Source organism: Nicotiana sylvestris, chromosome 8 (genome assembly GCF_000393655.2).
Source record: "Nicotiana sylvestris chromosome 8, ASM39365v2, whole genome shotgun sequence".
NCBI lineage: Eukaryota > Viridiplantae > Streptophyta > Magnoliopsida > Solanales > Solanaceae > Nicotiana > Nicotiana sylvestris.
Genome location: NC_091064.1, coordinates 7,726,551 through 7,797,640, shown reverse-complemented (window position 1 = coordinate 7,797,640; position 71,090 = coordinate 7,726,551). Strand labels below are relative to the sequence as shown.

General features: G+C 35.1%; 6 protein-coding genes across 8 annotated transcripts; 2 read left to right on the top strand and 4 right to left on the bottom strand.

Moving 5' to 3' along the window:
- Positions 1-2,198: 2,198 nt before the first annotated feature.
- Positions 2,199-14,655, bottom strand: LOC104211237 (general transcription and DNA repair factor IIH subunit TFB1-1). Of its 2 annotated transcripts, none has more exons than XM_009760263.2 (20): positions 14,302-14,655; positions 12,892-12,970; positions 11,813-11,874; positions 11,571-11,634; positions 10,541-10,664; positions 10,241-10,316; positions 9,991-10,083; positions 9,576-9,620; positions 7,481-7,537; positions 6,910-7,065; positions 6,678-6,743; positions 6,165-6,288; positions 5,763-5,819; positions 5,551-5,678; positions 5,271-5,462; positions 5,069-5,182; positions 4,869-4,946; positions 3,729-3,776; positions 2,840-2,908; positions 2,199-2,493 (listed from the first exon to the last, which is right to left on the bottom strand). In XM_009760263.2, exons 1-20 carry the CDS (start codon positions 14,380-14,382, stop codon positions 2,407-2,409), a joined length of 1,800 nt encoding a protein of 599 aa, XP_009758565.1. In that variant the 5' UTR covers positions 14,383-14,655; the 3' UTR covers positions 2,199-2,406. The 2 variants fall into 2 exon arrangements, with proteins under 2 accessions (XP_009758565.1, XP_009758566.1); XM_009760264.2 differs by lacking the exon at positions 14,302-14,655 and adding an exon at positions 13,633-13,746.
- A 4,425-nt stretch (positions 14,656-19,080) lies between these two features.
- On the top strand, positions 19,081-26,362 carry LOC104211236 (protein DNA-DAMAGE INDUCIBLE 1). The gene is made up of 16 exons (XM_009760260.2): positions 19,081-19,293; positions 19,438-19,470; positions 20,052-20,185; positions 20,339-20,447; positions 20,965-21,081; positions 21,765-21,830; positions 22,637-22,699; positions 22,786-22,830; positions 22,920-22,981; positions 23,878-23,971; positions 24,614-24,706; positions 24,806-24,875; positions 24,958-25,028; positions 25,578-25,629; positions 25,868-25,893; positions 26,025-26,362. Exons 1-16 carry the CDS (start codon positions 19,228-19,230, stop codon positions 26,151-26,153), a joined length of 1,230 nt encoding a protein of 409 aa, XP_009758562.1. The 5' UTR covers positions 19,081-19,227; the 3' UTR covers positions 26,154-26,362.
- A 2,414-nt stretch (positions 26,363-28,776) lies between these two features.
- On the bottom strand, positions 28,777-37,925 carry LOC104211235 (uridine kinase-like protein 4). The gene is made up of 15 exons (XM_009760257.2): positions 37,730-37,925; positions 35,875-36,035; positions 34,920-35,011; positions 34,266-34,335; positions 33,609-33,727; positions 33,241-33,337; positions 32,492-32,571; positions 32,078-32,272; positions 31,835-31,918; positions 31,694-31,754; positions 30,294-30,354; positions 29,760-29,853; positions 29,580-29,652; positions 29,342-29,424; positions 28,777-29,201 (listed from the first exon to the last, which is right to left on the bottom strand). Exons 2-15 carry the CDS (start codon positions 36,017-36,019, stop codon positions 29,052-29,054), a joined length of 1,404 nt encoding a protein of 467 aa, XP_009758559.1. The 5' UTR covers positions 36,020-36,035; positions 37,730-37,925; the 3' UTR covers positions 28,777-29,051.
- A 4,648-nt stretch (positions 37,926-42,573) lies between these two features.
- Positions 42,574-48,143, bottom strand: LOC104211233 (peptidyl-prolyl cis-trans isomerase FKBP16-1, chloroplastic). The gene is made up of 8 exons (XM_009760255.2): positions 47,989-48,143; positions 46,507-46,695; positions 46,361-46,395; positions 44,853-44,946; positions 44,674-44,734; positions 43,393-43,438; positions 43,172-43,242; positions 42,574-42,844 (listed from the first exon to the last, which is right to left on the bottom strand). Exons 1-8 carry the CDS (start codon positions 48,108-48,110, stop codon positions 42,767-42,769), a joined length of 696 nt encoding a protein of 231 aa, XP_009758557.1. The 5' UTR covers positions 48,111-48,143; the 3' UTR covers positions 42,574-42,766.
- A 6,062-nt stretch (positions 48,144-54,205) lies between these two features.
- On the top strand, positions 54,206-58,229 carry LOC104211232 (heat shock cognate protein 80-like). Its single transcript, XM_009760254.2, has 3 exons — positions 54,206-54,506; positions 56,036-56,177; positions 56,261-58,229. The coding sequence occupies exons 1-3, from the start codon at positions 54,384-54,386 to the stop codon at positions 58,093-58,095; spliced, it is 2,100 nt and encodes a 699-aa protein (XP_009758556.1). The 5' UTR covers positions 54,206-54,383; the 3' UTR covers positions 58,096-58,229.
- A 508-nt stretch (positions 58,230-58,737) lies between these two features.
- Positions 58,738-64,340, bottom strand: LOC104211231 (calcineurin B-like protein 3). 2 transcript variants are annotated; one of them, XM_009760253.2, is made up of 10 exons: positions 64,149-64,340; positions 61,727-61,802; positions 61,474-61,615; positions 60,594-60,676; positions 60,407-60,466; positions 60,188-60,296; positions 60,054-60,106; positions 59,851-59,931; positions 59,120-59,232; positions 58,738-59,028 (listed from the first exon to the last, which is right to left on the bottom strand). In XM_009760253.2, the coding sequence occupies exons 3-10, from the start codon at positions 61,583-61,585 to the stop codon at positions 58,971-58,973; spliced, it is 669 nt and encodes a 222-aa protein (XP_009758555.1). In that variant the 5' UTR covers positions 61,586-61,615; positions 61,727-61,802; positions 64,149-64,340; the 3' UTR covers positions 58,738-58,970. The 2 variants fall into 2 exon arrangements, with proteins under 2 accessions (XP_009758555.1, NP_001303612.1); NM_001316683.1 differs by lacking the exons at positions 61,727-61,802; positions 64,149-64,340 and having other exon boundaries at positions 58,971-59,028; positions 61,474-61,585.
- Between the last annotated feature and the right edge of the window lie 6,750 nt (positions 64,341-71,090).

Sequence of the window (71,090 nt, the reverse complement as noted above, 5' to 3'; positions counted from 1 at the left end):
TATTTAATACTTTAAAATCAGCTAAATATTGGTCATTAAATCTTTCCTTATTCGAACTACATATATAGAAACTCCTAATTTTTAGGAATTTAAAATCAAATAAAAATTTACTTAGAAACCCTTTCCTTACATAAATTGTGTAAAGTAATTATGACTTTTTCTTATGTGTATTAGACAAAATGTATATAAACGTGTTAGAAATCTACTAATAAAATTTTAGATCTAATTTTAAGTCCTCAAAATTAAAGATTGCTAATAATATGTAAACCAAACTTACACCATACTAGGCCGAGTATGAAAATATATATAAACAAGTTTAATACGATATGCTTACGTTTTGAAAATAATAGTAGTATTTTAATTTAAAGTAATAAGTACTATAACGTACTTTGAGTTAATTATTATTTGAATAAGTTTAATACATATTGAAAATTTATACATATTAAATTACAAATTCATTTACAATACTCGTAAAGTAAAACATAGATAAGATAAATTTATATATTGAAATTAATGAAAATAAATTAGATACATTTAGTCATAAGTAATTTAAAGTAGTAATTAAAAGAGCAAAAATAAAACATAGACAACGAAAGGTATAAATTGATATTCCTTATTGAATTAGCTATATATAATCAATATTTTTTTGTTAAAATAAATTTACACATTTATTTTAATTTAAAAATAATATTTATATAATTTTTTAAAAGTTTTATACTCATTTAGATAGGTTACACGCGCAACACGCGTACCATAAAATTAGTATATGTTAAAACAAAATTCTCCTTTGACCACATCCCCCAAAATTTTCACAAGGATTTCAGAATTTCTACTAACCTCTATTAATAGTTAATACTGCAATAAACAAAAGGCAGTATTAATAAAGGAAACAATAATTTAATGTTCATTAAAGAGAATACATTTCATCTTTAATGAAATGTTAATACAACATTTTGGGATCATTCATATATTTTTTCAATGGATTACATTAGTGAGCAAAACCTATGGGCATAGTAGTAACGGCTTAAACAAACCAATTTGGTAAAAATAGTCAAAGAGAAAAACTAGTCCAATCGTACACCTTTTTTTAATAACCAAGAAATTTCCTAGGGCTAGTGGCGCACTGCTTTATTTCTCAACTATATATTTGTGCTTTTTTTTTTTTTTTTCCAATCAACAACGCCTTGGCATAATAGCCAGGCAACATATCTTGATCCATCGAGCAAGATAAAAAACCATTATTTTTGTGTAAACATATATAATGTGTTTGATTTGCCCCGATAAGGTTTGCATGTTGTGCACATGCTTGATTCTATTGGTCATTGTTGTTGGCTTATTATTCGGATTTAGCGTTTACAAGGATGGTTTTCACAAGCTAAAGGGCACGATTCATGTCGACTATGTTGACAGAAGGCCCTTCTTGGGTTTCCCTTCTCCTCCATCCTATTAGCACTATTTTCTTTCTTTGTTTTTGAACAAAGATTAATTGTCCTACCTTTGTTTTCTTCAATGGAAGAAATATCTGTTAATTGCTAATAGGTGTTACTTTTGGATAGTTCTGTGGTTTGCAGTTTTAGATATGGTTGATTAAAATTGGGCTTGCTAGAGTTGTCAATCCAATTCCTCTGGTGAAACATTCAAAAATAGTCATACTCATTACTATTTAGAAAAAGAGGTCCAAATTTGCTCAATTTTGGCATTTGTTAGATTTTTTATCCATTCATACCATGTCGTTAGCAAATCATCTAGTACTTGTCGTTGCCATTAACGTAGCTTTAACATGAAACAAATGGACTCCACATGTCCAAATTCATCGAGAAAAAGTTCAAATTAATCCCTCTACTTTTAACTATGCTTTAAATTACCTCTGGATTGCTATGTTAGGAGTCGAAACAAAAATTAGACTTTTTCCTTATGGCAAGGTAAGATTAGATCCCCCTACTATCTACACCTTCAGACGCGACAAGAGTATTTATTCCCCCCAAAAAAATGCATTCCCCTTCTCTTCCCGACGATCAGTAATTCTCCTAACAACTCCATTTGCCCATCCGAGATGACAAAGTTGCTAAATTTCAAATAGTACAGGGGCAAAATTGACCCATTACCTATGATTAAGTATGACATTAGGTGCTTCAATCATTCAATGTTGTACTTTGGAAACAAGGAAAAAACTAATACCAAAGATCAACCAACACAGATGAAGGAAGAAAAAGGGACATTTTGAATAGAATAACTTAACAAAATTCCACTAGATGTACAATTACCGCAGGCAGTCAATTAGAACTGTCAAGATATAGAATATGCTGTAACACACTCGAACAAAATTTTGTTAAATGTACATTCGTGTATATAACCCCCAGAAAACAAAGGGCTTAAATATCGGATGAAAATGGAGAAAATTTTTGCCTAAGCAAATCCATTTGGTCTCTCCCCACTTTTGGCAGATCTCTTCTGTATATCTGCATCATAATGGGCAAAGGCAGCATCTAAAGCCTGTAAAGACACGAACTTTTCCATGAGATCGAGTGGATAAACCGAAGTGCAGCAAGAAACAAAATATAACTCCTCCATAGTAAGCACTTCATTCAATTAAAAAGAAGATCGCGGCATCTTCCATCAGGGAATGCCAAAATGCTAAAAGTCCAGCCAAAATAACATTATTGTCTCAAATATCTCAAAAGGGAAACTGGAGAAAAACAAGAGACCTTAGAGAACATAAAATGTCGGCATAACATGGTTGAGAATTAAATTAAGCAAGAGTACGATTATTCAAATGATTTTGCTGCAGGGAGAGTACTCCCATACTCTACTATTAGTGGTCCTGAAGCCAGAAGTTAACCTGAAGCATTGGCTGTACAAGAAGGGAAACTTGATGCCTGAAATCCGATTGCACAGATTCCTTGATCTCCTGAAAGTCAATAGAAAACTTGAAAATTCAAACAAACAAGAAACAACTCCTCAAAAACAATATGCTGAAAGATAGCAAGAATTAAACACTATCAAACTGCACCTACAGGATGGCAATGGAGTTGCTGGGCAGGGAAGCGATTGGCTTCTCATGCATCAGCCCTACCACCAAATATTTCCCAGCACCAGCAGCAAGCACCTGGTTTGCTTTGTAATATCATTTTATTAATTTACTTCATTGTTCTTTTTATTAATCTAAAAAGATTTTAGATTTTTTTTTACCATACAAATACCGGTAGTTCGTTTTTCCATTTGCTTGTTCTCAGTCATTTAATTAACCTGTTATTACTACATCAGTCTTTTCAAATGACGATGAGAGATCATTAATATATTGATAAAAATGATTTCTCGAGAATGTAAAAAAAAGTCATATTCAAAAGATTCATGGAGAGTCAGCTAATCTCAAAACCACAACCACCTCTAAACTTAGAGACATTTTCTTATTGTCACAAGTGACATAGTTCCATGGTGAATTGTTTTGTTTCTAAAATCAACCTAAACAATCTATACCAAAGCCAAGCTAATCTAAATAGCACTATTGATTTATCTTCTGCTTTAGATTATTCACTTTGTACTCAAACATGAAATTGAAAAAATTTGCACGACATATTTTCAATACAGGCCATGCTTTATTTGGTGCATTAGAGATTTAAAGACAAATGAAAAAGAAAAAACGAAAGACATGAAGAACCTGCAATGAAACTGCAAAAGGGGGAAAAAACTAGAAAGTGCATATTTATCCATTTGCAAAAGATTATTACCTGCAACTTGGGGTATATCTGAGACATTGCATCCTTTAATCTAGTCACCTGTCAAAAATGACAAGGATCAAAAGAGGCCAACAGATGGAAATCTTTGTTGAAAATGATTCCATATAAGAAGGAAAAAACATGAACAAAATGACAAAAGTATCATGTTTTTTTCCTTCAAATAATCAAGAAATCCCCGAGGGCCAACAACAACAACAAAATACAGTGTAATTCCACAAGTGGAGTCTGGGAGGGTAGTGTGTACGCAGACCTTACCCCTACCTTCAAGAAGGCAGAGAGGTTGTTTCCGGAAGACCCTCAACTTAGGATAGGTAAAATCCTCAAGGGCCAGTGGTGCACAATTAGAAATTCGATGGATAATGGGCCGCCTCTCTACCCTTTCCACTTAAATAGTACCAGATTTTGTGTGCATCATTGGAGGAAAATTACACAATAAAGTTAATAAATAAGACACTCAAAATTTTGGATATATACCCCTGCTTACATGGAGCTACTAGCTCTCAAGACTAGGCTACAATTAGCCTGTGAAAGAAACTTCTTAAATTTAGAAATCGAAACTGATGCTACGGATATCATTTGCCTAATTGATGGAGATACTTGTTCAATGTATTCTAACTTGGTTACTGAGTGCAGGTCACTACTGAAGAAACTAGAGAATCCGCCGATCAAGCATATCTTCAGGGAAGGAAACAAGGTTGCTCACTTTTTGGCCACCCAGGGATCCAAGCAAGCAAACAATAGCCCGTTGTCTCTTTTGGAACAACCGCCGAGTGCTTTTTTGAAAATAGTCCATGACGACAAGATTGGCTCTACTAAATGTCTAAATCTAGGCTTGTATCTAGTACTGTATTTACTAGCTTAGTTGAACTTGGGAACCCTTTTGTAACTTGCAATCCAAATGTAAACAGCACGGTGGCTGTATCTACTGATGAGCCCAATGGGATGCTAGCTTTATGTAATAGAATTAGTTAATGAATGAAAATTTCGTATTTCTACCAAAAAAAAAAAAGAGAAAAAGTTTGTAAACACTAAATCTTTCTTTTGGACCGTAACGCACATAATTACGCCGGCAAGAAAGAGGTGGTCTAAAACATTGTTGATATTTAAAACGTCAAAATTCAAAAATGTTACCTTGGTGTAGAAATATTTTGCGGTTATTGGATAAGATGACCAGAAGTGCTTCAATAATTCCTGAATTGATGTCCAATGCTAGAAGTAAAATGAAAATTATCAATCGTCATGATTAACAGAATTTTATGAGCGGAATAATAAAGTCTGGTCAAATATTTCAGATCCAGAATAACTTAAATCACCCTGTAAAAACAACTCACGAGTAATAGTTCATCTTTCGTTGCACTAGGCAGCCGATCTAAAACACTCTCATGGGGGTTCTTTCCCAGATGATACTTTGTACTCGAGATATTCTGACTAAGCCCGTTGAGAACCTATTAACAATGATTTAAAGTTCAACTTCTCCATGACAATAGGATAGCATTCAATGGCAATTTCCTAATTTAAAAAAAGTGAAAATACCTTGAGAGCTACTTCTGGACTAATTATTGGTTCGGTCAATCCTTGTGAATTTATCTCGGAGATGGAGTTCTTCAGGGAGCAAAAGGCATCTTCTTTGCTCACATTAAATTTCAGCTGTCTTGTCCCTGTACCACCATCCCCCAAAGCCTTTATTGCATTTGCTTGCTGAGAATCAAAGTAATCCCGAGGATCCTGATTTAGGAAACAATCGATGTATTAGATAATCCAATGAATCATGATTAATGGGAATTCAACAAAACAGAACTGATGAACGCCACACCTTGATACTTAGCAATGCAACTGGTGGCTCATGAGGTCCCTGAAGATCCTCAATTTCAGCAACTCGAGAAACTTTAGCTATCCGTTCTCTATATGCACTCTCATCAGACACTTCGGCAGCTAGTTCAGCTATTCCACCAACGAAATGACTTGTATAAGCCTTTTTTGGCTAGGAAGAATGGACAACTGTATGGAGTAGTAAATACATTTTACCCTGATTTGTCCTGGTGAATGCTTCAGCAACAGATCTTGTGTCACCCAGCTCAACATCTTCCCAGATTGGTGAGACAATAAGAAGGGCAAACATCAAGTCAAATATGAAATAATAGCAACTCAGTTTAAACAAAGGCAGCCAGAACCACTAACCCACTATGTAAGGCTCTCCCTCTCCCAACCCTAAGCTGCAGCTATCAAGGACATTCACATAGAAGACACAACAATGATGCATAACAGAGAACCAGTAGTACACACATAAAATCTTAATCATTTGCACCCGACATAGAGAAAACTTCAGTCTGCTTCACAATTTGTCTCAGGGAAAGGAGTCTAAAAGAAACTACTCAAAAAAAGGACGGAGTGGTGTTAACGATAGAGCTTGTTAAAAAAGAAGCTTACCTATAACTCTTCCTCGAAGAACTACTGCTGCATGCTGGTTGAGGTACTGCGAGAACGACCTCTTGAATGGTTCATACTGTGGTTCCAGAATCTCTTTAGTTTCATCCAGAGGTAGCCCATGATCCTATTTTTTACCATGGCATATGAATATGTTAGCTCCATTTCACTTTTAAGGGGTTATAGCAAAGCAGATACAAGAATAGGAGGTCCTATCCACTACAAATATGTTTTCCAAGGTACACAAGCTATGCAAAACTCAGTGTAACCGGAAGAGGGGATGTTTGGGAAAAAAACATATCGTAAGCAGTATTGTCTCATTAAGAATCCACCATTTCACTGATATCTCTCAGATTTTATATCCACAGACACCATGATCACCACTTTATAACTAGTCGAGAACCTTACTTTTTCTATCAAAGAACATTATGCTTCTTAGTTCAACGCATGGGGAAAAACATGGACAGCAAATCCTATCTAACAAGATGATTAAATAATAAAGTTTTGTTGATGTACCGGGAGATGCATGTAATCGTCACCTTCATCTGCTTCCATGTCCAGAGTTGGATCCACCCTTCTGATCTGAAAAGAATACAACTTCTGTAAAGACTTCTGGAAACACTTCTCCATCCACCTCTCTCAAGGGAAAAGAGAAAGGAAAGAGGGAAACAAGAACACTCGATGGAAGTCCTTTTAGGATGGATGTTGTTAGAAAACAATGAAAACAGTAATCATCTAGTGCACACACCTTCTTACGAGCTTCAAATGCTAACATGTCATCTTGCTTCAAGAAAACCGCAAGCTCCTCATCTTCAGCAGCCTCAGCAGCTGCTGCAACAATATTTTTTGTGCTGTGGAGGTATTCAGCTCTTGAATATTTAGTCCAGAATTCTTTTTCTGACATCTGAGAAAGAGAATATAAGCAAAAGACGCACCATGCAACTGACAAGATTCAGAATTCAAAAATCCAACTTGACTGATAAAAGTACAATGTGAATCATTCTCAGATAATCGCTGTCATCATAGGTGGCTTTGGGTGTTTGTTACCAATTAGTAAAGCAGTTTAGATGGACCTGTAGACGAATTATGATAAGGAAGCAAAGGGGTTATCTTGTCCCACTCCTATATTCGATTGTAATTGGAAAGGTTCACTAAAGCTTCAATCGAAGATGCTTGAATGATCTTAAATTAGGTCAACTTTTGTGGACAAGCTAAGCATGCATATCTGTCTCAGCATGCTTTTGCGCAGGAAAAGCTCACAAGATAATCGGATTGAAATCCAATGAATTGTCTATACCGCTTGCTGACAATACTTTTACCTTGCCCGGAACAAATTTCAAATATGCTTGGCGGACAGCTGGTTTCTCAGCAAAAATCTGAAACATATTCAGCATATGATTAGACAGTATAAAACAGTGTTATAAGTAAAAGCTACCGATACTTCTTTATTATAAAGAACCTTGAAAAAGCTCAGTTGTCAGCTTCTGTCATTTAAATTTCATAACCTAGCCTTCTAATATTACATTTTCACGAACTGTGGGAAGAACATCAGAACTAGAAGAATTAGAAATCTATTACAGCAACTTTTTTTTGAGAACTCCATTACAGCAACTTCAGACAAAGAATGAGGCGTAAAGAGACCCAAAGATGGATTCTTTTTCGTGTATATTTTTGTTAAATTTTGATTACTGAACAGAGAATCTGACTACATCCTAGAGCCAATAAGTAGCGGGGAATGGGCTCTGCAGAACAGAAAGCACTGCACATATCGTACTAGCCTGTTGATATGCCATTTTAATTTTTTTTTAAAGATTTAGCTCTAAAGAAACCAAAGATTGTTAATTAAGTTCTGGAGGCACAAGTATAGAATATTTCTGATGTAAATTTCAGAGAAAAAAATTTATAACCCAAAAATCTGCAAGGGCAATTGGACGTAGTGGATAAATCAGAAATACAGAAAGAAAGCAATTGGGCCAGAGAATGCGACTGGCACGCTTTGAAACTCGGTGGATAATGGGCCTGCCTCTCTAACCCTTCTCCACTTAAAACCAGACTTTTGTCTGCGGTAGGATTCGAACCCCACACATCATGTGTTGCACTCTTACCATTAGACCAGAACCCTAGGGACCAAATTTCTTAAAAATTTAAGACAGATTAAATTCTTGGAGCTAGTTCAACTTTCAACGTTCAAACCCTGAAATCTGACTCATGTATTGTTTAACTTTATTTCTCTAACTTTCTGGCTCAAAGCATATACTCAAAAGTTTCAAGGTCATATTGGCCTTCAGAATTTTCCACATTTCTGTGCATTGCAGAAAATTTTGGAATCTCAGATTCTTTCCCTTCTTGTGGTCAAGTTATGGCTTTAGATAATTAGTGTCAAGAAACAGCCCAGAAAGCTAGCTCCTCTGATGATTTTGCAGTCCTGTTTGGATTGGGAACAAGTTGTGTAAACTCTTAACCACAGTGATGCTTTGAAGATTCAATCACCAGACCAATTTAAGTAATTGTGCTTAAGCCTGAATTGTACAATGCAAATCCAGCCTTAAGAGATGATGCCTGGAAGTTCTCCTTTTTCTTTTTGGCTGAGAAAGGGTAAATATGGAAGTTCCCTTTTTTACCTCTTCACTTTTTATTCTATGTAACTGTAACTCTTCAAAACTACAATTCAACCACATCTGAAATGGTTTTTGGTTGCCAAATGTTTTTGGGCAACATTTCCAAATACAGAAACCAAACTTATTTGGTTTGCAAAACCTAATTATTTTGGTTTCAAGAATAGAAAACTCAATGGCGGTGGCATTTGAACTTGGCTGTGGTTTAGGTTTTGAAGGATTGGTTTCAAAAATGAGCTTGGCAGCATTTCTCAATTACTTCTGAAGCTAATTATTTACATTTCCAAGGAGGGTGTGAAACTAATGTATTTTAGTTTCCAGAAAGCAACCTAATTTAACTACTTGTGTTTAAAAAAAAGACATAACCCAAACAAAATCCTACCACGCGATTGTTGCTCGAAAACATTCCTAGACAAACACCTTTTTGCGTCATCACAATTCACAAGCCCAGAAAGTGGGAAGCATCAACCTACCTCCGCTCTCTATTGTCAAGTACGGGTTGGCAGCACCCAGCTCAGTATACAGCATTTTTTCTTGCTATTTTGCTGCTCCAGCCTGAACCCTCTAACCCGATAGTTCCAGTATATTTCTCACTTTGACATCTCCTCCTAATCAGATCTAGAAGCCATTTTTTTATAATGACCTAAAAGGAGGAAGTGTCCCATCCTTGACCTACATCGTCTAGACTATGAACAAGAACAACATGCATTGATAGTGACCTTATTCAAGCTGAGTTTCACTTCTTCATACTGTTTGAATAAGAATCAATTTAACCACTTCATAAAACAAATATGGTTACCTGATGAATAACCTCCGGTGTCAAGTTAAATGTAACTCTGTTCGTCTGAAACAACAATGAAAAAAAACAGGTTGTCAAGCTTCACGATCAATGAGCACAGAGGTCACCAGTTCAAAGGGGAGCGGGAGAGAAGAGACTGCAGAACACATTTTCGACAATACAATGTTTAAAGCCAAGATATTTGCATTTTTATCTGCTTCTAGTCGTTTATTAGCAAAAGGAGTCAGAAGTTCATTGTAACACTAAGCATCCTTCAGAATTAAGATAAAAAGGACCTGATCAGAATTCAAGAAAATCACTTTTGCTTATACATATCTTGGAATAGAAAATACAGCACCCTATCAAAAAAATGTGAGCCATGTGTTCACACAAATATGGTAACACCCAGACCAGGGAGAGAAGATTTCTCTCTTACCTGACCATCAGATAAAGGTTTAACACTCCACATGTCATTTTTTAAAGCCACCCGTTGTTTTGGCTTCTTGATATCGCCCTGTTCCAGTAGCTTCTGCAATCGATTGGCAAGATAGAATATAGTCAAGTCTATAGGAAGCAGCCGCCAGCTGCTTAGGCGTCTAGGTATATCTCAAAAGTTTTAGCAAGAGTAATGATTTATCATGTTTATAAAAAATAATCTATTTAACAAGGTCTTTCTATCTACTAACCTTCCTAGCGGCCCAAAATTCAGCCTCTGATAGAATACCTCCAATGACCAATTGCCTGTGGAGTTTCTGCAATTCACTGCCACTTATACTTTTTAGTGATATCACAAGAGAAAATAAAAAGGTCAAGATGAAATGCCATTATTAGAAAGAAAAGGAGCAACAAAAATTGCAGATTTTAAGCAAAATGGTAGCAGTTACAAGACACATTTACAACGTTAGCTAGCATCACAAAGGGGTTTTAGAAAAAGCCCCAGTCTTCTGCAACATTGAACCAAAAAGAAAAGAATAAATTCCATTCACCTATTATCCTGCAGTAACTTAATCCGACGTCCCATTTCTGCTGCACTGAGTTGTTCATCATGTGGAACAGCAGGTTTTTCAGAAGCAGCTTTCACAACTTCTCCACAAGCCGCAATTGCAGAGGCTGTTCAAGGGCAACATGTTTGTAAGTACACATAATGTTAAAAATACCAACTGGAACATCCAGGGCAGGGTATCATATAGTAACCACATACTCTTTAATGGACTAGCTGGTGTTGAACCACTCAAATAGTAATACAAACAGTGAAAAAGAAATATTTAAGACTTCCAAGAAGCCATACTCTAATTTTGATACTTCTATCTTATAGACACCGAAGCAAGTTAGACAACAAAGAGTCACTAAACAGAAAACCAAGACTTGGCTCGTATATAATAACTAATGCCAATTATATATACATGGATTAAGCAGCAATTTCTTATATCCTGCAGTGCTCTGATGAAAGGCTCAAATTCAGCACCTAGCCAATTCTGCACTTGCATGCAGGAGCAAAGGACGCGTGGAGGAAAGGGTTGTCCAATACCACGAGAAGGCTGGTCTCAGCCCATCTCTGCCGTTTTACAAATTGTTTTGCATCCTCTTTTTAAACCAAGATCAACTCAATGACTAATGACTTCATTGAGTTCTAATCTAACCTTGCTGGGCTCAAAAGGAAAAGCAGTTGATCTTTTAAAGTGTAATTAATATTAGCCCAAAAGGAAAAGCCATCAGGAAGAAAAATAGAGAAAGCAAACAAACAAACTCAAAATCTCAAAAGAAAACGAATGTCTACATGTTAGTTGTTACTGGCTAACTATCCAGAATAATCAAGTACAAACTCCATACAGCTAGTACGTGAAAACAAAGAGCAAGCAGATTTGGTCACACACCGCAAAAAAGAATCAACAACAAGACCCCCAAAAAACAAAGTCCAGTATATTTCAAGTTTTCACATATTTGAAGCAGAGTGGTCCACTAGTAGCTGGATGATGAAACTGAACGATATGAGTCAATGCATGTCAGAAGACTAACCAACGAATTCTCGACACTTGTCGCGGTCCGGGAAGCTATCAAACTCAAAAATATAACTCCTGCCCTGAAAACGATAGAAAATGGACCATATTTAGTTGCAGTACTCAGATCAGTTAGCAGTTTGTAGACTTCACCAGTACTGGGATGAGTCTACTATTTCTAGACTTCACCAGACGCAGAGAAAACAGTCATACAAGAAAGTGCTCACAAATCAAATTCTTTTGGTAATCATAAATCTGAACCTGATCGTGCATGAGATTAAGAAGAGCCTGCTTACTTGAACCCTCTTTAGAAGACCTGTGGCCTGAAAAGAGAGTTCAGACAGTCAGACAGACAGAGAGAGAGAGAGAGAGAGAGAGAGAGAGAGAGAGAGAAGCGAAGAGAGACGTCAAGTGTGGACAGCACATTAGTAATGGATAACACACACAAAATTTATTATTAAAGTAGAGTGGAAAGAGGAATTGCAGCCTAAATATGTATATATAATTAAAAGCCAGAAACAAAATACGATTAAATAACTTCAAGTGACACCACTTGAAACAAATACTGTGTAGCTAAATTGGTCAGACACCTCATTTTTCTAGTGTAGGTCGTTTGTTCGAAGCCTGAAAGGTTCATCTATTATTTCAAAAGTTTTGTGCCTCATTTACACAAAAAAACAAATTGTATTGAGCAAGGGTCGAACTGTTGACCTTCAGTTCTGTAATTTTTTGTGACAATAAATTATTTGTTTCCATGGTTAGTAGTTGTACTATTTTTCCCTTTTTCCTTCCATCTTCTTTATAGCCAATAAAATTGATTAAGAACATTACTTTTAGTGATTATTAGGTACTTTACAACAACAACAACAACAACAACGACCCACTATATTAGGTACTTTATATAGAAAAATAGTATTTAGTATTTTTTTGGTAATTAATTTAGTATTTAGTATTATTTTTAATGAGGCTATTTTGAATACTTTTCAACAAACAAAATTCATCGAAAAGAATTGTAGTAATATATTTGAGTGTGTTTTATTAATATGATTCAAATTGTATTCTTTTTTTTTATATGATGTTGTTTGTAGTGTTTTGTTTACTGTACACTTTTAAAGTGTGACACCCCTTTATGAAAAATTCTGCGTACGCCATTTATTGCAGGCAACAGAAAAATCAGAATCAAGGCAAAATATCAAAGAGATACAAGAACTGACAAAGAACCAAAGTCATACGATCGTCTCCTATAAATCAACTACTTTTAATTGACCGAATATTTTGCATCAACTAAGTACTGGGAAAAGAAGTGCTGTCAAAGGGGGGAAAAGGATGGAGAGGAGCACCTTTAATCAACTTGAACTCCACATTAAGCTTTGTCGTGGATGTTGGGTCATTCGGCATGAAGAAAAACCGTTCCTTGGTCTACGCACAATAGAAAAGACAAACTAGCAAATCAACAGTTTGTTGCATCAACAACTGCAGTAGAATCTACCATACAGATCAGATAAAAAATTGAAATTCATAGTTCAAACCATCTTAAAGAGGAATTTATTATTCTGAATCAATAACCCATCAGGTATTGTGTTTTTTTTTTCTTTTTTCGAATTAAAAGCCCACCCAACAAAACCACAAACCAGGAGCCCAACAATGCCTTTTCCCACTTTTGCACCATTGGTGACTCATACCCCGTCCTTGTGGTTGAAGATGGAGGGTCATTATCAATAGACTACCTTACTTGAACAGGATTTGTTCTATAGCCTCGTACCACTGTATCCTTGAATTCAAAGGAGGGTGCTTACCGCTAGGCTATCCCTCTATTGTCAAAATTGCATTTTTTTTTCATGCAAACAAAAGTAACAAGAATGCATCAACCATGCACTAGTTGGAGTCGATTATTTTAATGTTCAATATCCATTCTACTCGTATTTTAATCAGTAAAAGAGATTATGTTAATTCATACAATGAAAGAGATCAACTGTTCTAAGCAGCAATCTGCTGCTAGGTAAAATAAATAGATACCTTTTCGCAAATTTTAGTCACTTATTCCACATATTACTAGAAAAAGATGTTTACCAGTCAGTTACCTGACCAATCACTATTCTCTCTTTTTCACCTCTTTCTACCAGCTCCGTGTATCAGTTGCATTCCTGTTATGTTTATTTTGTTCAACTTATCAACTAGATCTCAGTCCCAGACCAGTTTATGTAGTGATATGAATCTTCTATCAGGTCGGCTCTAGTTGGGATTTCTCTTTTGTTTTCTTTTTATGATGCTGGTGTTCTTGAGAGGACCTTCACATCGACTGTTCCAACGGGTACCTGCTACCTGCTACCAAGGGCGGAGCTAGTGTAGGAGTTAGAGGTTCGGCCAAATCAAGTAACTTTGGTCTAAATCCTGTATTTGTCTTAAGAAATTTTCAATGTACAAATTATTAATTTAGAACCCAGTAACTTAAACGAACTAGAATGTTAAACCTATAAGCTTCAAATCCTAGCTCCGCCTCTGCCTGCTATCTCCCATCACAAGTATGGAGTAACTCTACCCACCAAGGTTTAATCATATGAGAAAAAATCATCTAGTATTTGTCTACTTGGGATTAGGATCATTTATTGTTAGTGCTGCTTTTTTTTAGGGGGGCGGGAATGAGAAATCATTGTTATTTTTTTCCCCTTGTTCATGGCCATAGGAAACAAGTACACAGCTCAGTCATAACGTCCATATGAATACAAGGGGGTTCGGAAGGAAAAAATTACCAATTTCAAAACGCCAGGAACGCCAGGGTCCTTGACTGAAGATTTGTACTTGGCACGCTTAACGACCTTCCCATCGGCCATAATCGAATTGTTCAAAATTTACAGTATTTTCACAACACACATCAAACAAAACAATACAATTTGGGTATATTACGGACTCTATTAGGATCTAATTCAATCATTTGAATTTACAAATGTTCATTTCTCAAAGCTAGGGCAAATGTGAACTCGATGTTTTGGATTGAGATAACAGTGATTTATGGAAACGGAGATCTAGGGCTCCGATGTATGGGTTTTAGAAGAGAGGGGAAAGGCCTACTTTAGTCTTTCTCGGCGCCAACTGGAGAGATCAGTCGGCCTCTGGATGTATAGATTTTACGTGTATATATACTCTCCACTGTGGTAGACGATTCTGGCTTTGTTTGGTTGGTTTAGGGAGGAGCATGTTTGGTTGTTAGATGAATTAATAAAATAATACTAAAATATTTACAAAAAAAATCTATACCAAAATAACTATATTAATACTAAAATATAGTAATAGTTATTAATATTAATAATACGTAGATCAATTCTAAAATACCAAAATGAACTTTTATAATAGTAAACAAATTTTACTATTATTTATAAATTATTTAAACTACTTTTATATTTAATGTGCATTGGTTGACAATGGTGGTTGATCTCGTATGCACTTGTGTGGCCGATACCATTATTAATTAAATATTTATTGAAGAACAAGTTTGATCACATTAACGTATATATATTTAATGAATGTTGTGCTACTTGCTTCAATTACTATTACAAAAGGAGCAATATGACATCCTAATACAAAAAGAGAAATTGTAATTGTAACTTTTAACTTTAGTAACTTTGAGCCTGTGTGGGCGGCCATATAGGAATTGAATTTGGGTGTAATTGGGTGTAATTATACTGTTTGGCCAGGTAATTACGTGGTTAGCATGAAATTTGGTATAATTGGACTCTTCAATTCTTAAGGGAGGAGGTGAGAATTGGTGGTAATTACAATATTGGGTTTTAGTTTCTTTCCTTTTGTTTTTATTTCAATTTATTTTCTTTATAACTTTTTATTTCTATTTTTTTTAATAATTTTTTTTTTACTTTTTTTAAATTTTAAAATATGTTTTTCTTTGTACATCATGCATATTTTATTTCTCCACCTTTACTTCTTGTGATTCCGTGTAATTTTTTATATTTTCTTTTTATTAATTTTATTGTTCTATTTTTGAAATTACACCTACTAATATTAGAAATAATGAGTCATTAACAAACTAGGCATATAATGAGTAATGCAATTAAAGTGAAATTTCGTTGTTGAATATGGTTATAAACTTATTATGTTTTTATGATCTTAATTTGTAGTAGAACTTACTACTATTATGTTGGAATTTGACAAATGTTAAATTATTTTTTTTTGAATTTTAAAATTGTGTTATATTCATGGTTCCAATTTATTTGTTTTAGTAGTATTGGCTCACATTGTATGTTGTTCATTTTTTAGTTAGAATTGATAGATTAGTTTTGTCAAACATTTGAATAATGTTATGACATTATATTTATAAATATTATTTTATCAAACATGAATTTCATGATGTTCTTACAAAACGTATGTTTTTAGTTTTTGTAAGTATCTAAACTAAATATTATTAATTTGGAAAAAATATATAAATTATTTTTACAATATTAGTTATAAATATACGATTACTAGTTAATGTATATTCACGAAAAATATACATCTTAAAATATCGATTATAATATCATTTAAAAATTTATAAGCTTATATTTATTATATTAACTTTTAAGTTTTAATAATTACTTTATTTAAAATTTAATTTAATTGTGTAATTATATTTGTGCAACCAAACAGTAAACTTGTAATTATACTATGACAAATAAACAGGTCGTCGTAATTACACAACTGTATAATTAATAGGCTTTATAATTACTACCCTAGTAATTACATCAATTCCAATTACCTGGTGGCTTTCCAAACCCTAGCTAAAGCAACATTTTCACAACCTCTCAAACTCTCTATGAATGGGTTAGGTATAACATTTTTAGAAAAATATGTACATATCTATCTTTGTGTAAAGAACTTATTAATTTGTACGTATAATCAAGGAATTTGCGTGTATAGATTACGTGTTATTATTTTCACACATGTATATGCAGGGGCGGACCTAGATAGAGTGTTGAAAGGTCACAGGACCCCGTTAGCCTCGGCAAAAATCATGTATATATATGGCTGTATGTATACGGAGGACCCCTAATATATTTTTCTTGCCCCCCTTGAACATTAAAGTGGAATGGCGAGGCTAGTTTTTGGACGGCGCTAGTTCCTTTCTTTACCTGTATACCTGGGTTCGAAACCCACTCTACAACTTGATTGTTTGTTTTCTAAATTGTTTTTTTGGTAACGTTTTCTTATAAAAAAAAATCATAGATACTTACCACTCCTTATTTACTAGTCAATTGATTTATAATTTTTCTATAATCTCTTTCTGAATTAGTTTATTTTTATTACGTAATTGTCAATTTAGTCTATTCCTTTTTCGGTCCTTCCCTCACCCCCCCCCCCCGCCCCTTTTTAAACTTTCTACTACCCCCTTACTAGTTTTTTCTTCTATCTTTTAAATATTAGTTGATTATTAGTACATAATAGTCAATTTATTTTATTTTATTTTCAAATTTCTCACACTCTCTTTGCTTAGAACTTTCTCTTTTTTGAAAAATTTATCTAAGTTGTAATTTTTTATGAATTAGCAAGATATATATTTTCTCAATTCTAATTAGTGATACCTAAACATTTAACTCATATTTTATTAGCTACAATCACACCATGACATTCTATATAAACATTTACATATTAAAATTTAAACCCTTTCCCTTTGCATATGAAAATGCATAGAGTCAAGTATGAGCCCATGTACTTTTATTATATTAGTACCAAATTAATGATATTCGATAATATTAAATTTGTATTATATTGATATGTTATCGTAATCATTTACGTTTTCAAAGAGTTGCCTTTTGTCGCTAGTAATTTGCATATATAAAGTTATGGTGTTCCAGTTGCGCTCAAATCATGGGTCCGCCTCTGTGTATATGCTACGATGATTATGTGTTGGTAAAAGATAGTAGGTACATGATGAATTAGTTGAAGTGCAAGTTAACTCACACATCACCGATATTAGAAAAAGAAGAATTTCATAAATGGTTGCCTATTCCACCACTTAAACTAAGAATAACTAACGTGTGTATATATATATATATATATATATATGTGTGTGTGTGTGTGTGTGTGTGTGTATGTATGTATGTAGAATATTTATATAATCAATATATAATTTATGCATATCGTCTAGAAAAAATAATCAATAAATATTAAATTCGATCGGTTTGTATAAAGAGTCCGCAAAAAAGAAATAAAAAAAATAACAAAAAAGGAAGGAAAAAAGTAGGAGGGAAGGGGGATTTGGTGTTTGCGTGTGTGGGATGGTGGTGGTGGTGGGGGGGGGGGGTACGGGGAAGGAGTATGGGAAGTTTTCCTGTAATTTTGGTTGAAATTTCATTAGTATGTAATTTTTGTGAGAGATATAGAAATACAAAAAAAAAAAGTAAAATACGCTATTTGAAGTAAATAAAACTAATAAACTGTAGTTAAAAATATTACTTCTGAAGCGTATTGCAGAAATGTTACTTCTGTAGGGTGTTAGTGAATGCGACTTATATGAGCATTAGTGAAGAGTCCAGAACCAAATTGTGATCTTTTTGAACAAGTGTGACATAAATATATGTAAAAAAAAAGAATGATCATTCTATATATAACGCGGTTTTATACCGCGCTATACGTTGTGTTTGTATTTTCACACATAGCGCTATTAAAGACTGCGTTATACATATCTCTTTTCAATCATATATCTATTCTTTCAAAGCGTCACTGTTTTCCAGGACTACTAATTTATGTTTAACATAAATATATTTAGCTATAATAGACTTTTAAGAGAAAACAGTTTATCTCCCATTTTATTGATTTATCGAAGAAAGGAAAATCTGCAAATAATAAAAAATAAATAAATGCAAAAGGACTTCAGTTTAATTTTACCTTTGAATGATACAACAATTTCATTCACCCTAGTAAAGTTCTTAAACTCATTTTTTTTTGCTGGAAGGAGAAATAAGGGAGGGGATGACAAGATGAACAATCGATCCCTCATAAATAAAACGAAAATTAAGGTAGCTAATCAACTCTGCTACAAAAATTCTTTAGGCCATATTTGTCCACAAAAATTTTTTCAAGTAAAATGTATATTTAAATATTATTTTTCGACTTAAGTCCAAATATTATTTTTTAAAATTATAATTTTTATGTCCAAACGCCCGCTTAAACTCAACTTTTAAATGGCATGATGACGTTTGTTTAGAAAAGCAGTAAATTCTTTTAACTAATGCTATGTTAGGTTAAAATAAATTTGTTTAAATAAATTTGCACTATTTAATTCAACTTCCATAGTGGGACCCATCATCGGGTCACATGCAAACTGTGCAACTAAAAGAGATAACAGCGTACCTCGCGGTATAAAAGCGCGTTATATATCGAATGGTTTTATACATATTTATGTCACACATATCAAAAAATACGGACTCCATTAGTGAATGTGACTTATGCATTTATTAACTGCGACTTATAAATCGTATTTCCTGAATGCGATTATAACTTATGAGCTGTTTTGACTATCGTACACGCAGTCCTTCAAATTCATCCCTCCAGCGAAAAGCTGGATATTGGGAATAACAAAACGGAGTTCGAAATTTCTTCGGCAATAAGAAACGACAACAGCGCCGGAGAATTGACATCCAAGTCCTTTCAAGTAACTGTTCATCTGTTCCTAACTGGAATCGTGGAAGATGAAGATCACTGTAATGACAACTGACGAACAAATCGTCACTCTCGATGTCGATCGTGATGAATCTGTATAATTCACTCTCATTAGTCTCCTTTTCCATTTTTTATATATAATTTTAATAGCAGGCCTAAAACCCTAAGTTTTGCTGATACATTTGGATCTTAAAGTTTTTTTTTAATGCTGAAGATGTTTGTTATTGTGTGTACTCCAGGTAGAGAACCTGAAAGCTCTACTGGAAGTTGAGGTTAGTTGGATTTTTTTTTAAAATTTTATACGACACGGTGATTATGTGTGTGTGTGTGTGTTTATACGGTGATAATAGAAGAAAACTTAAATAAACAGTTGAAAGTTAGTTCGATAGAGAAAACACTATGTTAAAGTTCAAATTTTGATTAGTAAATGAATTTGAATTCTGCAAAGTTGTGAAAGTTATATACAATAATGTAGTTGATGGAATTGTGTGAAACGATTTGGAAAATTGGTAGATATGAACTAAGAGAATATAAAAGGATTTAAATTATGTACACCGACTGTGTAAAGTCAGTAATTTTAATCCCAGGTTAGTTACCACTATTACCATATTACAATTAATGTTTGTCTAGCAATGTACCTGTAATTGCATATTGAGTAACCTGATTGTGTAATTTTTTTTTCACCGTCGGTGTATAGTAACTCAAAATAAAAAGGAAGAGTAACATATCGATTGTGGTTGAATTATCACTTTATATATATATATATATATATATATATATATATATATATTGAGAATGAAGAGTTATCACTTATTTTTACAATGAGTGTTGTGTATATGTGTTGGATGAGCAGACACAAGTGCCTCTTCAGCAGCAGCAGCTTTTGTACAATGGGAGGGAAATGAGGAATTCTGACAAACTGAGCGCTCTTGGCGTTGGTGATGGAGATTTGGTGATGATGGTATCTAGTGCAACATCCTTGTCTAGGTGCATTTTCGGCTCATATTGCTTTTGTTCGTGTTTTGTTATTTTATTGCCTGTTTATTGTCCCATGTTGTTACCCTTTACCCATTTGCTCGGCCATATCCTGCAAATACATCTCGTCTTTCATCTTCTGCTAACAATAAGAATGCATTTCAGTGCACCTGCAAATGACTTGAGCTTCAAGCAAGATGGATCTGCTGTAAATCCTTCAGCTTTCCAACAACACTTGAGAAATGATTCCAATTTGATGGCCCAGCTTTTTCAGGTGGAGCAAGTTAGCCATTTCCTTTTTTTTTTTTTTTTTTTGCTTTTGGTAAAACAATTTAAGAAAATCAATCTCCAAAAGCATTGTTGTTTCCATCATATGACCTGCTCAAAGGTTTTTTTAACTATAAGCACCCATTTTCCAATTTGATCTATTATTTCACACCTCCCCCACTAATGACTTTATCACGACCTTATAGGTATGCTGAAGGATTAGTTATACTTTGAAAGGAAGTTTCATAATTTTTTTGTGGGTTCTTCTCATATTTGCGATTTTGTTGGACTGGTCTGATTTTTAAATGATTGGTAATTATGACTTCATCATGATCTTATGTGCGCAATGAGGGATTAGTTAGATTTGGAGAGGAAAGTTTCATATGCATTCTGATGGATTCCTCTAATTATTCTGATGTGGACATGTGATCCATTAATTTTGTTCTAGTCCGCTCCACTTTGTGGCTGGTTTGCAATATAGCACAGAGGTCCCATGAGCCTGTATATGATGTTTGAACTTGCAGAATGATCCTGAGTTAGCACAAGCTGTCCTCGGTAATGACCTAAATAAGCTGCAAGACCTTCTGCGTCTGCGTCATCAGCACAAATCAGAGCTACGGCGTCGTCAAGAAGAGGAGATGGTCAGGAGCTTCTATTGCTAAATTGCTATCTTTTTCTGTATATTTTAATGTAGTTGTTGTTATCCACAATCTTGAGAGTCCCATGTTGATTGTTTCATAACTACTTGCTAAATGATGTCTTGGAACTGAAAGCTAGTGATTGGCTGTAAGAAGAGCAGAATGTAACATCTCCTTATGCCGCATTTTGAGAACAGTTATTTTGTTTGCTCCATTTAGGATCGTGTGCTTTCTTTTATGGCAAGGTCACGGTTATCTCGTAAAATCTACTAAGAATGTGACATTAAGGAATTGGCAGAGGCTTTTGAAGGTGTTCTGCAAAGTTATCTGATCCATTTTGATATGTACTATATAACTTCGCAGAACACCTTCAAAAGCTTGCAAAGTTATGTGATCAGGCTTTACACTTTGTTTTTGCTATCTGAAGTCTGAACCTTTGCCCCTAGCATATATGAAATAGGCAGGATAGCTCAATATTTCTCAATCATTTGATCTAAATGTTTCTAATTCTAACTTTTTTATAGACATCTGAAAATTTTGTTTCCTTTGGTGGGACGTGTCCACTCTGATATGCATTAAGTGGAATGATTAAAGAGGATTCATATAGCTGACCCAGATAATTCGGGATTGAGGAGTAGTAGATTGATTGATATTCATTGATTAATCTACATTATGTTGAATTATAGGCACTGCTTTATGCTGATCCATTCGATGTCGAGGCACAAAGGAAAATAGAAGAAGCAATTCGCCAGGTTAGTTGGCATAATAAATCTTGTCATCTTTATTGTTTTCAATTATAATTATCTTTTATTTTTCTTTTCTATTGTATTCTTTTGTCGACATTTACATTGGCAGAAGTGTACCGGATGATGTTCCGGAGACTGTTTCAAGTTATTAGCACAAGCGTTCCGTTTGTTACATTCTTTAATTTCAATATGGTTCTTTACGCGTGAATGGACCATAAACAGTCATTCTTGCTCTTTTTCCAGTATTTTTCTGAAAGCGCATTAATTTAAGCAAGACTTACCATTGGAATAGATAAATATATTGGCAAATGTCTGAAATAACTTCTTCAGTAGGACATTTATTATTTGATCTAATATCGATTTGGCAAAGTTAAGTGGCTTTTATATTGAGACACTCGAATACGAACAAATGACGTTCATTTAAATGAGGATTGTATCCTTTCCTACTAGCGTCTCTTGCAATCATCTGTAGCTTTTGCTTGTTCATTTTTGACGACAAAGACTGTGGAACTTATAGTTGATTTGATTGATCTATATACATAGAGGACTCACATAGCCAAGATTCACATAGCCGATCCCAACTAATTTGGATTTGGACCTAATTGATTGATTGGCTGCTAGAGTTTGTGGAACTTGTCCTTGATCGTCCTTACTCTCTTCGCAAATTCTGTTGCCAATATTTTTCCTTCTACCTTATAGTAGTTTTCTCTTTCATTGCGATGTCTTTTCCAAAAAATGGCAAAATATCCAATATGCAATGGAAGTTCGGTCTAATTGTGTTAGAGCTTTTCCATGTTTTGCATATTTTCCAGAAAGGAATTGAAGAAAACTGGGCAGCAGCATTGGAATACAATCCTGAAGCTTTTGCAAGGGTGGTACGTAAAACTACCTCATGCCTTTCAAATATTGATTTTCTCTGTGGTTTTAACGAAGCCGAGTTAACTTTTATGGCTTATTTCAGGTTATGTTATATGTTGACATGGAAGTAAATGGTCATCCTCTAAAGGTAGGGATTTTTATTTGGATGTGCTCCATCTTCTTGGTACATCTTGTTACTTTTGGTTGAGTGGGATATTACCTTTCTCTTTGGTTTAGGCTTTTGTGGATAGTGGAGCTCAGTCAACAATTATATCTAAAAGCTGTGCAGAACGTTGTGGGTATGATTTACGAGGCTGTGCTGTGTTGTTTATAGTAACTTGTTTGATCCTTTTATTATTTTATTAGCACAACTGATTATTAAAGCACGCATAATACCGTTCTTTATCAAAAAAAATTATTATTGCAAACGTAGAAATTGATGAGTAGTTTTAGTCAGAGATATATTTTTACCATATCAAAGAATGAAAGAAATAAAGTCAGAGATATAAGAAGAGTTTCTCTCATTTTTGTTCTTTTTATTTATGAAATTTTTCAATGAGGTATGTTGTTGAAAAATTCGTATTCTAGAAGGACAGAAGAATAAACAATAGGCAAATTAAGGATTCAATTTGAACTGTAGAAGCACAAAAGAACTAATGCAGCATCTTGAACTCCTGCTGTAATCTGTTTGACACTAAGATTGCATGCTTTTCATCGACATGCTATGGTGCCTCAAGGCTATTCCGGATCGTCTTTAGCTCTGAACGTTTCTATCTGCTCTCTCTTATATTTTGAACCATGCCTCTATTATAGGGTTACTTTTTGATATCCGTTGTCTATTATAAGATTTCAGAACTATCTTTAAAATTTATAATACCACCCAGGAGGCATTCATTAGCTTGATGAGGAGGTTGAGTGAATAACTAATAAGTTTTTAGGGTAGAAGGGTTGGCCCATTATTTACCGAGTTTCAAACCGTATGCCGTTGGCCCTTGGTTATTTCTCGGTTATCAAAAAGTAAAAGTTTATGGGCAATACATTAATCAGTTTGATATTCAGGTTTTTGGTTTTATTTACCGTAAGAATAATGTAGTAATAAATGTAACAGGTGTTTGTTGCTGGCTTATTTTTTTCTTTCAGAAATAGGCTAGCCCTGAAGATTTGTTAATATAACTGCTGACCCGTTCTCTTGCAGATTGTTGAGGCTATTAGATACACGCTATAAGGGCATTGCTCATGGAGTTGGTCAATCAGAGATACTAGGTCGTATTCATGTTGCTCCAATCAAGGTTTGTTGCTTCCTTGGAGCTGATGTGTTATCTTGCAATCTTGTGTCTGTACTTCAAGTGCATTGACGGTATACAATAGATGCTGCTGTTCTACTGATGAATTCTTTCTATTCTCATGCACTGCCCGGAAAATTAAATAGAGTGATTAAATTTCTGCTGCTATCAAATGCTTTCCATATTCTGTTCTTTCAGTTTCTGTACTACTGTGCTATTTCTTAGTAATGTCCAATTTTATGATCTGGATTACTGATGCTAAGTATCCTGTCTATAGATCTAGCAGTCTAAAACTTATATAAGCTACATGCAAACATTTCTGCACAACTTATAGCCACAAATAATAGTCAAATAATACTAATAATCTGTCAGCTGTAAGTAGTTTTTAGCTTATTTGCCATTTGCTTAAATCAATCTGTCTGATGACTTGTCCCACTAATCAGTTGGTGATAATTACTTGTTCTACCCATAATACTTGAGGATTAAGTCGTGCAACCAGGCACATATGCATTCATTTTAGTAAATGAAAAGCTGTCGAAGTAATAAAAAGCTGCATGGATATGCTTGCCTTTGGATTGATGATAAGTTCCAAGGTAATGCTCTGTTAGCATGTTTCACTTCAATTTGCTAAACTCTTAACTATGGCAGATTGGGCAAATATTTTACCCTTGTTCTTTCGTGGTACTGGATTCTCCCAATATGGAATTTCTCTTTGGACTTGACATGCTTCGCAAACACCAGGTTGACTTTCTTTCCCTGCTTGTAACATCTTTTTCTTTTCTGTTCTTATCTTTTCTTTTCAACACGCCTTTATAAGCGGACGGTAATGATCTTTTGCAGTGCATGATTGATCTGAAGGAGAATGTTCTGAGAGTTGGTGGAGGGGAGGTTGCTGTACCATTTCTACATGGTTGGTGATGCCTCCTGGTTACTTTTGTACTGGATAGTACTACCTTTGAGCTTTTACTAAGTTTGTTTACATCAAATTTCAGAGAAGGACATTCCTGGTCATTTTCTTGATGACGAGAGGTTCGCCAAGGAGGCTTCGAGCTCAGGAACCCAGGTAAAGGCATTTTTTTTACATAATGATTTTTTCCGGACTCAACATTATCTATCTTTCCTTTTTCATTCTCTGAAAGTGGGTACGTGGGACTTTACTTTTTGCTGCCTATAGTTTAATGCGAGCAATAAATGAACAACAAATTTGACGTATTTTAGCTTCAAAATAGGTCAAGAGCTAACATTATACAAATTTGAGTGCAGTTCTGGTTATATGCACTCTCCAAGATAATAGATAAAGTTGATGCTGAAATTAGATGAAATGATTGCCTAGGATTTGCCTTTCTTTTTACAATTATGACATTCTTGATGGAAGTTTGATGTTTTCCTGGGGTTGCTAGAGCCTGTTTGCTCTAAAGATTGTGCAATATGTTATCCTACAATTTTTAAATCTTTAAGGTCATGCAGCCCTTTAATAATCTGTTATATTATCATTTTTCTCTAAATATTCAAATCAGGATTTGGACCTTCTAGGAACAGTGCTTTTTCCTTGTGTTTGTGGTTTTTCGACGAGGCAGCAGTACTAAACTTGGTTCTTTTTCTTGCTGTACAGGCAACATCTGGAGCAAAGGAGACGACTGGTCCTGCAAAAGGAGGTCCTTCCGGTTAGCTTCAATTTCCAAATAATATTTGTGAATTCCATTTCAACTGTCTGTCATCTGGACTGTTCCGCCACACCCAAGGATTTAAATTCCTTACATTAATTTGCTTAACATGATTTAGGAAGAGTCAACAAGATGACATGAATTTTCTTTCTATTTTGCTTTTGGTTGTTTCTACAGCTCTCTTTATTTCTCTTTTGAATTTCATTTACTTATAGTTCAACCTTGTCTTGGTCCACAGGAAGCGCCCCTGGGAATTCGACACAGGTAAATTAGAGATTAATTTGCTCCTTGACAGCTTGCATAAATTTGTTGTTCCTTTGAATAAATACAGTCATTGTTAAGTAGAACAGATCATTTATGGTCTTTGTGCTACTTTATTAATATTTTTTCTGCAGGGAACTGAATTTGAAGCCAAAGTTGCAAAGCTTGTTGAATTAGGGTTTGGAAGGGATGCAGTAATACAAGCTCTGAAGTTTTTCGATGGCAATGAAGAACAAGCCGCCGGATATCTATTTGGGGGTTGATCATCTCTTTTCTGTCATAGAATTAAGATCTGTGGCTTAATTTATGTACCCACAACATTTTTTGGATTTTAGCAATGACTGCTTACTATTTCATTCAAAATTGTCTTTGAAATTATATTGTTGGACACAAACTTAACCTTGCTTTTCCTGCTTGGATTGCCATGCTATGATGAATTTGGCAGGGAATGGAATTCAAAGTGATTTATTAAGTTCTGTGGTTGGTTGAACGTTATATTAAACATAATGCATGCTAATAAATTAGCTTATTTCCAAGTTTATCTGCTACTAGTGAATATATCCGCGCTTCGCGCGGTTAAAAAAATGAATCCATAAAAATTATTTTTTTTGCAAGTTTAGTTGAGATAGAAGAGATTAATTTTGTTTTATATGATTATAAAATTAATTTTGTATCATATTATAAATCTTTCATTAGAGTTTTCTTCTCATAGTTGTTCTTTTTATGTTCATATCATTAGAATTTAGAACGTTCAATGTTATGTCGTACACTTACAATTATTGTGCTGCTAAGAAAGAGAATAGTGAATACATAAAATAAATTTTTGCAAGTTTAGTTGAGACAGAAGAAATTAAAAAGATAATGTATATGAGTATAAAATTAATTTTATATCACAAACATAAATCTTTTACTAGAGTCTCTTTCTCATGGTTGTTTTTTATTATGTACAAACCTTCAATTTTAGAATACACTTGTAACTGTTATTATCCTTATTATAGCAATAAGCATTCTTTCATTTTTACAAAAATATTTGTCGCATGTAATTCTTTTTCACCACTTGATACTTGTAGTCATGACTCAAAAACCTCATTGGTTCACATGAAGTGTTTGGATTGAAAGCTCATAATGAAGTGTTTCTTGATATAAGAAAAAAAATTTATCCAACTAATTAAGAAATTAAATAATAATTTGCATTGTCATTTACCTAAATATTGGAAGATATATTGTTTTATATTGAAAATATTATTATCATAACTTACTTGATTCAATTTTAAAGATCAGCTGTAAATAAATAAAAGAGGAAAAAAATAGGACATACAACATGCTTCCTTAAGAAAAAGTAGATAAAAATTATTAGACTTTATTTTTTACAGTAGCGTAAATAGGAAAATATAGGGAAAAGGCCAAAAAAGGAGGATAAGATAAATACAATGCCTAACATTTGAGACATGTTAGGTAAATATTCTGCAATCAGAATTCATGAAACTCATATTAATTTGCCGTCATTTGACACTATGTCATACAAGTGCATCCACCCCCCCCCCCCCCCCCCGCAATTGAGTCTGCCATTGAGAACTTAGAATATACGAATGCATTCATCATCTTCCTTGGACAAAGCATCAAACTAAGCCTCCACATTAAAATGGGAAACCAATGTTACAATTCAACTAAATTGCTAGTGCATGTGTAACGGCCGTACCATTATATTGTTTAAGCTAAACCAAACTCCATTAACTGTTGAATAGACAATAGTTTTACCAATAAATCATGATTTAGGTTTTCTAATGTACCTAGTAAACTTATAGGCATATACGGGGAATACAAAGAATGCCATAAAATCACTCATTAAATAGTATTTAGGACTTGGGAGTTATCAACATAATCACATATTAAAGGATGTAGCAACGGAATATAAGGGAGGGGAAACGAAAAAAGATAAATGAGTTTCTTGGCCAAAGAGAGGTGGCAAGTCATCTTTTCAATTCCCTCTTTTATATATATATATATAGATTCAATTACGTAATTAGATTTTATACTTAACCACTCAAGGTATGGCCTAGTGTGGTCAATAAAGTCGGTTGAGAGCCATGAGGTTTTGAGTTCAAATCCAGTAGAGGTAAAAGCGCTAAGTAATTTTTTGGCACCTATCTAAACTTTGGTGGGTAGAATTACCCGATAAATGTGTTGGTGGGAGATAATTGGTATTCCGTCAAACTTGTGAAACACAAATTAATTTTTTTCATTTTTGTACTCTAAAGAATATATATACTGTTACATAATTGTTCACACCTTCAATTAGATACACTTCTTTCTCAATGCGTTGCATAGTTGCTCTTTTTCTTTCTCCTTTTCAGTTGTGCAGAATCGATTTTTCAAGGAGTTGGCCAATGCTCATTTTTGGTCAAAAAAGGAAAAGAAATTTGTATACAACCTTTCATAATTTGAATATAACTAAATGGTCCTGTAATGTTTTATTTTCATATCTTTTGTGCGTAAAAATAAAAATATCTTTGAGAGATTTGATATTAAAATTATAAAAACTACCAAGTCTGAAACATCCACATTATCAGGATAGATCTCGAATTGTCAATAGTTAGATAAGTTCAACATTAGTTACACCAAGGAAATCATGAATTTCGCTTAGGGTATTCAAGATTTAAAAAGTAAATGCACATATTGTCCAGATATGTGCTGTTATTCTATTATGCATTTTTATGGTACTAATATATCGTCTTCTGTTGCTTTTTTGAGCCGAGGGTCTCCTGGAAACAGCCTCTCTACCCTTCGGGGTAGGGGTAAGGTTTACGTACATATTACCCTCCCCAGACCCCACTTGTGGGATTATACTGGGTTGTTGTTGTTGTTGTTGTCCAGATAATATAGTAATTCATATCAAACCCATTTTAATGCATTTCTTACAACTCCTAAAGGAAACTCGTGTTACTCAAATGTACAAAAAGTTTGAAAATCGCATTTCTAATGCAACTGTAGTCAAATACAATCTCATAATCTCCAGACCTTACCACATTATTGTTTAATCATGCTCAATTGAGTCCTTTTCTTCTTAATGATCCTCAGAAAATATGATTGGGTTGATATAGAAAAGGTTATATCTCTCGCGCGATTGAGAGATAGAGAGGGACGGGCCACCAGTCTAACGTTTAGTCATTGTCTGTGCCAAAATACCTGTCACCAAACTCGCCCATTCCAGGAATAACACGAAAATCATCGTTCAAACCATTTTCTATCTCAGATGTCACGATCTTTATTCTTGGAAAACGCTTACAAACCACATGTACTCCTTGGGGTGCCTAGTTTAAGAACATCAAAGATTATGATTCCAGAATTTTATTGCAATAGAAACTCCAGATGTTTACGTGCTAGCAACATTTGTAAAAAGGTGGATTCTAAGATAATCAAATGCCAAAAATGGATGAATTGGTAAACTTACAGAAATAAGATTGAGGAATAAAATGTTGGACTCGGGGACTCCCTTCTTTAGCAGTAAAGAAATAGCTTGAACTGCTGAATTCCCTGAAGATTGTCACATATAGGCTTTAGCTTACACATTCGCTCATTAAGAAAATTTTACAACATTCTTCATGATGTAGTGCATCTATACATTTTGTGTGCATTGAGAGTCATGGTCAGTCACGTGATGTCGAGGGCGTTGTTGAAAATAGACTAACCTGTGCCAAGGATAGGATCCAGCAAAAGGACATGCCTTTCTGCAATATCTTCTGGTAGTTTTTCATAGATCAGCTGCATCATTATACATGCAATAAATGGAAAAAGGCATTACAAACTTTAAAAAAAGAAAGAAAGCAAATACCAATATAAAGATTCGGGAGGACAAGCAAATCGCTAACCTGCTGACCATTGTCACCCTCTCTGTGGATAAGAATCTTGCCTATCTTGATACCCTTACAGCATGCACGCAACGCATTCTCCATACTCTCTCCACTGTGCAAAATTAGAAATTCTTATGGCAAGTAAAGAGAACATAGCAATCCCTAAATCTTATACTGAAGGCAGAAAGAAGCAAGCAAGGACATTTCTAATGAATAGTAAAATGTTTCAACATACCAAGGATGATGATTAGGTAAACCCCCATATACATTCAACATTAAACAGGTTCACATTCTACTTCGACTTATTAGCAATACATATTTTAATTTTTGATTTTTCCGAGATTAACACAACAAATCTAAATATTGACTAAACAGCAAACTAATAAATTTTGATTATCTATTTCCCACACTAGAAGAAAAAGGAACCCCCATTGATGTAAACCTTTTTAGGTGACATTTACTCTTAACATTATTAATCTTGATCTTCTCAAGGTAACATCCCGCATTTTTACCTCATATATGAAGAAATCAAGGGTGACGAACAATAATTACCTTCTAATTACAGAGACACCACATAACCTCTTGCAAAAATCTACACCGCTGTATACAGATCCTGCACTCAACAGAGGTGGGTTAATTTAAGCATATCTTTTCATGCTCATCGAAACAGGAGCTAACTTGGGATATCATGAAGAGCGAAGTCCAAGAATAAACATGAGTAAAATCTTGATTCAAAAAATGACAATATTGGCTAACAGTCAATGCGGGTCTTGGTAAGCAAGAAGTTCACCACAGTTTGCAATCATTTAGCTGACCTAAAAGATAACAGGTAAATACATCTCAACTAGACATCCAAACTGGAAAGAGACTAGTTTTTATCCAAGTAAATTCATGAAACCCAAGCCGCCACCATAGATAATATGGATTGAAGTAGCTAAACAACTATGAAATTCGAAGACATTAATCAAGTGCTGAAAATTTACCAAACTAACGGATTGAAACGTAACAAATTACCATGGTGTTGATACTAATAAACGTTGCACCAAGAAAACGTGTTTACTAAGCTGCTATGGTCAATAGTCTTTCAAATGATAAATCACATTCACGACAAAGTATCATTATCGACTCTCTATAAAAGGAATATCAAGCGGCAAAATATAGCATCAATTATCCCAAGAGAAGCTTTCATTTAATATTGCCCACACTCCACATGGTATCCGATGCATCTCCTATGATGTAGCTCGGATGCGATTATTTTGAGTTTTTGACATGTCAGTAGCGAAGCACTCGTAATATGGGTGACAACATTTTCAACACAAGTAAAAAACATTGCGAGTCATTGAATCGGCCTTGTCCCTTCTAATTATGATTCCTCTGACACTTTGCAGTACCGATTGATATTTCAAACCACGGCTGCTGCTTACTTCTTAGAGGCCAGAGCATCTCAAATATGCCAACAGTTTTCCTGATAGCTTATTTTTCAAAATAGTAACTCAGTCTCTCTTGAGTGAGTTATGGTAGGTAAAACTGATTAAGGAAAAAAGGATATACATGAAATAAAACAAAAGAGCTCTATTGCAATGCTACGATGAATCCAAAAGCAACAATATAATCCAAAAAATTAAAAACAAATCACTTCTAAATGTTACGGAACCAGGAAAACATATCAGCTCACATAGAGGCGGAGCCAGGATTTGAAGGTTCCATCGCTCGTCTTAGTTACTGGGTTCACAATTAAATATTTGTTCATATTTAATGGATTTCCTAATACAAATATAGGGTTTAAGCAAAAGCTATTGTGTTCGTCCCAACCCGTACCTAATACTCTAGGTCCGCCCCTGAGCTCACATACTGTGGAAACCACAACTAGATTGATTAAAATACAATGACATAAATGAACATTTAGAATCAAATTCATATCTAATATTGCACTATGGGGGATAGCTGCTTACCAGTTGGAGTGATCACCTGTTTTTCTGTAAACGGCAGATGGCCTAGTCCATGTTCAACAACCTGGTACAGTGAGGAAGAACTTTGATAGATAAGGGGAAAAAGTTGTTAACTTGATCGCCGTGCAAGAAAGAAAAACTTACCAATCGAATCAATCTATCAGCATAGAACACAAAATCATGCTTTGTCGTCTGTGCATCACGGATAAGTGTATGCATGCCACGTATCTGAATGAAACAAATAATAATCTTAGAAGAAAATAAAAGGTCGATCTCAAAAAAAAAGGAAAAATGACTTCAAGATGAAGAGGCACAGATAATTGGCAAGATGAAGCTGAAACAGATCGGTGCTAAAACATATCTATAATAACAAGATGAAAATGGTACCTGGAAAGTAGATTGAATAACGTATAAGTTAGGATATATTTTACAAAGATCATGTTGACCAAGTTTCGTCCTGATATGTTGCACAATCAAATCGATAGCAACATGATTGTCTCCACCCCGGGGAATTATTATGTCAGCATACTTCTTTGTTGGAAGAATGAAGTCATCAAAAGCCGATTTGACAAACTTGGAGTACTGCGCAAAGATTACATTACGTTATTCGTGAAAGGGAAACTATCAGTTTTAACAATGGGCATTTTGTTGGAAGTTGGGAAATACAAAAAATTTGATACCTTGACAAAAGATTTGCCAAACAGCAAAAAATGAAAAAGAGAAGACTCCTCTAGGTACATATGAGAATGCAAACACAGTTAGCTCACAAATTCTTGATATAAGCTATAAAGATCAAGTAACCTGATCAAGTACTGTAGCGATATCTCTACCCTTTTCAGCAGTATCACGTCTTATTCTCCTTGCAAGCCGTACATCAGCATCTGCACTGAAAATTTTAAATTATGAAACCACAAAAGTAGAGAATTCACAATAGATGTCTGTAGACATGGAATGAAACAACAAGCAGAAGTTTTATCCTCGTGATTAAGACTAAATCAGCAAATCGAACGTTAGGAAGACTGACAATAGTTGCAAAACAAAAAGCTGTGCAGAAATAAGTAAAATAACTTCAATAATCCACTTCAATATAGCATTGTAGTATTCCTAATTTCCTATTTCTAGATTCTTTTTTTCTTCTCTAGAGACCAAATGAGGTCTAAGCAAATAAAGGACTAGGGCCAAAAATTTCAATTTGTTTTTGAAGTTTGGTGTTAACATTTTTTTTTGATAACCGTAGCGTCCAGGCCAGCTTGCGCGCACCTCGACTAATTCCACGGGGTACTTGCCACCTCCCACCAGCAATAGGTACCAGGTGACTCTATCCACCAAGACTTGGATAGATGGGAAGAAATCACCTAGTTTTTTTTTGCCTCCGCTGGGATTTGAACTTGAGACCTCATGGTTCTCACCCACTTCATTGACCACTAGGCCACACCCTTGGGTGCAAGTTTGGTGTTATGTTTTTAGATAAAACAACTGAAAAGAACAAGATGCATAAGCATTAACCTAATATACGAAAAAGATATATCAAAGAAAGGAGAGGAAAGAACCTGTATCTACAAATATCTTCATACTCATCAGATCTCGGACACGAGGATCATGAAATATGAGTATACCTTCCAAAATTATAACATCCGAAGGATTGACCTACCAAGTATTTTAAGTCAAAGTGGTTAATGACACTTGTTAGATAATTCGGCACCCAAAATTAAAATTAGCCGCAGGCAATAGCGTGTGTATCTATGCTCCATCTCATTGGAATGTTATCTTTCTCCTTTTCTTCCTTGTTTTCCCTTTGAGGAGGGGTTGGGTCGTAGATAGGGAAAGAAACTAGGTTGATCTCTATGTAACAATACAAGCTGAAATGAAAGAAGAAGAAAAAAAAAAAGAGGAAAATGCCATGCTAGATAGAAATTACCCTTCGAAGGGGGAATACGTCATTTTTGTAACTCTTAAAATCATATTTTGGAATATCTACAGCTTGCCCATGCTTCAATTTCTCCATCACACGCAACAATAACTCAGTGTCAAATGCATCTGAATAAAGCACAATAATTAGAAAGACGCGTAAAACTTAGCCACCGTATTATTCTAGAAAATAGAACGGCTTTTTAATATTTCTAAAACTAAGTACATATTCTTATGAAGTGATTTCTCCGAAAATGTCTCCGGGTGCGTGTTAGATCCTCCAAAAGTAATGTATTTTCAGAGGAATCCGACATGGGTGCGACAACTTTTAGGGGAGTCCGCACAACATAAGTGAAAACTAGTACTAGGTTTTCAAATCCTTATTAAGTGATTTTTGGAGTTAACATTTCTTTGGAAGCTATTACTAACTGTTTATGAGGAATTTCTAGTAAGATTAGGGACTTTAAGTCCTCAATGGCTGAACCACAATCAACTTTGCAGTTTCTGGCAATCTATTACAAATTGTATACAGTCAACTGCTAGAATGATAAAATGGATGTTTGGCAATGATTCACCATGGAAAAAGATATCTTTGTTTCTCAGAGAAACTAAGAGATAAAACAATTTTACCTGTGTTTCAATTCAGATAATAAAGAACTAGACTAACCTGGATGGTCGAAGTTGTACTCATGAACTTTTGTGAGTTCTTCTGGTGTCAAATTGTGATAAAAAGAATCCTGCCAATTGAAACATAAGTCAGACAAATAGGTGTTCGTGTTTTGGCAGGCTATACATCAATTTTTTTCCAAACTTAAGACAAATATAATGCAAGAGCACCGAAAAGTTGTGGAAAACAGACAACTTAAGATGCAAGTTAAATTCCCTCAAGTTATACTTTATTGTCATAGACGACAGGGGTGCGATAGAACTAGTACATGGAATAGCCATAAACTGCCAAATCATAAGCAAAAAGAATTGGATGCTGAGCTTACGAATAATTACATTTTATAATTTTAGCTTGATTAATATATATTTTTTACAAAACTAGAAAGAAAATTAGAGATAACCCGCCCTAGGAAAATACGGAGTAGGACCCCAGCTATCCAATATCTCATCAAGAAGAAAGGTCAAGTGGATGTTATAAACAAATTGTGAACGTTTATCAATTAAATAGGAAGAGATAAGAGAAATAGAGTTCCACTGTTAAAACTGCATAGGAAAAGATTATGCAGTCTGTTCAAGTGATGAAAGGTGTTTTTTTAGACTCGTACATAAAAAAATAAAAACAAAAGCTTCATTTTCTACTCTGAAGAAAACCCACCTGGTTAACTAGGACAACACGCTGATCGTGAAGCTGATCAATAATCAAATCACAAACTGTTGTCTTGCCCGCTGCAGCACCTCCAGCAACTCCTGCAGGTAAAACATCTTATATAAGCATGCATCTAGTAGAAAACTAAGATCGCTGTACTGTTCTCAAGTTTACATGAACTGACTAAAATCCCGATGATTCGTTCCCATCTTTAACCATAGCCCTGAGAGATTTTCTCATCAAAGCACACAAACTGCTCTATTGACCAACAATACATATGCACACCTCATAGAGAACCTGTAAAGTCTTTCCTCTCATCATTACCCTATCTTGTGCTAATTGTAGGAACAAGCATCAACCAACAAACTTAGAGAAGCAAAGCTCGTGGAATACGTTTCCAGCAAATGCTGAACAAAACTCCACAAAGACGACAAATGCATTCCGAGGTGCAGGCAGAAAGCAGGATCGAGCACACAAAAAAAATCCAGTCTTTAGTCAGATAAAGTTTTGGTCTGGACTTCTACGTCAAACCACACCCCTCAATCCCAAAACAAGTCGGTGTCGGCTATATGAATCCTCACTAACCATTTAGGAGACACCAATTAGTTGGGAGCATATCTTAGTCATGTTAATACATTTACTTTAGGTCCTATATCTAAATAATTCTTAAGCAAGCACAATGATTTCTCATCCATCACCAAATTCAACATCATAATTTCTCATCCAGTGTCATCATATATATAAATGTACAGCTTTACTAAGTATCAAAAATGCAAGGGCGATTAACATCCATCCAAAATGATTTGAATGATGAGTGAAATTAACCGTTCTTCATACACCCATCCCGAAAAGATTGAGTAGCTGTCTTAGTTTCACGATCTAAAACTATCGTTTGCAGTGAAGCTAAAGTTAGTTGAGAAAAAGCTCAAGCAACAGCAAGAGATATATTACTGCCTCCACATACCAATGACAAAGGGTTGCTTAACACTTTCATCAATAGAAGTTGTTGGTTGCTCAACTTCTGAAGTATGTGGTTCTTCTAAATGGAATCCAGAATAATGAACTCCTGATGATGCCTGTATCAAATCTTCAACTGCTTTTGAGCCCATTGATTGAATATAGGCTCTGCATTTACGTAACAAGCACGTGATGGAATAAAAGCGTATAAGAAGAAAGTGGCCAGACAAGATTCTATATTACTAGTATTTGTTGCTCGTATACACATAGAATATTTGCTCGTGTGTTTCAGAGCAAGAGAAAAGGTTGCCATATGCATTGAGCATATATCTGCATAATTGATAAGCTGCATATTTTTTAACTGAAATTGAACATAAGGATAAAAATTTGCTGAATCGTTTCATGCGGCCAAGTCCTACATAAGTTGACTAGCTGCTATGAAAAATAACAGACATATTGGCCTTCTGTGAGATCTTGTCCAACATAATCCTTTTTCCTTTTTTTCCCTTTGAAAGGTCAAAAACAGAAAGGTTCATAATTTACAATTCCTTGACTTAGATACAGATGTTTATACGTCGGTTCCCACATTATAGAACTGCTGAGGTTTTTGCTTGTACATATTCATGCACTTCCATGGTGCACTTTGGATGAATAAAATACATAGTTACTGATTTTAGAAAAGAGTTCATGATTCCTTGAGATAATGAGCACGCATAAGCATTAACATTCACGGAGCTCCAGGAAAATTTGGTATGTGAAAATTTAGTAGTCGATCGCTGGAGAAAAATCACAAATCAAAAGTATATGTCCAGATAATAAGCATTGTACATTCTAGTCAAATGAAGTTTAGCTCATCTATTGTTACCTCTGTATTAAAGGATAATACTTGTTATCCTTCAGTTTAGTAGTTTGTTTTTAGCTTCTTATTTTCTAGTTTTAGGATTTTGTTAGTTCCCTGTATTCTAGTGTATTCTGCTGCACAAAATCTTATCACATCGGTTTGTTCCACTTTTATGTATTTCAGTTTGTATCTGCTCTATATAAAGAGCATGTTGTTCATGAATAAAATCATCTTTTCCTCTTGTGTATTTCAAAACTTTATACTCTGCACCCTACTCTTTCCCCCCTTAAAGACTTACTTCAGTTTTCCCCTAAAGATCTCTCAAAATCCCATTTACTATGTATCGATTACTCCACCGTTATGATAAAGTTCAGATTTTTAGTGAAATTAAGTACTTTAATAGAGTTTAGAAGGTAGTATCTTTACTGAAGGGGAGACTTGGAGCAGCGGTAAAGTTGTCTCCATGTGACCTATAGGTCACGGGTTCGAGCCGTAGAAGCAGCCGTTAACACTTGCATTAACGTACCTTGCGTAAAGGCAGGATGCCTTGTGTACTGGGCTACCCTTATCACGGTTCAAACATCCTCAAATTGAGTACAAATGATCACTCAGAAAATTGAAAGACTGACTCAGCACATGTCAGCAGCTAAAAAAATATCTAAAAAGAACACTTCTTTGCCACAACCAAATCACCTAACCCCTAATGAGGGCCCTCGGGGTGGGGTTGTGGGGGGGGGGGACCAGAAGAATTAATAATAGCAATAAAGATTCTACCTTCTAAACTGTATTAAAGTACTTAACTTCACTAAAAATCTTAACTCTATCATAAAAAAAAGGGGCTTTTTTTTCTCAAATCAAAATCTTTAACACATACTTCAACAGATTAAAGATATTCACTAATCAACATCAAGATCCATATCTCCAACACAAACTGAACAGAACAAATAAAGCAAAAAATGTTAATGTGAGTGCAAAAGTTAAATACAAAATATATAGATATGAATCAGATTCTAGAATATACCTTTTTATGGCTGGATTCAGCTAAAAAAGAATAAAGATCTTACTGGAATAATGAGAGAAAAAAAATAAGGAACAGTATCTTATATCTTATTCAGTATCAAAATATATGATTTTTAAGCAGTTTGCTGCGGACCCAAGTGCATTTATAGGGGCGGAAAGTTCAGAGAAGGAGCGGTTTGCTGTATTATTGTGTTGATATTTTTGGTGAAATTACAGTGACAGGCCACTGTTTACACATACTAGTTTTTTTTTTTTGGTTTACCACTCTAGCGTCTTATTTCTGCATTGGGGCTCGACTAAATTCGGATTCGCACTGGAAAGTCCCACATTGGGGGTAAAACGCTCTCTAACAAAGGCGACTCTATACCCATGACCTCTGGTTAGGGATGAAGAAGTCCTTACTACTCCACCACAACCCTCTTTGGTCATTAGATACTAATTATACTATGTGGTTGCACCAAATCAGGTAAAAAAAATCTTTTTTTAATTAATTAATTATATGATGTTCTAACTTCGAAATTAGTGACTCGATTAATTCAAATTCCAACTCGTTAAATTAAAGCTTCTTATCAAGGATCTAAGAGCTCAAACCTAATTCCACCATTAAATATTGTACATTTTGTTTTTGTTTAACATTTGGCGTGTTCGCCCCGCTAATTCAAATTTTTGCTATATATGGATCATTAAAATAGGTAGCAGTTCGTATCACAAATTTACGAAATTCGAAGTCGAGACTTCTAGTTAATATCGAAAGAATTTCATCTATCCACAACACTCCTTTGATGGTAAATCCTATAAAAAAAAAGTTAATTCTAGGGGAATACAAAAAATAGAGGTGATTATTAACCATAATTAAGTCGTAAAAATATATATATAAGTATATTTTATTTGATATTTATTGAATTAGGAAAAAAACTAGTTACTAATAAAAGAAATATCATATTTAAGTAGTCAAAAGGAAAATTTATATTTGAGTAGTGAAACTTGAGCAGTTTTCACAGTTTTTTTAAATTATATGATATTATTTTATATGAATTTTTTGTTATTTTGAAGTAAACAATTTTTCTTTTATTATACTTTTTAACATGATTTTTAACAAATAGTTATATATTTAAGATCTGCGTACACACTACCCTACCCAGACCCCACTTAGTAGGATTATACTGAATTGTTGTACTAGTTAAATATTTACGTTGCTTTATAGTATATAGCTTATTATAATAAGTAAACAAATTAAAAGAAAAATATTGTACGGAATCATGATAAGAGGTGAGCCGTTACACCTCAGCACCGAATCGGATGTGGGGTCCACTCTCCTTCTGATGTGGACTCTAGGCCAACGACAATTGAGTGAATTTTACCCAATTACTTTCCTTTTCCTAAAGTCTTTTTCTTATGTTGCCGTTAGTTTATGTATATCTCGATTAATTTTATGCGACTTTTGTTAATCCTAATTGTATAAATATTGTGTAATTTTTTTATTTAAATTTGAATAGATGGAAAGATATTACTTAATATTCTCATCAACAATAATTATCGCTTTGTCCCAATTTATATGAAGTAGTTCAGAGTAAAAGTATCAAAATATTTACAACTTTTAATGATAATTTGAACATAAATTCTTTATTGCTTTAAAATAAAACATTACATATTTGAGGATTGCATGAAAAGTAAGTCAACAACAACAACAACTCAGTATAATCCCACTTGACTTTACCTCTATCCTGGGGTAGAGAGGCTGTTTCCAAATAGACCCTCGACATCCTTCCCTCCGAGAACTTCCCGTCTTGCTCTTGGGAGACTCGAACTCACAACCTCGTGATTGGAAATGGAGGTTGCTTACCATCAGAACAACCCCTCTTGTCAACTTAGTTAATATTAAATAATTCAAATATTTAAAAAGAGTTTGAGAAAATATAATAAAAAATTATTTGATTCCTAAATAGTAATATATTCACATAAAATAAGACCGGCGGAGTAAACGTTAAACCATATTCGGGTTAATTTCTTGAAGTACTGCTTAGACTATAACGCACTATAAATCAAATAGTAATTTCTAAGTTTTTTACAATTTACAAAATGAGTTTTACAAATTACATCCTTTAAACTTGAGATTCTATTTCTTAAATTAAATCAAAACTATATTCCAACGTGCCTGGGAATTGGAGCGAGTTTAAGTTTTACCATTTGTTTGTAGATTTGTCCCTAAACTACCACTTACATTAAATGGATAAAATTCGCCACTAAAAAATTATGAGAAAACAGAATATAAAAGGTAAAATGACGACTCCTTCAGAAAAATAAACTTATTTAAGTTCTTTTTCCCAAAGAAGTTCCGCTCCGACCGACCGACGAGTCATCTACTTAAAAGGACCCTCCCCGCAGTCCGCCCTTCCTTGAATTATCCGGTCATGCAATACTTATTGAATACAAAGAACAAAATTCATTTCGACCCCGACGTAGTTCTCAATCATTTCGTGGCACCGGGCGTGGCTGAACCATCTACGATGGGGGGAGCTAATGCACAGGGAAGAAGCTTAGATAAAAGAATACGTTCTTGCATCGCTTTTTTTGTAGAAAGCTCGACCAGCGAGAAAAAGTGTTTGGCCGAAGCCAAAAAGAGGGTGACCCACTTTATTTATACATATTAGAGTCATTTAATACAAATGCAAGAGTCTAATAAAAAAATTACTAGATTCCGCTGAATCCGTAACAATATTGTGGCTCAGCCCCTAAATTACTGTCTTTGTTTTAGTAAATTTTTGGAGAAGGAAATGTTTATTAAATTATAGTTCAGATAATTCCTGCTCTTGTAACCTTTTGTCAATTATTTAACATTTTCTATATTCTTGTATTTAATTGTCAAAACTTTCTTTAGACAATGAACAACAGAAATTTATAAATGGCACAGAAACCGAAACACTTTTAGCTGGAGTCTGTTGATAAGTGGGCCTCGTTATTCTTACATCTCGGGGATCGACTTACTATTTTGGTAAAGTTGTAAGCTCGTTCTTAATTGTGACTTCACCCCTTATTTCTTTTTTAATTTTATTTAAATTTGAGGAGCCTCAATCTGCCTGCACAAATATAGTGGGCGTTTGAACATAAGAATTGTAAAATTCCGAAAAAAGTGAAATATTTTTTCAAGCGAAAATATTATTTAAAAATTAGAGTTGTATTTAGATACAAATATAATTTTAGGTTATTTTTGAATTTTTGTGAATGGTCTGAGTGAAATTAAAAAATAGTTTTTTGGAGTTTTTCAAATTTTCGAAAAATTCCAAAATTCATCTTCAAATAAAAATTAAAAAATTTATGGCCAAACATTGATTTTGAAAAAAGTAAAAAAATTCATGGCCAAACGGGCTCATAGACTTGAAAGAGTGAGATCTCAAAAGTGTCTAGAAAGTTATATCTCTGATACCTTGGTAAATTACTAAAGATGAAAGTTACTTCTTAAAGCGAATTTGATCTTATAACCATCTTCTTTATTCGAAAAATGCAAAAGGCTAGGTGGCTCGGCAAAGTTATAGCAAAAAAAAAAAAAAATGACGATTCAGAGTGATCCTCACTTATCCTATTAGGCCCTCTGAACTGCACGTGAGTTGTCTCATGCCCTTCCTAAAAACTCAAAACTCCTTCTCTCTAAATAGAAAAGAAATTCATTTACAAGATAAACTAGACTTTTCAAAAAGCCTTCCCCCTCCCATTCAATAGGACTATTAGAGAACCATTCAATAGGACTATTAGAGAACCAGTTTCCTTCCTTTAACTTCTTTTCAGTGAGTGAGCTCCTTAAAGTTAAAAAAAAAAATTAAGTTAAATTATTTTCAAATTTAAAAAGTTGCTATATCTTTTCAAACAAAAAGGGAATGTTGAACGGAGGGAGTAAGAATTAGCAAGTCCTATTAGCTGAAAAGGAAAGTTTTTTTTAGGAAACTAGGAGCCCGTTTGGACATAAGAATTTTCACTTTTTTTAAAAATTAATGTTTCGCAATAAAATTTCTAATTTTCACTTGAAGATGAATTTTGGAATTTTTCGAAAATTTGAAAAACTTCAAAAAGCTATTTTTCAAAATTTTCACTCTGATCACTCACAAAAAACTAAAAAACAACCCAAAAATTATATTCATGTCCAAACACAACTCTAATTTTCAAATATCATTTTTATTTGAAAAAAAATTCACTTTTTATTTTTAGGAATTTTACAATTCTTATGTCCAAACGCCCACTACGGTAAGGCAGCCAGTTAGTCCCAAGATGGTTGAGCGGCTGGTTGTAGAATTATAGTAGTAACAACATGAGATATCAGGTTCAAATTTAATATAATACTCGGTGCGAGTCCATTTGATCGTTCAATAAAATTAGTTAAGGTGTATATAAACTGATTTTGATATTATTGCATCTAACAAAAAGATGGTCATTCATTCACTGAAAAGAAGTCAAGGAAGATGTTATTGCATCTAAAAAAAAGATGGTCACTCACTCATTTGCATCTGCTGAATGTGCTATTACTCTCACATAAATAAACTCGTATTTGAAATTTATGTAATAGTTCAACCCACTAATGATATTGTCCGCTTTGGACCTAGACCCGCACGGTTTTAAAACGCATCACTAGAGTCTAAGGCTAGTCTACTTATATAACTACATCTATCCCGTGTCGTGTTTGATTCGCTTGGGTGTCACATACACCCCCTTAGAAGGACTCAACGTCCTCACGTAGGTTTGCCCCACCATCGTTCAAGGTTGCACGCATATGTAATAGCTCAACCCACTAGTGATAAAATTACTACTAATGGTACTAAACAATATGTACTAGTCATTACAGTAACCAAGTAGAAGTTTTGTCTAAAGAATAAGTTCCCTTAAACTAGAAATTAAACCAATATTATAACCAGTTTAGGAACATCCCGCGCTGACAATTTTAGCATATCTTGGCAAAAATTCAGTACACTGTTCAAGAGATCAAAGTAATGAAGTTAATCAATTAAAAAACTTACGTACTATAGTTAAGCACCGACAATAAGTATGATACTCATAAAACTTTCAACAGCTGCACTTCAAAAATTAGAGGCTCCTTCACATGAGACATAAGGCTACGCCTTGGCCCAAACTGCAACACGACAAATATCCGTTTGATGAACCAATAACATCAACTACAGTCAGATATCTCTATAACAACATTCCTATATAATAGTCATTCACTATAAAAACCGAGTTTTTCTCGGAACCCATTATTATATTATGTTATAATATATGTCCTCTATAACAACATTTCACTATAGCAGCCAAAAAATTTCAGAACAAACGACATTGTTATAGAGAGGTTTAACTGTATAAAGCAGAAAAGGAACATAGAATCATAGATTCAGTTAGTTGGAGAGTGTAGGATAAGGGCACCAAAAGGATGTTAAATGAATAAATTTCTGAGAACACATACCTCTTCAGGTACTGGTTTTAAGTTTTCATTGATGTATCCTACCGAAGGCGGTATCAGCGCTCTTCTTTTTCCTGCAGTACAGGCCTTACAGCTCAAACAAATAGAACTTATATTAAAAAAAAAAATGGCCAATAAGTTTTCCCTGAGGTCCTGTCATTTACTATGGTTTGAATATATTTTGCAAACAAAAAGTGAATAAATTCTTAAAGAGTAGGCACAACCTCCAGGCTTCATTCCAATCAAGACTTCCTTCAGACCTTCAATTATCTGCAGATTCACAGACTTAGTATGAAAAACAAGAAAAAGGAGCAACCCGGTGCACAAAGCATCACGCATTCACGCAGGGTTCGAGGAAGGACCGCACCCCTAATGCAAGCATTAGTGGCTTCCGCGGCTCGAACCTGTGACCTATAAGTCACACGGAGACAGCTTAACCGTTGCTCCAAGGCTCCCCTTCAATAAAGAAAACAAGAATGCAGTTAATTATCAACTATCCCCCAACCCTTCCCAAACTAGACATATAGAAAGAAGAGGGGAGAAATGCAGCTATGACTAATGATGGCGAGAAGACACAGACAACGTAGATATCCTTAACCTCAGCAGTCTTGATGGCAGGGGAAAGTGAAGGAGAAGAAAGGGGTAATGCAGCTACTATGTTCTATGCTAGGAGGGACGACATGGTCAACGTTAGAAACGTTTGAGCGCAGTACATCTTTATCATCACCAGTTGACGGCAGTATAAATTTTATATCTGAAAGATTAAAACAGTACAGGTTGTTGCTCAGCAAGACAGCAGCTTGTCCTGGCAGCACAATACGTTGCCTAAACAATGGTTATTCTTCTTGTTAATTTGTTACTAGTTTAGCGTACTTCTAAGTTTCTCTGCATTTCGTCTCTCCGCTTTTTTTCTTCTGTGTGACCTTCGACAATACGTACCAAGACATTTCTAGCATGTCTTTAAGAAATTGTAAGAAGATAGGAAAAAAGATTATTTTTGAACTCATCAAGAAACCTTGTCTACAGACTACAAGTTACCTCTTAACACCTATTTGATTAACCAAGTGGCTCTATTTGACCACCCATTTTGAAGGCACAAATGACAACAACAACAACAACAACAACAAACCCAGTAATTTCCCAGTCCAGAGGCGGAGTGAGGCGGAGCCAGGATTTGGAGCTTGTGGGTTCGAGATTCTAGTTCGTTTATGTTATTGGGTTCTAAATTAACAATTTATACATATTCAATGGATTTTTAAAGATAAATACAGGGTTTGCACCAAAGTTACTGGGTTCGGCCGAACCCGCAAATCCTATGCTAGCTCCGCCCTTGTTTCCCACAAGTGGGGTCTGGGGAGGGTAAGATGTACGCAGTTAATAGAAAAATAGATGCAATATAACTTCTTGACAGCTTCCAGCCATGCCACATAATGGATATCAGAAGGTTGCTGTCTGACCTTTAAGATGTTCTATTTTTAGCCCGAAGCTATAACAAAAATGGTAACCTGTGTATCATCCAGAGGAAGTATGACAGGGGCACTTTCTCCGCTGAATTGGTCCACCGTACTACATTGAAGCAAAATGAAGAAGTTCAATGTCAATTCCACAAAATAGAAGAAAGCATGACATGGATTTACTGACGAACAAATATCTGGAGGAGCAGAATATAAACTGAAAACAGTACCTGTGGACAAAATATCCATTTGATCGTCGGCAGACATAATTAATTTCGACGATATCTCCTTCATGAGCCTCTGGTCCTTCCCCTTCAACAACATCTTTAGAAGACCCAACAACTCATATTAATACTCAGAAATATAAAACAAGAACGACACGGACAGATTGATGTGCCTCCTCTCAGCATAATATTTTTACGCTTGTCACGATATCACTGACTTCTTCATTAAATTGAACTTATGACTGTAAGGAAGGAGATCATTAAACAGTTACTTTTTCAATAAAAGTTGCTTTTCCTCTTAACTTTCTCGCTGGGTTAAAATCTACAATTCTTATCCTGTATGCTGTATGCATGCTCCAAACATTAAATACGTGAAACTGCAGCACGTCAAATGTGAAAGCAAGTGATCATGTTCCATTCAATTATAACATCTTCAAGCTCTAAAATGATCAAAGGAGTCGTGAAGAAAACTCAACTGGACTCGTGTAAACTCAACCTTGACTTGTTTCTTCAATAAAGAAACACACACCAGACTATTTACTTCAATGATTAACCAAATCAAGCTCGTCAAAAGTCATATTCACGAATGTATATTTATTCGCCAAACATAAGCCTATATGTATTTCCCAAATTATTGAAATTGCGTCCAGCTTATTAAACATTTTAACTTCGTAATATACAATTTCCTTTGTCACTTTCATTTAGAACATATTTATAGTAGGGATACTTGATAATGAAATCAAACAACAAATTTACACCTTTATTTCAATGTTCCCACATCCCAGCCCTGGATTCATCATTGTTACCCCTTCTCTTCCCACAACTCTTTTCTACTTTGTCACTTAAGATTCTTCCTCCTAATGCTCTCAATTCTTCCTAAACAGCTAAACCTGCAAGTAAGAAAAACATTGGTCCTACCACCAGCAATGAATATCTTTTTCTTTCTTGACGCTAAAAGTCCATGCAGTTGTTTGAGATTTCAACAAAGTTGTTCTCCTCCTTGTTTGCTAAGTTTGATGACTATCTGTCGAGGGCATGTTTGGTGTGTTTTTGTGTATCTATGTGAAGTCAATTTTCCTAGAATCGGCTTGAAATTGAATGGTTTGGCTTACTTGTAGAATTTAGAGCTTATGAGTATTCCCCCGAATTAGGATTCAGGATTTGATGATATTGTCCCAAACAAGCCAAGCTAAGCTGGTGTTTGAGCTAATACTATCCATTAATAAGTCAAATAGCAATTAACCTACAGCCAGGGTTGTTATTAGCTCCAAGTAAAACTAATCAAATATCTCAATTAGAAAACATCTTATAAAATTCAGTCAGACCTCTCTATAACAGCATCGCTATATAACACTCATTCACCATAAAAGCCAAGTTTCTTTGGAACTAATATGTTATAATATATGTTCTCTATAATAGCATTACGCTATAACAACCAAGAAAATCCGGAACAAATAAGGCTGTTATAGAGAGGTTTGACTGTATTTATTTAATAACCTTAAAAGGGGATGTACCTTGTATTCTCACTCCACTAGCAAGCTTTAGAGTCCTGAATGCTTCAAATCCAAATTAACAACACCATTAAAATAATGACAGCACTTATTCTAGGCCATATAGACAATTTAATTGTGGAGATTAAAGAAATGGAAACAACATTTACCGGATAACATCAGGTTCTTTCATCTCCTGAACTGGAGCAGATAAGACAGGACGAATACTAATGAAGATGGGACTCAATCCAACAAGTTGCAGAACTGACCTTCTTAGCAACTTTTTGACATTTAGAGATGGCATTCTTTGATCTGAGGCTTTAGGTGCAGCAATCTTACAATGATCAGAGTCTCTAAAACTGTTAGCATAAACAAGTTATAAATTACAAGTAGGATTAAGCAAATGACACATTTAATATTCTTCTTCTTTTTCTTCTTTCTTTGTCTTCTTCTGTTTTTTTCTCTAACTACAAAAATTCCATTCATCCATAAACTGGACCATCTTGCATCAGGTTTGTAAAATCTAGGCTCCAACTATTCCGTGCTGGAGCCGCATGTATTGAATCGCCTCTATACAAAAATTACACTGTACTAGTGGTGGCAAAATAGTTAAAAGAAAATAGTTATGCACCCATGTTTTCCATTTAAAAACGGGTTGGATAATAAACTTTTTAAAAAATGGTCAAATCTGGATAAGAATCATATTATCCACTTAAAAAATGGATAATCAATGGATAACTAATGAGATTAACTATTACATTTATAAAGCCTCAAATTGGGGGTTCCTCGAGTTTGAAAGACTAGGTATTCTCCCAAAAGTGATCATATTCAAGAAGTCATGCATAATATAGATACCATATTATCCGCCGGATAAAATTTTTTATTTGTATTAAATATGGGCCAGATTGGATGATTTATCCGTTTTGCATTACCCGTTTTTCGACCCGCCGTATCCGACCCGATCCAGCCGTTTGCCACCCCTGCACTGTGCAACAGGATATAATAATTTTTTGTATATATAGATTTTTGAATCCCCTTGGATTTTTTTTACAAAAAGCTTCTAGTGCAGTGGCAAAAGTGGTTCAGAAATATTAGGGATATTGGTCCTTGTGATATATGGTTAAGCACATTCAATTAACTATAATGTGCACTTTTGATCCCTATGCTTGTGAATTTTCATAGATTTAATGAATAATTAACCGTTTAAACTATTTAATAACTAAAACAATAGTCTTTTCTGTCATATGACCATCAAAAAAGCGGATTCAGGGTTTTAAATCGGTGCATATAGTACTTTTAACCACTACTCCTTCCCGATAATAGATGCGAATTTAATATAAATATGAATCTACATCATGAAACTAACGATTTCTGGTTAACAAACAACTACATAAACTAAAAAGTATTCCGAAGCCAAGGCGGAGCTGGGATTTCAACTTCATGTGTTTTTAGAATAACGACTTTAAATGCTAATAACTTGGTTCTAAATTTAATATTTATACATATTTAATAAAAAAATTATTACAAATACAGTATTTGAGCAAAAGCTAATGGATTCAGCCGAACCCGTATTCGGCTTCTAACTCCGCCCTTGTTCTGAAGAACACTAATTAAAGCAATCGAAGTTGAAGATAAATGAGAATGCTCGTTACCATGGGCTTTGGGACGCCAAGAAACGTCTGAATTGGAGACTGGCTTGAAATTGAGGAGCTTCCATTGTCGATTGAAGGTTACCAATGGAGCAGCTAAGTGGTGGGGAACTTTTTTTCCACATTAAGGGATAAGAATGAAACAAAAGGTGGTAGCATATATGGCGTTTGGACCATTTAATTTAAAGACCCAAATATTATTTTAATATTTTTATATTATGATGATTATTAGTAAATGGAGTAATATTTAGTGTAAAAGTTTAAATTAATTCAATGATAGAAATCTTAGGAATAGAAGGGCGAATTGCACCAATAGCCACTCTTAAGCATATTGTTTAAAATATATTCATAATGTATAATGTATAATGTATTTAAAAATTAACCAATTCACCCAAATTTCATAACTAAGTATCCTAAATTTGGAAATTCGGGACTTAGCGTCTTGAATTTTTGAGCTACTAATTTGAAATTCAGGACATAAGATTCGAAGTTTTGGACATAAATTTCGAACTTTAGGGCACGATGTCCTAAAGTTTAATTTTGAGGTTTAAATTCTAGGACGTCTTGTCCTCAAGTTTGAGCGAATTTATTAATCTTAAAAACATTGTAAATATATTTTAAACAACATGATTAAAAATAACTACATGATGTCATTTCCACGATAGACTCATTAAGTTGATTTTGGATCCATATCTAATATCTAACTTGAAGACTCTTTAATTTCAAATTGTCATTTTGCTCCTACTGATATTATCTTATGTGTTTGGTCAAGGTGTTAAAATTAGCTTGAAGCATTTTGGAAATTGTAGTTTTGCTTAGCTAATTTATTTGAAGAGTTTATTTTTTGACCAATATTTTTTAAAATGTATTAAGAATCAAATTATAAAAAAAGAATATGCATATAAGTTGAGTCTATTTATCAATTAGCATGATGACTCAAAAAAATAATTAATTACTTATTTTTATGAATAAATAAATGTTATTATTTAAAAGATTAATGAACATGCATATTGTAATTTTTAATTTAGTTTAACTTCTTAATGGAATATGTGTATAGGTCAAAATCTACCTCAAGGGGATTTAGCACCGAGTGGTATTATAGAAAGTGATGTGGCCAAGATCGACTAGTAAGCAGTGGGGCTCGTAGTTGGGCGGTCAATAACGGTCGAGGTTAAGTATCAAAAACAATACTAACGGCTAGTTTTTGTAATAGGATATTTAAGAGAATATTTCATTGAATATTCCCTGACAGTACTAACGGCTAGTTTTTGTAATAGGATATTTAAGAGAATATTCATTGAATATTCCCTGTATTTGTACTTTTAGGGTTAACTAGGGATATGTCCAATATAAATAGAAAAAGAGATAGGGGAAAATGGTATGTAATATTAAGTTTGATAAGAACACTTTTTGAGAAGAAGACTCTCTCTCTACAAAAGATACAAACACTACCTTTTTACTAAGATTCTACCATCAATTATTCCATTAGAACCGAGAATAGTTCCAATATTTTAGGATTTGTCTGTCACTCATCACTATCAGAAAGAAGAATCATCCACCTCATTCAATGTTTGGTGAATCATTCTCCTTGTTTACATTAATGTCATTTATTGTTATTTATTGTTTGATATTCTTCAATCATCACTCAAATCTCTTGGAATATTAAATGCACACTGCATTTAATCCCCCACTAACGTTGTTTTGCGTTATTTGTGTTAACCGGTTATAAATCTAGAGATATTATCATTAACCAGGTTTAACCCCTCATTACATAAGATTAATTAGTTTAACCGAAGATTTACACTTTTTGGTCAAACAATCTGGCGCCGTCTGTAGGGATTTCCTAGTTAAATCTTTAGTTTTTTCTAGATTTATAACTATCACGGTTTACAAAAAAAAAAAAACTCCTTTTTCCTTGTACACACGGATCTGACATGGCAGGTAACAGAGAAGAAAGAATGAAGGTAGTGGTTGACCTCACCACCAATCTCTTGAACACCATCAATGAGGTTTCTGAGACAGAAGGTGACGACATAACGCCTAATGCCTCCCCCCACGCGAAGTGGGTCACCCCTCCCTCACGGCAGTATCACAACATCTCGCGGTAAAAGAGCTTCCACATATACAACGGAAGAGACGCCACCAGCAGTAAAAAAGTCTAACTAACACGCTAACTGGCATACTCAACAAGCCCGCCCAGGAGACCGTAAGAGAAAATGTAAGGGCTTACATTACACCAACAGCGGGCGAGCAGCACGGCCATTTCCCTCGCTCGATTCATTCGAGTAAGAATGACTTTACCAAATGTATTGGAAGGAATGGTCGTAGCATATTTCCAAAACGGGCTGAGCAGGAATGGTTCAAGGGCGACCAGAAAGTTATTATGTCGGCTTATGAAATATCCTCCAACCACTTGGGGTGAAATTATAGGTGTTAAACGGGTGGGCCGGGCCGGGTTACTATTTTTTGGACCCGTACGGGTTACGGTCCGGGCCGGTTATGGGTTGGGGCTTAACGGGTTTAACGGGTTCATCCGGGTAAAAATTGAACCGTAAGGGTTACGGGTTAACGGGGCCGGGCCAGGTTTAGTGTATTTTTTTTTTTTTGTATTTTGTATAACTATTGTAAGTTATATTAATAATTTGTATTAATTTAAAGATTACAAGTTATATTAATACAAAAGTATTAATATAAATTGCAAGTGGTACATTTATTTCAAAATTCAAAATTAAAGTTTGCATTTAAAAAGTAAATTAACAAAAAATAGTAAAACTAAATTTTCATGCATAATAAATTAACAATACTTCAAATTAATCTAACAAACTAAAACATTAAGCATAAATACGTCTAATAATTTTAAAATAACACAAATTGTCTTAAAATCTTAAATACGAATTTCCGGAGGACGCTCAAGACAATACTTTATATGCTTCCTTAAACTGCATGTGCCAGACTTTGAACGAAAATTTAAGACTTGACCACGGTTCTTGCACTTTACTTTCTGACCTTCTTCATTTTCTTCTACTACCTCAAAGTGTTGCCAAACATATGAGCGCACTCTAGAAGTACGAGGCATGATTTAAATTGAATTGAGATTTGAGAATTGAGAATTTGAGATTGAGACTTGAAATATTGAAAATTGGAGAATGAGAGAACGAGAGAAATTGAGATTGAGAAATGAGAGTTGAGTGAAGAAATGAAGAAGAGGGGAGTGTATTTATAGTTTTAGAGAAGGTTAATTTTGTAAATTGAAAAAGGTTAAATTTTAAAGAAAAAATAGGCTATTAATGCAATTAACCCGTCGGGCAACGGATCCCTGCCAGGTCTGACCGTTGCCAACGGTTAGTGGGCCCCACTTAATTCAAAATTTAACCGGTACATGGTACTGTTCACGTGGACCGGATTTGACCCGTCTGGTTAACCGTTACCAAAATTTAAACAGACCAACCCCCTCTACCCCTCCTACCCAACCCCTATGTACCGGGCTGGTCCGGTTCCGGTTTTAACCGATCTGGGCTGGTCCGGTTACGGGTCAACCCGGCCCGTTAGACACCTTTAGATGAAATACATAACGCCTACTGTATCGTTGTCCGTGCAGACGAGGACGACCTAAATAGGCCAACTCATTGGTTGACCTCGGTACAGGCCGAGTCCAGGGGGGATCAAAGAAACAATGTCAGGAAAGATCTCGCAGCTCCACAATCTAACCGAGAACGATATCAGCCGTATATTAGAAGTGCCATCATGCCCCCTCACGCTGCGAAGAGGGTCCACCTAGATCAAGGACAGGGACTCACCGGAACGAGAGAGATATGCCCCATTTGTTATCCGCTCATATTTTTTATGTATCACCTTCAGAAATAGTGTACGCATTGGAGAAGTTCGGACCAAAAGTAAGGTGGCCACAAAAGATAAGGCCAGATCCATGCACCTGAAAGTCGGACGCCCTGTGCGAGTTCCACCGGGAGCAAGTCACAAGACTGAGGACTGCATCGCCCTAAGGCAGGAGGTCGTGAACATGCTTCGCCATGGACACATCAAAGAATTGCTGAGTGATCGGGGGAGGACCAACTTTGCCCGAGGACATGAGCAGCACCAGGGACCACCGAAAAAACCCTCACCAACCCGCACCATTCAAATGATCATCGGGGGCGGCGACGACGCTTCAGTAACCAACGTAAAGTTTACCACAACCCACAAGCTCAAACTGTTGATCACTCACGAACGATATGACGAACTCGAAAAATGTATCATCTTTGATAAGTTAGATACCCACGATTTGATTTTCCCTCATTGTGATGCCCTAATTATCACTTTACGCATATTCGATACAGATGCGAGACGCATTATGGTAGGTGATGGGAGCGGCGCGTGTATTATCTACCCTAGAGTACTTGCACAAATGAAACTCGAGGATATGATAGTGCCGCAGTGCATCAGGCTAACAGGTTTTAACAATGTAGTTGAACGAACATGTGGAGAAATCACACTCCCGTCCTGGCCGGCGACGTCACTATGGAAACCACATTCCACACCATGGACCAGGATACGGCGTACAACGCTATAATAGGCCAACCCTAGATACACGCCATGAAGGTCGCCCCCTCCAGTTTGTACCAGGTTATCAAATTCCCAACCCCATGGGGAATATTAAGCATACGAGGAAAACAACGTACATCTCGAGAATGCTACCACAGCGCCCTGGATTGTACGACCATCCAACAAATGAAGGCCAAAGCAAAAGAGGCATAGCAATTAATAGGGCCGAGGTCGAGTTGCGATGAAAATGAAGACGTCATCAGAGATCCCGAAACAGTAGAAGCCACAGAATCAACCATAGAAGACCTCGATCCCGTCCAGCTTGATGACAACGATCACAGCAAGAAAGCCTACATCGGTTGCAAGCTCCAAGAACCAGATAAATTCCGTCAATTCTTAACTGCTAACGCGGACTTATTTGCTTTTAGCCATGCAGATATGCCAGTATCTCGAAGGAGATCGCTACACACAAATTGAATGTCGACCCATTCCACCCCGCGGTGAGGCATGTTAGGAGGAAGTTCAATTCCTCAATAAACGATGCAGTATGCGAGGAGGTTGAAAAGTTATTGGAGAATGGCTCCATCGGGGAGTTTAACCATTAAAAATTACAATAACAAAAAAAAAAAGTCCGACTAAAGAAAAATATTGGTACTCCTACAATAATAATGTAAAAGAAAATAGAGCAAAATATGTGTTGAATACATAATTGGTTGAACAATTAAAACAAAAGACCCTTCTATATTTTAAAATCAAATCCTTTTTCTAGCGGCGCACGAAATATTATATATTTAAAATATTGTTACTTTAATCATTTCTCCTCCTTTACGGTTAGTATAACGTAGATAAACAATAGATCGTTTGCTTTAAAATCAAAATATCCCAAGAATCAAGATTAACCAAGATTATAATATGAATAACTTATAGCTTTTACATTAGATAAGTTATAACCCGATGTAACATTAATTAATCTTTATTTTAGCTAATACCTCCAACTAATTGCAGAATAAATTTAATCTTAAATAGAATAACCTACCTAATCTCTTAAACCAAACTGCCCCTAACAATACGGAAATTTATTAGACAATTTTGAAATCAAAAGCACTTAATTCTTTGAAGAGCTACTTTCTTAGCTTTTGGTTAAAATTAAAAAATATCTCTTATGTTAGTACTTAAAACTTGGTCAAACACGTATTTTTCTAAAATATTTATTTTTCTTCTTCCGAATAATAGGAACACTACATTTGGCCTTTTAAATGCTTGGCCAAACATGTTACTCCATCCGTTCACTTTTATTTGGCATGTATACTAAAAATAGATTTTTATTTTTACTTGTCACTTTACGCATATCAAGAAAAGATAATTTTTTTTAATTATACCCACAATATTTATTATTTCAAATTATTTTCTCAAATTTAATAAAATATGCATCAATTAATATGAGTATCATGTTAAATTATGTACTTTATTTATTATTTCTTAAATGACGTGAAAAGTCAAAACGTGCTAATTAAAAGTGAACAGAGAGATTATTTAAGTAAGATCATAAATTTAAAATTATTTCTAATAACTATATCTAAATTATACTTATATATCAAAGGTCATTATTTACTTTTTTTTTTTAAATTTTTAAAAGGAAACAAAGAGAATACTTAATAAATCTGATAGTCCAGAAGGTTCTGAATTACTTGGCAATAGAAGAGTCTAGAAACCCAATACACATCGATATAAACACCCTGCTCCTTCACCAATCTCTCTATCTTTGCTTATTCTACTGTTCTCTCGCCTTCCTCAACCCTAATTTCTCTCCGCTTTGCTTTCTACAATCGTTGACGTAGCAGCGGCATCGCTAGATCGCAATGGCGGACACAGAGACCTTTGCTTTTCAGGCTGAAATTAACCAGCTTTTGAGTCTTATTATCAACACGTTCTACAGCAACAAGGAGATTTTTCTCCGGGAACTTATTAGCAATTCTTCTGATGTAAGTCAATTCTCTTTTTGATATTCCATGTGAATTTGTAATTGCATTGTCTATTTAACGCGATAAGCTCTGTATATTTGATTTTGCTCATATATTAGATGCTTGTTTGTTTGATGATTTGAGTTTTTTAATAATGATTCTGAGCATTTGTTTTTTGATGATTTGAGTTTTTTTCCGTACTCTGATAACTAGATCGTATATTTTAGGTTCTGTTTGATGATTTAATTTTTTTTTTAATTTATGATTTCAGTTTTTCTTTGATTATTTGAACTATGTTTAATTTATGATTTGAGATTTTTCCCTACTCTGATAACTAGATCGTTTGGTAGTTTAGGTTCTGTTTGATGATTTGAGTCCTTATTTATTTATGATTTCAGTTTTTCTTTGATGATTTGAGCTTTTCAAATTTATGATTTTAGGTTTTTTTCTAAATGATTTGAGTTTTTTTCCCGTATTCTGATAACTAGAGCTTTTGACAATTTAGGTTCTGTTTGATGATTTGAGCCTTTTTTATAAATTAAATCACACAATTGCCTTGGTCTTAAAAAGAACAGGTTGATAAGTGCTTGATATCTATCTGTATTTGGAGTTACGTTGTCTTTTTGTACATTGAGAATTGTTTGTGAACGCTCCCTATAGTTGATTCTGCTCTTATATTAAATGCAATGATTTTTTCTGACTTAATGTTAGTTGTTTGATTGCGGATGCCTCTATAATTGATTCTGATCATATATAAGGTGCATGATTTTATCTTTTTTTTTTGTTTGTAATTTAATGTTCAAGTTTTTTGATCGTGGGTGCTCTCTGTAGTTAATTCTGCTCATATTGTAGATGTATATGTGTTTGTGATTTGATGTTAGTAGTTTGAGAAACAACAGATCTGGCTCGATGGATGTGATTAGGGGCTATAAACCTGGGGTTTGGAGATATTTTTTGTTCTCTGAAAACTAGATCGTTTGTCAGTGTCCTGTTTGATTATTAGAATATTTTTCTTTAAGATTATAATCACGAAACCTGCCTGGTTCCTTACATGAATGGGTTGACAAGTGCATAGATTTTTTTGTTCTGTTATTCATGAATCAGATATTGGCATGTACAAATTTAAGATGTATATATCATTACAATGTTGATCAGGGTGTTGATCTATTGTTTTGTTAATGAGTATGCACTGACCGCACCTGGTAGGAAAATTTTGTTTATGAATCATGTGGACTTTTTGTTTAGTATTTTGAGGCGTACATTAAAGACATTTGTTTATAAGGGAAATCTTGGAGCCCTAGAAGCTGAATTTGCTTGTTCCAGATTGATTAAGCTGAAGGGGATGTTGTTCAATGTATCAATTAGTAAAACTTTAATCTTGGATCGATTCTGTGCATGTCTTGGAGTGTCTTACAAACCAGTGTTATTCTTGTCAAAGACTTTTGTTGTGTGTCCGTGTATGTTATATTGTATGATATGATGAACTATTCATTTACTTATGTCTCAAATATGTATGAAATGTCTGATTATGTTGTGATAATTTATGAAAGGCTTTGGACAAGATTCGCTTTGAGAGCTTGACCGACAAGAGCAAGCTTGATGCTCAACCTGAACTCTTTATCCACATTATTCCTGACAAGACCAACAATACCTTGACTATCATTGACAGTGGTATCGGTATGACCAAGGCTGGTAAGTTGGAGTAATTTGTGGAAGTACTTGGTGCTTAAACTGCATTACATTGCAACATACTCATCCTGTTTGTGTTAATGCAGATCTGGTGAACAACCTTGGTACAATTGCAAGGTCGGGGACTAAGGAATTTATGGAAGCTCTTGCAGCTGGTGCTGATGTTAGCATGATTGGGCAATTTGGTGTTGGTTTCTATTCAGCTTACTTGGTGGCTGAGAAGGTTATTGTGACAACAAAGCACAACGATGATGAACAGTATGTTTGGGAGTCTCAAGCTGGTGGTTCATTCACTGTCACCAGGGACACTTCTGGGGAGAACCTCGGTAGGGGTACTAAAATGACCCTATATCTCAAGGAGGATCAGCTTGAATATCTGGAAGAGCGCAGGCTCAAGGACCTGATTAAGAAGCACTCGGAGTTCATCAGCTACCCAATCTCTCTTTGGGTTGAGAAGACAATTGAAAAGGAAATCTCTGATGATGAGGATGAAGAGGAGAAGAAAGACGAGGAAGGGAAGGTAGAGGAGGTTGACGAAGAAAAGGAGAAGGAAGAAAAGAAAAAGAAGAAGATCAAGGAAGTCTCTAATGAGTGGTCCTTGGTGAACAAGCAGAAGCCCATATGGATGAGGAAGCCCGAGGAGATCACAAAGGAAGAGTATGCTGCATTCTACAAGAGCCTGACTAATGACTGGGAGGAGCATTTGGCTGTGAAGCACTTCTCTGTTGAGGGCCAGCTGGAGTTCAAGGCTGTTCTTTTTGTTCCAAAGAGGGCTCCTTTTGACCTCTTTGACACCAAGAAGAAACCCAACAATATCAAGCTGTATGTTCGCCGAGTGTTCATCATGGACAACTGTGAAGAGTTGATTCCTGAATATTTGAGCTTTGTGAAGGGTATTGTGGATTCTGAGGACCTTCCCCTCAACATCTCCAGAGAAATGTTGCAGCAGAACAAGATCCTTAAGGTTATTCGCAAGAACTTGGTAAAGAAGTGCATTGAGCTATTCTTTGAAATAGCTGAAAACAAGGAAGATTTTGACAAGTTCTACGAAGCCTTCTCAAAGAACATCAAGCTTGGTATCCATGAGGATTCACAGAACAGGTCTAAGTTTGCTGAACTGCTGAGATACCACTCTACAAAAAGTGGTGATGACATGACCAGCTTGAAGGACTATGTGACCAGGATGAAGGAAGGTCAGAATGATATTTACTACATTACTGGGGAGAGCAAGAAGGCTGTTGAGAACTCACCCTTCCTCGAGAAACTGAAGAAGAAGGGCTATGAGGTTCTCTACATGGTTGATGCTATTGATGAGTACTGTATTGGTCAGCTGAAGGAATTTGAGGGTAAGAAGCTTGTTTCTGCTACCAAGGAAGGTCTCAAACTCGATGAAAGCGAGGATGAGAAGAAAAAGAAGGAAGAATTGAAGGAGAAATTTGAGGGCCTGTGCAAGGTGATTAAGGATGTACTTGGTGACAAGGTTGAGAAGGTTGTCGTTTCAGACCGTGTTGTGGACTCTCCCTGCTGTTTGGTTACTGGTGAGTATGGCTGGACTGCCAACATGGAAAGAATCATGAAGGCACAAGCACTTCGGGATTCTAGTATGGCTGGATACATGTCTAGCAAGAAGACCATGGAGATAAACCCAGAGAATGCCATCATGGATGAGCTTAGGAAGAGGGCTGATGCGGACAAGAATGACAAGTCTGTCAAGGATTTGGTCCTGTTGCTGTTCGAGACTGCTCTTCTCACCTCGGGTTTCAGTCTCGATGATCCCAACACCTTTGGTAACAGAATTCACAGGATGCTCAAACTTGGTCTCAGCATTGATGAGGATTCCGGGGATGCAGATGTTGACATGCCAGCACTTGAGGATCCTGAAGCTGATGCTGAGGGCAGCAAGATGGAAGAAGTTGATTAAGTTTTTAGTCTGTAGAAGTTCATTTGATATTCTGTCTCCATAATTCTCTTTTACCCTACCTAGAAAATATGACGCATAAGGTGCCGTTTTTGACAATAGTAGTTCCAATGCAATAGATCTTGTTTTGTTGGCTATTGAAGTTCTCTTTCCATCTGCTGTTGATTGTTTTTTGTGAATGAACTTCTTTTGCCTATGTCTAAAACTTGCGCCCACATATCATTTGGAGAAAATTTGCGTATGAGCTTAAAACAAAACCACCCAGTACTTCCATGTTTTATTGACACTTTCCTTTTGCTGCTTGTCTTCTGCGTATGAGTTTGCTCTTTTCTTTAAGTTGCTGAGAATCATAAACCTTGGGGCTGCCTATACCAGCTTTTGCTAGGAAAAATCTAACAGCATACTATGAGAATTTGAGAATACGGATTAATTACCTTTCTAATCTACCACGATAACCAACTTCAAGAGAGAAATTTATTGCAATACCCCAAGAAGTTGAACTTTTCTGGTAAACTTATTGCTGAGCTTAACTGGCAAATGTTCAAATGATTTTCCCTGTGTGCAAGTCGACATGACATGCAATTCCAACTTGTGGATTTTATGGCCTGATTCCAACTTGTAGATGTCTCAATTTGAATGCACATATAATCAAGCAAATCAATTAATAAGGAGCAAATTGAAACTTACAAGGATACATATTCAACATTTATTAAGTGGCAACAAAAATACACAAGCACTACTCTCAGAATGAATAACAAATCATGAAAATGTTGGAACTCAGAATAGATGAGCAAGACTAGTTATATACTTTCACCTTGAGCTGCAGCACTCAAGTAACAAAACTACTTCCGTAAGCAAGTCCGTTTGCCAATTCCATATCAGGTATCCGGGACTCTTGAGTGAAAGACAAAACTCGGGAATGTAGTCGTAATGTCCCTGTTTAAGTGAAAATGACATTTGGGTCAATAAGAACGTGCTATCGACAGAACCAGAATGGGCAAAACGTGATTCTAAATGTGCTACTTACTTAAGATACTGAAGGGTCATATTCTTCAGAAGTGAAGGATGTCGCAGGACCAAATTTCTCCACTCTTCCTTATCAATCTTTCCGTCATGTTTAGTATCAGCTTCTTCAAACGTCTGCCCAAATAAAGCAAACATTGGTTAAGCAGTAAAAAGCTAAATCCTGCAGTTGCTACCATCCAACCACGCCTCCCCCTTCCCAAGGAGAAAAGAGGGATTTCGATAAAGATGAACTATAACAAACATGAGAATGCCCAGGTCTTAGCAAACACATAATTAACATTGAATCAGAAACTACTCAACATTAGTCAAATAAACGAGCAAATTCCTAATACAAAATATCTATAAAATACCATTTTGTGGCATAACGCAGGGGAGAGTTGAAAGAAGAGACTCCAACTCAGAAGTTGAATGGTTTCTCAACAACTTCTTACTGACACTATTGGTATCAAACACTGTCGATATCTCGTCTATGGGAGGAACAAAGCTAAAGATGGTTCCATCCTTAATTCCTCCCCATGCTTTAAATCACCAAATTTTCTCTAAGAATATGATGTGGTTCTGAGAAGATAGAAACAGGATGGGCCGAAACTTCAATGAGACGGACAACAAGCCAAATAATCAAGGGAAACTAGTATTGGACAGATCACTTACTAAACATATATAAATAAGAAAACGCTCCTTCAAATGAAAAAATGATCAAAAATAGCATTTAGTTGTAGGTTGTTTAAATACCTTGTCGATTATGCTCTCAATAATTTCATCTGAAAGGTTCATACCAGTCTCAGCAAGGGTAGCAACCACCATTTGCTTCACCTGCATAACAGATGCCGTTATCTTTTTATGTCATAGGAGAAAAGAAGAGAAGTAAGTCAACACATTAAAACAGACTGACGTTTATATCTATAATTAACAACTTCATATTATGAAAGGTTTACCTCCTGCCTCTCAATGAAGCCTTGTTGCTTGAGATCATATAGCTGAAAAGAAACTACAACAGTAATCTACCATTAGAAGCTGATATGCACAAATTGGAGGTAATCGTCGTTATTCATGTAACCAAGTAACATACACCCAATCTTATCGTCGATAGGAGCATTTGGATGGAAAACAGAGAGCGCACGGGCAAACTCCTCAAAACCCAAGAGTCCATTGTGCTTTGTGTCAAACAAGTCAAACACCTGCAATAAAACGTGTCGGAGTAAGAAGAAATGAAGACAATAAAACCTTGTAGTATCATGCGGTAAAGTTAGATAACAATGAAAGGCTAATGTATGTTTGGAGAACAAACCCTATCAGCAAACAAGCTCTCTTTTTTGCTTGTCTTGAATAGCGCCAATTGAAACTCTTCCTGTAACATAGTGAAAGTTTCAAATTAAAAAGCAAAGCATATTAAACATCTATGCTAGAGAAGTAACTAAACTTAGTGATGGCAGCTTCCAAAAATTGTAACGTTATAAAAAAATGTGAGACTAAACCTTGTTGATCAGCCCATCATCAATTACTGCGCTGCTAATCTTCACAAAAAGCTCATAAAGAGCTTCGATCTCACTGACGCTAACTGCAACAAGAAGGAAGATTATACAGGTCCAGTTACGACATTTATGCTAGCAAAGGAAGTCATGAAACTCATACACATGGTAAGAACGTATATTTCAGAAATCTATATTCTAAATCTTTTACGTATTGACCAGTGTCATTGAGGCACACTTAAAATTGAAGGTAGGTGCAATGTAAGTGGATCGCTTCCCTTGTTAGTAGCACTTTAGGGCATGCATCGAGGCGCTAAGGTGTGCGCTTCAACAGCTACGGACCCAGTTTTGAAGAAGGCAGGACTAAACAAGTAATATATTTGGTATTTGGTAAAGTCATACATATTATTAAGGAAATTATGGATGATTATGACAATGTATATGAAACTAGAATTATAACATGAAAGGCTAGTTACTAAATTGAATTATAAACAGAAAACTAGTTATAAATTTGCAAATGAATCAAAATTCATATGGTTTTATATATTTCATTAATTTCCATTCTTTTAATCCTTTCTTCATTGAAGCACACACTTAAATTACACTTTGCACTAGCTGCTTTTCTGTGTTTTTTTCCCGCCTTTGACAACATTGGCATTGACAAGCATTAAAAGAGAACGGAACATAATAAATTGTGAAAATAGAGAAAGTTATAATTGTAATGATCTTCAAAATCAAAATCATATTTCCCGGATGAGGTAATCATTAAATAAGACAAACCTAGAACCAGATAAACATCGAATTTGTTTTCATCCTCCATGATTTCATTTTACATTCTACAAATAGCGGATAAATCTATATAGATAGGTGTGTCCAGATAGCATACAAACTGTCTCTCGTGCAAGAATCTCGGGATCTTCAAGGCCCGTTGATTGCCTATCACAACAGTGCAACAGGGAAGCACCTAAATGCTTGATCCCCTCTAAACAATGCGACATGGTATTTCCCGACTTCAAAGTTCTCCATAGCTGTTCAACCAAAAAAAATGAAGGTTCGGAAGCGGGAGGAGGAGAAGGAAGCCACTTTAATTGGCTCTAAGAAATCGTTGAGAAGCAGACAAACAGGAAAATTGAACAAACCTCGTGACCATTCTTTGCTATTTTTGACTATGTGAATGTAAAATGCCAAAAGTTCTCGAAGTTTGGAGCTATACACCTGACAAGGAACCCATGTCATCAATTAATAGCGTACGTAGGATTTTTTGTAAGAGGTATCAACATTGGAAGAAGTGAATAAATGAATAAAATTACTATAATGATAAGCGGTGTTATTTTCTACATTTATAGCCCCCCCCCCCCCCCCATTTTCATTTATATAAAAATACTAAAAATTTCGACGAAGCGGTGTCACGTGACACTGCTTGAGCCCATGTATATCTGCCCCTGTCATCAATACCTCCCCACACTAATAACGAAGCAAGAGAACATGCCCTCTCCGAAGCAAAACATATCTAGGAAAGAAGTTACGTTAAATATCTTCGACTCTATCTTCTTGAGCAATTTAGAATTAGCTATCAAATAGCAATAGCTGGATTTTCATATGCATTAAACAACTTTGCTCTTGTAGAGTCAACCTAATAAGTAGGAAAAAAAGATTGTACTTCTAGATGTGAGTAACAACAGAAATCGGCAATAGTTCACTTTCTTCGAAGTCCTCCAAATGATAATTAAAAAGATATTAAAAGGGTGTATGTTTTCTTCTTAACTAGTTATCTATTCTTTAGTCCCTATGAGCAAATCTGCCCTCCCAGGATAGGAGTAAGGCTGAGTACATCCTACCCTTCCCAGACCCCACTTGTGGGATTTCACTGGGTTATTGTTGTTGTTGTAATCCCTATGAGCAAATAGTTACAAGCACTGATACATTCCTGATTAGAGCAAACTAACACCTCCAAATTAATGCCAGCCCCCACAAAAAAAAGAACACAAAAGATTCCAATACTCAACAGCTTATGCCAACTTGCCAATTAGTTGCAAATTAAGGAAGGGGAGAATATATTGTATCCAGTTACAATGTAATTTTCGGATGAAAAGGGTTCAGATGCACCCCTTCCGCCCCTAGCTTCGTGCACCATTATATCTTGCAGTTTTCATGATTAGATAGTTGGTGATAACTAGAAAAGTTAAACTTGATTGATAACAACAACAACAACAACAACAACAACAAACCCAGTGGAATCCCACAAGTGGGGTATGTAGAGGGTAGTGTGTACGCAGATTTTACCCCTACCCTAGGACGATAGAGAGGTCGTTTCCAATAAACTCTCAGCTCAAGAAAGAATTAAACTTGATTGATATGATTCCAAGATTTCTTTTCACCCACTGCAGATTTCATTAGCTATGATATTAATGATGATGATCAAGATCCAAGTTATGCCATCTTAAGTGAATTTAAACTCGGAAATGCCCACTCAACAGAAAAAACCTACTAAAAACCCAATCTTTTCTAGAATTAAATATACAACAAAGTCATCAAAGGGCAACAACTAAACCCAATCAATTAACTGATGAGTCAACTGTGATTCAATCCCAAATTAGTTGGAATCAGCTATATGAATCCTCTGTATCCAATCCACTCTATTCAGGTCAATATCTTGGAGAGCTTAGCTAAACGGAAAATATCAGAAAAAAGGCATAAATAAAGACAAAATATTCGGGTAATATTAATAGATCAGTTGGTTGGCTACCTGAACTTTCACTTTGTAATTCCCTCCCCCAATTTCCCCTTCCCCTACTCCCTTTGTATAATATTACGACAATAACATGCTCAGTATTATCCCGCACTGTGGGGTTTGGAGAGGATAGTGTGTACGCAAACCTTACCCCTAACTTGTGAGGATAGAGATGTTGTTTGCAATAGACCCTCGGCTCAGTAAAGCATAAACACCACATCAATGAAAATATAGACAAGAAGGGACAGTCTCCATGTATAATATTTTTAAAAAAATTAAAAAAAACTATCAGACAATATTTAAACTTGTATTTCAGGTCAATTTGACTAAAAGTAAACTGATACTGGAAAAAATATCTTGGATAACTTAGCTAAACTGGAAAAATCAGAAAAAATTGTAGATTTAAAGACACAATCATTATACTTGTATTTCAGGTCAATTTGATTCTAAGTAAACTGAAACTGGAAAACATCTGAAAGAACTTAGCTAAAAAAGGAAATCAGAAAATGACATATCAAAAGACACAATCTTTATACTTGTATTTCAGGTCAATTTGGTTCTAACTGATACTGGAAAATATATTGGTGAGCTTAGCTAAAAGGGAAAAATCAGAAAATGGCACATATATATATATATATATATATATATATAGACACAATCTTTAAATGGATTAAATCAAGAATTCAAAAAATGATAAAAACCATTAATTCAACATGGATGATTACTGTAAATGGATCTATTAATTTTAGAGAACAAAATAGAATCAGAATACTATGAATTAACATGGGATTAGCTGACATGTATAGAAAAAGAAGAAGAAAAAAAATTACCCTTTTGAATTAAGACAGAAATTTGATGAAATTCAGATTGAAGATACGTTCAACAGATAGAATGAAGTAGATGGGCTTCTTCTTTATTATCTGCAATAACTGTAATTTCTGGTTGCTGTTCTGTGATTACGTCAATATCAGTAATAATTTAATACAATCAAATTTAATCGTGGCCAATGTTGATAGTTTGATATTGACATGTTTCGCCAGCTGTACAAATATATACTCGTTTTCTATACTACACGACATCGTTTCAAAGCTAACCAATTTAATTATTTATCTGAACTTTTAACGTGTGGTTTGATTATTCACTTTGCAATTCGTTCTTCATTTTCTAATGAAAAAATGAAAAATGAACAACAACATTAAGATGGATATGAAGAATTTGAGCAGACTATAACACTTTGGGTGCGTTTGGTTTTAATACGGCTTATGTCGGGATAAGTTGTACTGGTATAAGTTATGCTGTGATTATTTTTTATCCATTGTTTGGTATGTTGTATTAAATATGACAATTGCATAATTTGTAAGAAGACTGCATAAGTTATATCAGTGCTAATTACCTCACCCTCTATAAGGTATAAATTATCCCGATGTTAATTTTAATCCCGGGATAACTTATACCTGGTTTGCTAACCAAACAAAATATTAAGGTGGTATTAAATTTTTATACCAGCACTATACCTCCTTATACCTCATACGTAATGCAAACATTAGTTATGCAGATATTATTTCTTATCTACTGTTTGGTGGTGTATTAAAATTATAATGCATTGCATAATTTTTAAGAAAAATAGTTGTTTATAAAAATGCCCTCCATATTCTCTAGCTTTAAAGGGCTTTAAGGACAATTTTATCTTTAACCATACTAATGCATGCATTAATAGCCTTGGTATTACTAATTCCATGGATTTTACAATGCTAAAACTTTTTCTATTATGATACTGTTAGTAATTTTTTGTTTAACTTTTTTCTTTAATTCAAAATTCACTAGTCGTATTAATTTATAAAATTAATAAAAAAATGGGTACTTGTGTTGTGATTTTCGTAGTTGCCATAATTTCGATCTTTCAATAACAAGCCCCTTCCTTCAATATCGTAATTGGGCCGACCAAGGCAGTGTTTACCCGTAAAACGGTACAGTTAAATTTATACGTGGTTTATAGACAAGTGAATCGATTTGATCCGAGAAAGATAAATAAATTAAACAAGAATGTAAGACTTAGCATTGAAATTAAGATAAGACAGTCGAAATCATGTTTTCAGAAGCAGAGCTTCCGAAGGCAGCACTAACAATATTAATAAGCAAGGAGATAAAATATTATTAAGCTTTGAACAGTGTATTGCATAAGTTTGTTAGAAAATTCGCGTCCTCTACAATGGTTGTTGAGCTCTCTATTTATAATTGCACCTAGGGAACTAGGTCCTGGGATAAGCCCATCTTTAATGACAATTATGAGGGTCATCTTCCGCTGAGCTGATAGCCTACTTGGAGGACTATCGACTTGTCTATTGGGACCTGCGGGTATGAAACGCAGCGTCCCCAGGAAAAAGGGACGTCAGTACGAATAATGTACTGAGTATATAAAGAACATAATAAGTATATAAAAGGCATAAAAGAAACATGGAGTAAATGACTCAACCTGTAAGTCTGGATAACTCTGTACATTATGAAATACTTATAGTGTCATGCATATGCATATGAATGTCATGTCGTGCATAGGTACATATTTCATAACATCATCAAGCCTCTTAGGGCAGCCCATCATATCATATCGGCCACTGTGGGAAAAATCATCAACGTATACCAGCTGATCAGGTGGTGGTGCGTATATAACGTCATAACCTTCCCCCCCTCCCCACACACACACACACATATATATATATATATATATATATATATATATAAATACATAAATACGCGTATATAATGCCATCTGGTCATGGGTCAATGTAAATGAATGCAATGCATGAGAAGTACGTCAATAAAATCTTTCGGAGTAACATAAGACCATTATGCCTCTAATTAATATCATGAAATAGACTTTATCAACTTACGTATTTTCTGAGACCCATGAACAGATGATAGAATAATATGACACATGGGGAATCAAGAACATAAGCATCTCTAGTATTTCTATGAATAGAGTCATTTATGGAAATTGTGTATTTGCTCGTTTCGTTTGTATCGTATAGATTATGTCAAAAGAAAGAAGGGATAGTCTTAACATACCTGAGTCGATTCTCTTGAAAATCCTTCCACCATTCGTCAAACATGATAAAACATGTAACGGCGGATCGAAGTAGGGAAACATCCGTATGATATTCTTGAGAAAGATTACACCGTACTCCCTTAGAATCGCAAAATCCCGTTGCTTTTTTCTAAGAAGCCTCGTAGTACAAGTTGAAGCAAAAATCACGTTCCATCACTTGTATGAGTTTGCTGAAGCACTATATCTTGTTATGAAGATTAGATATGTCTTTCTTTGGATTTTTGAGATGTCTTTTACCTTAGTGAGTGTGGGCCCCGCTAAGGTGATGAGCTGGCCACAAAAAATCCTCCAAATGCCACCTATCCACTTGAATTCAAGAGTCACTAGGTGGGCACAATGTGCTTCCACGTTAATGCACTTAAACTTATCCAAGTTTTCACCCATTTTCCTTAATCAACTTATTAATCCCCCACTAATCCAATAATTAATCAGTTATCCACATAATTAAGAATTATCTCAAATTACTTAAAATAATACTCACTTTTAATACACTTTATACATCTTACTATCATAGTCATGTGGTACCTTGTATGACACTAGTCCATAAATACAGGGTATTTTAGCTCGGGCCGTATTTTATCCCAACATGTCAAACTTTGACAAAAATTCATTTTCTTTGATTTGGTTACCCTTTTACCTTCACGAATTTACTCATCACTTGTTTGAAATAGCATAATGCTTATAATCTCAAAATAATCTCATTCCCGAACCTACGTCGATTAGCTTACGACGAAAATTTAACGTACGAAAATGCGGAATACAACATCTAATTTCCGAGCTTATATTAATTTACTTATGGTGTACATCCACGTAAGAAAATATGAGGTGTAACATCATTCCCCTCTTTGAAACATTCGTCCTCGAATGTTGACTAATGTACTTATTATTTTCAAAACCTATGTCTTCCGAATATTTTAGTACTCTCCTTGACATCTAGGCAACTGTTCTATGAATAATTCCAAAGGCGAGGGAAATCCCCCCTTTAGGCCTCTTTCTCACACCACGCCTTATGGTCAGAATCCTTCCAATCTCATAACTGTTGCTACCTTCTATCATACAGCCTGTACGACTCTGACCTTGTAAGTGCGCTTGTGCGACTCTTCTCTCTTTTTTCCTCCATCTTTTAGCCAATCTCTAGGCCTCACTTTGTAAACATATATAGAGCTTAATAAGATGTCCTCTAGGCATCTATAGGTATACTGAAGTTCTTCGCTCGGTACTTTGTCGAACTTACGAATATTATTATATCTTATTTCATAGACCTGGTTATCCATCCGTATGACTTTACTGCATCAAGGTAGGTAATATTATACCATAACTCTTACTTCGATTTATCGTTATTGAGGTCTGCTACCAAACTCGAGGTTACTTTTGTTGTTTATCGTATATGTATAAATCTAAGTCTTTTAGTACTTCTTCATTATTGTTCATCTTAAGAATGATGGACTAATCTTATCTCATACTTTGAAACTTTTATCCATCCATTATTGATTCACCTCAATATTGATCTACAATCTATCACTGATAACTTGAAACCTCTTAGTAATCACTAGGCTCACATCTCATCGGGGAACATCTGAAATGATTAGACTGATCCACCTGGGGTGATACCATGCTTTTATAGCTGTATTTCATAGCATCCCAATGTGATTCAACTTATGTGGGCATTTTAATCATGTATAATTCATGAAATCCCTTTCTTCTTCTTTTTTTCCATCAAATCATAACTCAATCGAAGGCCCAAACGTCATCCTTTATCTATCACAATTACACCCCCATTCTACTATCAGGGCAGCATTCCATATCTTCTTAATGCCATTAGTCTTCGACTCCTTTGAGTTCATTCAGGCTATACTGAGCTTTGTATAACTTAGAGAAACCATCACATCTTCTTGTTTTCATGGGCTTAATCCTGAGGACTTATCCATTCTTTTCACCTTCTCACTTGCCCTTTCTTATCTTTACTCAGGTCTTCCTAAAACCTTGTCACTTTACCATACTTTAGCTTGCGACCTACACATATCTATTGATATTATTTGCCACATTCCTTCAACTTGCTTGCACCATATATTTTCTTATGTTATTCTGAAACATCAAGCGAGACATCACATCGTCTCCAACTCTTCTTTGCTCTCTTGACTAGATCTCTCGGTACCTAGAAACCATAGGCTGGAAGATATGCTACTGACGATGCTGCTATTATTCCTGAATATTGAATCCCCCCGCTTCTAGTCTTTTATCCAAAGTATGGACTATTCACAACCTTTTGCATTTGACTATTCGTACGTTGTTCACATTTACCTTACTACCTTAAAATCTTGCATCGTATCTTCTATTTCTTTCATGACCTCCCTTCCACATAGGTATAATTCACGTCCATAACTTGAAGTTCTATTATAATACTTGCACCTCTGGTGTATACACAATCCGATGGGAGCTTCGTATTAACTTCTTATGAGGCTGATACTTTTCTAACTAGCTTTATCGTAGAGCCATTATAGAATATGGCTGTTGTACTATCTCTCTTGTACCTCTAATTTTAAGGGTGATCCTCCAACGTTCTCAATCACAATTTCTATAATTTTCTGGGTCTAATAATCAGACTCCTGATTTACTTGATTGATGTAACTCTTTAGTTTCCTCTTCCTTTTGATCAGCCTCTATATAGGCTTAAGCTATCTTCCGATCTGCAGCTCCTGGTAGTAGTTATTACTTTAGCCTTTCATGGGCATTATGGAATATCCATGATACGATCTTCTAACAACTCTATCCTTTGTCTATGCCTTGGGCTCAATTCTTTCTCTTAACTTATACTGGAGTCTTTTTTGTCTGTATGATTTCCAACATATATGCTGCATGTATAAAACTCCGAACTCTTAAGTGCGTTCATAACGTACTCTGGGTCATTAATCGAATAATTCTTTTCGTTCCTCCTCAGTTTTTTTTAAATGTAAGCAATTACTTTTCCTGGTATTTCTGCCCCTTGTTGCGTACATACTTAGCTAACCCTAGTGCCCACACACATTGGAATTCCATACAACTCATATGATCTTGAATATCACTTCGGATTTTACTTCCCATTCATTAGCCACGGTAGGTGCCATTTTCTTATGGAGTACATTCAATGTTGTTGTGAGACTGTTGTTATAAGACCATTTCCTCCTTAGGTTACTGAGCTTAGGTTGAAGCCTTCTTCCTTGCTTCCCCAGCTAGTCTTTCATTGTAGTATTTAGGGAGGATCCTCTGACTCTTGTAAAGCAGTGAGCTTATTACATTGTATATTCAACGGACCTTTTGATGTCCTTCCTTGCCTATAATTATCCGTAGTTACTTATCTCCATGCCTTTGTTTTTGTAGGGTTGCTTCTAAATTGATATTTTGACTGTCTTTTTAGTGGCACTCTCTTTTATTCCCATAACATTCATACGGTACATTTAACTACCCCGACTCCTATCTGAATATATCTCAAGAATTACAATGACATTACTGCGAGGCTGAATTCACTATGTTGGGTTTTACTATATTTATCTTGCATGATCTGCTGATTCGTCTGTATCCTCTTAGCTAGCCATAACCAGGCTTTTCCTGAATCAACTACTAACTACTCGTTGGCCCATTCTCATATCAATACTCTGCATAATCTTTCTTGGGTTATTTTCTTTGTCTTAACTCACATCTTGCGCTGGCTCTTTTTTTATCAATAACATTCCGAGTAGGAACCCTTACTTCCTCTCATTGACATCGTGTTTGCATAATGTTCTGGAATCTTAACATATTTGTAGGATTCAGATAAGTACAATCTTATTCCTTTCTCATTTTTATCGCATTCTTCCTTTACGATTCCATAGTTACTAGAACCACTTAATTCTGACTTAATGCCACATCACTCTATATTCCCCCCTTTAAGGGAGTACTAAGAGTTAGAACTACGGCGATCTACCTATAGATGTTTTACTTTTTCCTCTTAGGCATTTTTCACATCATCGATGACCCTTACTCACCTCACGATAATTCTTCTGTACCAAGGATAACAAAATTCCTTACTCGCGAGGGCGATACTTAGTGTAACTGACACATACCATCCCTTAAGCTTAACTTTGCTCACATTGCTTGCTTTAGGGAAGCATCTTCCTAAATGACCTTTAAGGGTTATTCTTCTATCATCTGTTCTATTATCGCCGAAACGCAATCTCTGAATTTTTCATGATGCCGACTATAATCAAATCACTTAGTCCTTAATTCCTATTTAGTTTATCTTATTCACTAGCCCATACTGATTTCTATTACTCTAGGGTCTAACTTTTCCTTCTGGTAGTCGCGTTGGAGTCACAAACTTATTTCTCGAAATGAGGATATGACTTTATGGCCTATACTCTTTTATTATCTCAAGGCATGTCACCTCTCATCTTTTCCGTCCCCTAACTATAAACTCTGTAATATTGTCATTTTTTAATCGACCATTGTCATCCATGTATCACATCTTACTCATAATGCTTTATTAATCATATTCTTATTTCCTTGCTAACATCTCTGTCTATCACTTTATTCCAAAAACTTCAACAAGACATTATTTTGCTTTTAGCTCCCGTTGCTCTATCCACTGGCTCTTCGAGTTGCCTAACATTATCCCTCTACTAGGGACGAGAGCCACACTAAGGTAATACTTATC

Coding starts and splice junctions, on each gene's coding strand:
- LOC104211237 (XM_009760263.2), bottom strand. CDS start 14,382: ATGGCCGATGGGAAGGTCGTTAAGCGTGCCAAGTACAAATCTTCAGTC. Junction 10,084..10,240: donor AATTTTGGGCCGCTAGGAAG/GTTAGTAGATAG, acceptor AATCGATTGCAG/AAGCTACTGGAACAGGGCGA. Junction 5,463..5,550: donor TTGCATTGCTAAGTATCAAG/GTGTGGCGTTCA, acceptor TTCCTAAATCAG/GATCCTCGGGATTACTTTGA.
- LOC104211232 (XM_009760254.2), top strand. CDS start 54,384: ATGGCGGACACAGAGACCTTTGCTTTTCAGGCTGAAATTAACCAGCTT. Junction 54,507..56,035: donor TTATTAGCAATTCTTCTGAT/GTAAGTCAATTC, acceptor AATTTATGAAAG/GCTTTGGACAAGATTCGCTT. Junction 56,178..56,260: donor TATCGGTATGACCAAGGCTG/GTAAGTTGGAGT, acceptor GTGTTAATGCAG/ATCTGGTGAACAACCTTGGT.
- LOC104211236 (XM_009760260.2), top strand. CDS start 19,228: ATGAAGATCACTGTAATGACAACTGACGAACAAATCGTCACTCTCGAT. Junction 20,448..20,964: donor TGATGGCCCAGCTTTTTCAG/GTGGAGCAAGTT, acceptor TTGAACTTGCAG/AATGATCCTGAGTTAGCACA. Junction 25,630..25,867: donor TGCAAAAGGAGGTCCTTCCG/GTTAGCTTCAAT, acceptor CTTGGTCCACAG/GAAGCGCCCCTGGGAATTCG.
- LOC104211231 (XM_009760253.2), bottom strand. CDS start 61,585: ATGTCGCATTGTTTAGAGGGGATCAAGCATTTAGGTGCTTCCCTGTTG. Junction 60,677..61,473: donor TCTTGCACGAGAGACAGTTT/GTATGCTATCTG, acceptor TTCTTGTTGCAG/TTAGCGTCAGTGAGATCGAA. Junction 59,233..59,850: donor TTGAGAGCATAATCGACAAG/GTATTTAAACAA, acceptor TTATTTGGGCAG/ACGTTTGAAGAAGCTGATAC.
- LOC104211235 (XM_009760257.2), bottom strand. CDS start 36,019: ATGGGCTCAAAAGCAGTTGAAGATTTGATACAGGCATCATCAGGAGTT. Junction 33,728..34,265: donor GTACAACTTCGACCATCCAG/GTTAGTCTAGTT, acceptor TGCTTTATTCAG/ATGCATTTGACACTGAGTTA. Junction 33,338..33,608: donor ACGTATTCCCCCTTCGAAGG/GTAATTTCTATC, acceptor AATACTTGGTAG/GTCAATCCTTCGGATGTTAT.
- LOC104211233 (XM_009760255.2), bottom strand. CDS start 48,110: ATGTGGAAAAAAAGTTCCCCACCACTTAGCTGCTCCATTGGTAACCTT. Junction 43,439..44,673: donor TTCCTCTGGATGATACACAG/GTTACCATTTTT, acceptor GTGAATCTGCAG/ATAATTGAAGGTCTGAAGGA. Junction 42,845..43,171: donor TAAAACCAGTACCTGAAGAG/GTATGTGTTCTC, acceptor GTCGTGTTGCAG/TTTGGGCCAAGGCGTAGCCT.